The sequence below is a fragment of the Natator depressus genome, chromosome 3, assembly GCF_965152275.1.
Source record: "Natator depressus isolate rNatDep1 chromosome 3, rNatDep2.hap1, whole genome shotgun sequence".
NCBI lineage: Eukaryota > Metazoa > Chordata > Testudines > Cheloniidae > Natator > Natator depressus.
Window position 1 is genome coordinate 102,689,173 of NC_134236.1, and position 60,948 is coordinate 102,750,120.

Below are 60,948 nucleotides of genomic sequence, written 5' to 3' on the forward strand. Positions count from 1 at the left end.
GTTCTGCTCAATAAGACTTTATTGCCATGACAAGCAATGTGAATGTTGCCATAGTGCATAAAAGACATAGACCACTCCAGTCTCTGGGGGAGGGACGATCTGCTTGCAGCGGGTTTGAAGTTTGTCCATTTCTGTGGCCAGTTGTTACGTAGCATAGTGCCAGCTCACTCATTGTCTCCCAGGTTTAGGCACAACTTTCTCTCATCACTTTTCATTGAGAAACTTTTTATAATTCCTCATCATGTGAGGAAATATCTTTTTCGCTCTCTTTTGTCCAGGGGTGTGTGCAAGGGGGGGCCAAGTAGGGTCACAGGCACCCCCCAATCAGTGGGGGCACGGAACTCCGCTGGGGCTAGGCGGAGAGAACGAGCTCCTCGAGCCCTGGGACTGGGGGTGGGGGGAGATCCAGATCCTCTGGCTGCCGAGGGATAGCGAGCTCCACCGGCCCTGGTGGGGAGAACCAACTCTTCCGGCCCAGGGGGTGGGACCAGCTCCTCTGGCCACAGCAGGCCCAGAAAGTACCCCTCAAAAAGCGGCCAAATTTTTATTTTGGTGCATGCCCCTGCCCTTACCACTGCTGCCTCTCTGAACAGGAACTAGGTGCACAGACACTTGCTGCTGACAGCACTGGAGCTGGTCAAAAAGGAGGGAAATACTTTTCGCAAAAATTTGAATCTACATTTTATTTCCCCCAAAAATATTTCCACATAACCGTTGGTAGCCAAAGTCCTTCAGGTGGAGGAGGAGGAACCGTCCACCACCCCCAATTTGGAAGGTGACACTAACTTGGGTTGACACAGCCTACAATGTTGAATCAGGAAGTGTACTGATTCAGTGCAACTCTCAGGCAGTCTCAACCAGCAGAGGATATCAAACCCAAGAGACACTGGAAGCTGTTAGACTTTGTGAAGCTCCTGAGGGAAAGCAGTGGTCATTGCTGCCTGCTGTCCCAAGATGAATCTTCCGATTATTATCAGTGGGGCTTTCCATTATAAGACCCTGTTTCAGTTGTGTATAAAACTTTGCCAAATGTTAACTGTTTGGGTTGAAATTTTTCATGTTGGATGTCTGCCTCAGGCTGGGATTTTTCTTGGGAAATTTCAGTCAGAACAGTTCAGCAGTTTCTAAGTATGAAACTAGGGGAAAATACATCATGTTGTGGCCTTTACTTTGAGAAGCTCTAGTTCCTCATAGTTTGGAGCAGGGGCTTGAAATTTGTGTCAGGGATGCACCTTTTGCTGTTCCTGTAAAAATCCACCCAAATTTGGCACAGGAACAGCTTGGAGGGGAAGGGGCAGATGGGGTCACTGTTGGGAGAAAAGGGCAGAAGGATCTGTGACCACAAGAGCACACTTGCCTTCAGAGCCTTGAAGATGGAACCCAAGATTCCAGAGTCTCACCATTCCTCTGGTGTCAGCAAAAAAAAAATGAAGCAGGTGTCCTGTAGAAAAAATGTGTTATCATGTAAGTAAAGACAGTATCATAATGCATCTGCACCTGGGACCTGAACTGAGGTTGTACCAGCAACCTTAATTCTGGAATTTCCTAACTTTTGAATGCTTGACTTTCCAACTTTAACAATGTTCTTTTAACATATTTCTGTGTGTAATTTAATATTGACATCACAGTAGTTCCCAGAAGCCTCAATCAGGATCAGGACACTGTTGTACTGAGCACTGTACAAACATACAGACATGGCACCTACCCCTAAAGAGCTTACATCCTACGGTCAAAACATGGGTGCATATAATTAGGCAACTACATTTGTATTTAGGTTCCTAATTCAACTGGTTTCATTTTTAAAGCGCTGAGCACCCACCACCCTCAATCACTTGAACAGCAGCTGCGAGTTCTCAGTACGTGTGAAAATCAGGCCACTTTTATTGAGGACTCCAATTCAGTAAATAACTTAAGCATGTGCCCAGTCCCAAGTCACAGCTGATGGAACATTAAGGACCCTATCCCAGTGCCATAACTTAGAGCTGCCTAGTAGCAGCAATAAGTGGTGAGGAGGCAGGGACTAGGTCACAGAATCAGGGAGCCATAATGACTTCTTGATGACCCCCCTCCCTCCCCGTCTCTTTTGTCCACAGAAGAGAATCTGGTCTATAATATATAAATAAATAGCAAATGAATTGGTCAAAGTTAAGGTTGAGATAAATAAAGCAGGTCATGCAACACAGCTATAGTTTTAGGCTGTCTTGAGGCTAAGGAAGAAAACCAATCATACTTGGTTCATGTTCTCAAGGTTATCTTCAGCACCAGGAGGCACAGAAACCTGTTTTTTAAATGCAGGCTTATACGCTGGAGCATTCATTTGAAGAAAAATATGTCCTATGATGATAAAATTCTTCAACAAAAATATTCATCAATGATTATCATTAAGTAAATGGAAATAGTTATGAATGAATTTAAAAATACCACATTAATACATTTTAAAAATAGCTTATGCTTTAAACTTTACTAAGTAGTAAGTAAAATTTTCTTATCTCAAAAATCAGGAAGTTATTTGCTAGAGTGAGCAAATGAAAAGTTCAAGAAGGGCCTGTTTTTATATGATTATTACTCATAAAATAATGAAGAGATTGAATTCTAAATTCTCAGAAAAAGTATTCTGTACTCACTGACTGAGTGCTCAAAATATGGGGAAAATACTATTCACATACGACAAAGAGGCTTAATCCTTGCATTAAATGCAAATCTCAACACAGATTTAACTATGGAACTGCTATGTTCCCTCCGTAATGCACACACAGACACATCAGACATATTTGGATTCTGGAAGAAAAGCTGAGTTGGCACTTAAAAGATTGTAAGGGCAAAATTAGTTTTGTCAGCTTTACTAATTGTTCTCAAAGTGATGTCTTTCATTTGAGCTGATTTAACTGTAAGCTCTGACTTACTGTGATTTGGTTTTAAATACTTTTTGGTAACAGTCATTCTGAATTATAAATAGCTTCATCCTTCTTCCTCCTTATCAAACTTTGACGTATGAAAGATAATAAAAGGGATTTTCAGAATACTGATGCAAAACAGCCACCCCTTTAATCATGTTAAGTCAATAGTCCCCATGAGTTAATGTCCATATCACAGACAGGGTGGGTAGTAAGAGGGGGAGAGGAGAGGAGAGGAGAGAGAAACTTCTATTGCTTTTGATCCAAAACTGATTCATTACTCAGTACAGTTAAAATTGTCAAAGATAATTTTGTAGTCATGCATTTCTCTGCTGTTTATAGGGATATATAGCTATGTGAACAGAAGTGAGCGCAGTTAGAAGAGGCTATTCAGGGTTCGATGCATACTGCAAGTGGATTGCTGTCATCACCCAAGTTAACTAGGAAGAAGATGGGATGTCATACCAGAGTGTACTGTCTACACTTCTATGCCTGTGGGTATTACTGTGTGCTGCCTTGCTTGATGAGATAATGTTTTCATTTTTTAAGTAAAGATTAGTTAAATTTGTTTTTTGGCACAAGTATTTCAGGGATTGAATCATGGGTCCTTCCGTTCACTCCCTTCCATGGCCTTGTAGACATTAGGCAGTATTTGCAGAAAAGGGACCGCACAGAAGGCTAAAGAATTCCAAACTCTTTTTCATTTGGAATTCTTCCTTTTCCTATCTGTAAGATGCTGTTATAGCAAACATTTACATATGTGAGTGACTTTATGCATAGTATAGAAATGTAGGGCTGAAAGGGACCTCAAGAGGTCATCAAGTCCAGTCCTCCGATGCTGAAGCACGACCAAGTAAGCCTTGGCCATCATGGACAGATGTTTGTCCAACCTGTTCTTAAAAGCTACTATTGATGGGGATTCCACAACCTCCCTTGGAAGCCTACTCCAGAATTTAACTCCCCAATAGTTAGTTGTTTCCTAAAATCCAATCTAAATCTCCCTTGCTGCAGAGTAAGCCCATTACTTCTTGTCCTACCTACAGTGGACGTGGAGAAAAATTGATCACCATCTCTTTATAACATATTTGAAGACAATTATCAGGTCCTCCCTCAGCCTTCTTTTCTCAAGTCTATATATGCCCAGTTTTTTAAAACTTTTCCTCACAGGTCAGGCTTTCTAGATCTGTTATCATTTTTGGTGCTCTCCTCTGGACTCTCCAATTTATGCATCCTTCTTAAAATGCAGTGCCCAGAACTGAACACGGTACTTCAGCTGAGGCCTCATCGGTTCCAAGGAAAGCAGTTCAATTACCTCCTGTATCCTACATATTACACTCCTATTAATACACCCCAGAATAATATTTGCCTTTTTCACAACTGCATCACATTGTTGATTCATATTCAAATTTGGAATCACCATAACCCCAGATCCTTTTCAGCGGTACTACTGCCTAGCTAGTTATTTCCCATTTTTTAGTTGTGCATTTGATTTTTCCTTGTCTTTCTTGAAATTTCATCTTGTTGATTTCAGACCAATTCACTAATTTGTCAAGGTTGTTTTGAATTCTAATCCTGTCCACCAGAGTGCTTGCAACCTTTCTCACCTGGGTGTCATCTGCAAATTTTATAATCATACTCTCCACTCACTGTCTCCCTAGTTACTTCTTCCACATTCTGAAACAAAAGTTGCCCCCCAATACATTCCAAGAACTTACTGGAAATTTGATATTTTGCTGTATTACGTTTTCAACATATGTCTGGGTAGTTAAAGTCCCCCAGTCTTACCAGTTCTTGTGGTTTTGGATATTTCTGTTATTTGCTCTAGAAATGCCTCCTTCACCTCCCCTTCCTGATTTGGTGGTCTATAGTAGAGCCCTACCATGATATCACTCCTATTTTTCACCTCCTAACCCAGAGACTTTCAACTGGTCTGCCTCTCACCTCCTTCTGGACCTCAGAACAAGTGATGTATAATACAATGCCTCCTCCCTATTTTTCCCAGCCTGTCCTTCCTGAACAAGTTATACCTCTCTATACTGATATTCTGGTCATGAGATTTATCCCAACAAGTGTCTGTGATGCCAATTAAGTCACAATTTAGCTAGTTTATCTTATATATGAGGAGATCGGTTGACTTCTATGGGGATACTCCCATGAATACAGACATGCATGTATTTAAGTGTTGGAAGGATCAAGCCCACTGTAAAATGGCACCTTCTTACTCAACATATCTATCCTCTGTATGTCTTCAAATCATAGCTATTTATTTTATTGACACAATCAAGTTTTCACTATTGTTACATTTGGCATTGTAGGACTAGCACAGATAAAGGGCAGCAAGTTGTTTCTTTTGCCTTGTGCATCATTAACAAAATTCTCACCTAAATTTAGAAATGGAATCTTTATTACTAGTGATGATATAAGAGACAGAATGAACCCTGCTTGATTTTCAGATCCTTAATGCAGTTTGCATAGTGCTAGCAATTAGAAAAGTTCCCTTTTGACTAGCAAACTGAGTAAATTTTAACAAGGAAATGACTGTAAGAGAATAACTACTAAAAAAGCGACATGTCCCTTTACACAGTGACTTTCCTCCACAGTATAATTGTCCTTTAATCATTTTCCTTTCAGCCTACAGTCATGGAACTTGTCTTGAGCTGAGATGGTAAAAAGGGCATCTGTCAGCATGGCATTAAAACTACTCCTTATTGGTGCCCATAGGGTATTTAAAGAGTTATGCTTATCAGGGATGAGGTTTATTATCTTTGTCATGCTCTAGAACTCAACTAGCAACCCTGAGAGAAAGATTTTCAGGTCTGTCCTATTCGCTGGTTTCATGGCAGGAATCCTTGCAAAAACTGGTGCTGATCCTTTGGAAAGCAAATGGATTAATTAATCCTACATAAATTATCTATTCAGGTGATGATGCTGGGATAGAAAAAAATAAGTGGAAAATGATGGAACTGCACTGCTTTGAATGCTGGGCTTTTTGATGGTTGTATACAAATATAGAAAATGATGTTTTGTTTATTTTGTCATAGAACAAAGGGATGATATAGCAGCAAAAAACGTGCCTAAGTAAATCAAAAATATGGACACAAATGAATGCAAAAGAGAATAAAGAAATACAGTTCTTTCTCTCCTACAAAGAAGGCTTGACATGGATCCATAGTGAGACTTCTCTTCTGTGACATTTTTATTAAGGTTATGTATATGACTGTTCATCTTCATTCTGCTGGTGCTAATTGCTGTCTATTGGATCCTTTGCTACTGTGTACAGAGAACACATGCTTCCTCCAGACGCTGCCATTGCCACGGGTGCATTGGATTGTTCTCCTGTCCTCAGATAGGAACCTGCTGCTGCCTGACCACAACAGCTGGGAATATTCTGCTTTTAAAAGCTTATCTTGTTGATACTCAAGTTGAGCTATTACACAGTGGAACAAGCAAACAGAATGAACGGACCCTCTGTGGGCAACTTATAGTAACAAAAAAAACCCTCCATGTGCTTTTGAATGTGTCTCTTGTCTTGGATTTGACAGTGATGTTTAACATAGATGTTTCCTGTGAAGAAAATGTGGTGATACAAAGCCAGGAATAAACTAAAGGAAAACATGCATGGAAGACATGGTCAGAGTTTGGGATTCACTCCAAGCTGTTAACTACATTTAGAGCCTGATCCTGCAAAGCTTTACTCATGTGAAGAGTCCCACTGAAGTGAAAAGGACTACTTGTGTGGGTTAGGATTATCCATGTTAGTAAGAATTACTCCTGCATAGAATGTCCTCCCTGAACAGCTACATAAGCCCACTACCCTCCCCTTCAAATCCACCTCTGCCGTGATGCCTATAAAAAAATCAGCCACTTAATGATGGCTGTAGGGGTAAATGGAGTTAGCTGTCACCTATGTTACCTACATAAAAATAATTAAAATGTATATAAGTAAATTGTATATATGTCCATATATTACACATATTAATAGCTTTAAGGCCCAAAAGGACCATTGTGGTAATTTAGTCTGACCTCCTGTGAAACACAGGCCATGGAATTTCACCCAGTGATTCCTGCTTAGAATCACAGAAATGTAGGGTCAGAAGGGACCTCGAAAGGTCATCTAGACCAGCCCCCTGCACTGAGGACCTAGTAAACCTAGATCATCCCTGACAAGTGTTTGTCCAACCTGTTCTTAAAAACCTCCAATGATGCCTATTCCTATTAACTATCCTTATAGTTGGAAAGGTTTTCCTAATATCTAACCTCAATCTAACATACGACACTTCTGTTAATATACTGCAGAACAATATTGGCTTTGTTTTGCAACTGCATCATATTATTGGCTCATATTCAATTTGTGATCCACTATAATCCCCAGATCCTTTTCAGCAGCACTACCACCCAGCCAGTTATTTCCCATTCTGTAGCTGTGCATTTGATTTTTCCTTCCTAAGTGTAATACTTTTTACTTATTGACTTTCATCTTGTTGATTTCAGACCAATTCTCCAATTTGTCAAGGTAATGTTCTAATCCCATCCCAAAAGTGCTTGCAACCCCAACCAGCTTTGTGTCACCTGTGAATTTTATAAGCAAACCCTCCACTCCATTATCCAAGTCACATTAAGGAAAATATTGAATAGTCCCTGTCCCAGGACAGACCACTGCAGGACCCCACTAGATATGTCCTCCCAGTATGACAATGAACCATTGATAACTATGCTTTGAGTACAGTCTTCCAACCAGTTGTGCACCCACCTTATAGTAATTTCATCTAGATAAGTTTCCTCAGTCTGCTTATGAGAAGGTCCTGTGGAACTGGGTCAAAAGCCATACTAAAATTAAGACGCATCAAGTCTACTGCTTCGCCCATCAACTAGGCCAGTAATCCTGTCAAAGAGGAAATAATTTGGTTTGGAATAAATTGTTCTTGACAAATCCATGTTGGCTATTACTTATACCCTATTATACTCTAGCCTTCTAGTTCAAGAAGAACACAGGTAAGTTAAAAACATGAAGACCTGAGAGAAGGGTTGGAATCTTGGAGGAGCATGGGCTGTTATAGCACGGATTGGAGAGACAAGAGAGAAAATAGGGGGGAAATCAAATAAGTATCTTAGATATCTATATACTAATGAGAGAAGTGTGGGGAATAAGCAGGAAGCACTTGAAATGCTAGTTAATAAACACAACTATCACATAATTGGCATCACAGAGACTTGGTGGGATAATATGCATGACTAGAATATTGGTATAGAAGGGTAGAGCTTGCTCAGGAAGGACAGGCCAGGGGGAAAAGGAGGGGGTGTTGCCTTGTATATTAAAAACATATACACTTGAACTGAGGTTGAGATGGAAATAGGAAATAGGACTTGTTGAAAGTCTGTGGGAAGAAGTGGTGGATAAGGCTTTTTTTAAACAACTAACAAAATCATCCAAAGCACAGGATTTTGGGGTTGATGGGGGACTTCAACTACCCAGACATCTGTTGGGAAAATAATACAGCAGGGCACAGATTATTCAACAAGTTCTTGGAGTGTATTGGAGACATTTTTTTATTTGAGAAGGTGGAGAAAACTACTGGGGAGAGGCTGTTCTAGATTTGATTTTGACAAATAGGGAGGAACTGGTTGAGAATGTGAAAGTTGAAGGAAGCTTAGGTGAAAGTGATCATGAAATGATTGAGTTCATGATTATAAGGAATGGTAGAAAGGAAAATAGCACAATAAAGATAATGGATTTCAAGAAAGGAGACTTTAACAAACTCAGGGATTTGGTAGGTAAGATCCCATGGGAAACAAGTCAAAGGGGAAAAACAGTTCAAGAGAGTTGGCAGTTTTTCAAAGACACATTATTAAGGGCACAAGAGCAAACTCACAGTGTAGGAAAGATAGAAGTAGGGCAAGAGACCACCCTGGCTTAACCAGGAGATCTTCAATGACCTAAAAATCAAAAAAGAGTCCTACAAAATGTGGAAACTAGGGTCAAGTTACAAAGGATGAATATAAACAAATAACACAAGTATGTAGGGACAAAATTAGAAAGGCCAAGGCACAAAATGAGATCAAACTAGCTAGAGACATAAAGGGTAACAAGAAAACATTCTACAAATACATTAGAAGCAAGAGGAAGACCAAGGACAGGGTAGGCCTGTTACTCAATGGGGGAGGTGGGAACAATAACAGAAAACATGGAAATGGCAGAAGTGCTAAATAACGTTTTTGTTTCAGCTTTCACCAAAAAGGTTAGTAGCGATTGGAAGTCTGACATAGTGAATGCCAGTGAAAGTGAGGTAGAATCAGAGGCTAAAATAGGGAAAGAACAAGTTAAAAATTTCTTAGACAAGGTAGATGTCTTCAGATCACAAGGGCCTGGTATACCTTGGCTTTAGTTACTATCTTGCATGACCTTCTAATACAGCTATAAGGTGGGTGCATAACTGGTTGGAAAACTAGTTCCCAGAGAGTAGTTATCAGTGGTTGACAGTCAAGCTGGAAGGGCATATCAAGTGGGGCCCCACAGGTTCCACTATTAGTCAATGGGAGCACTGTACACAGAAGGCTTGCATGATGTGATCTTTAATTCCTAGGACTTATACTGTAAATATAACACCATATTGATGACAATGTGTAGTTGACGTGTAACTATTCAATACATTCTTTTTGTTTTCTTCACTTAATTTTGCACAGTTTATAATCACAATAACGATGTTTGGAGTGGGCATTGCCTAGTAATTAATGACTAACTTGGTTAAAAACCTGTTCTAGCCAGTCAATAACTTCCAGGAAATGCCCTCTGTTTAGTCATTATTATTTAAATACACATCTTTTCTTAATCTCAAACAATGTCTATATATCTTGATAAGGCTCTTACATGATATACTCCATGCAGGTAAATTGTGGCTAGAGGTACCGTACAGGGATTGGCAACCTTTGGCACGTGGCCTGGCAGGGAAAGCTGCTGGCAGGCAGGGACGGTTTGTTTACCTGCAGTGTCCGCAGGTTTGGCCGATTGCAGCTCCCACTGGCTGCGGTTCGCCATTTCAGGCCAATGGGGGCTATGGGAAGCGGCGGCCAGCATGTCCCTCGGCCCACGCCGCTTCACGCAGCCCCCCCACATGCCAAAGTTTGCCGATCCCTGCACCAGTATATACTAAGAATAAGGTGCTCATGGAGTATTTGATCATTTCACGATACTACTTCAAAATATTACATTTTAGCTTCAAGAGAAAATGATGGGCAGTTAATAGAACAGACCCAGACAGGAGCCAAAAGATGCTGCTGAGGGATCATGTGGGGTAGCTTAGAGAGGGGAGAGAACCCAGAGCATTGTGAGGTGCTGCCAAGAGCAGGAAGCTAGGAAGGAGCTAAAATAAAGATGGTGGGACTATCCCAAAGGCTGTAAGTAGAAGCCAGGAACTATGAAGGAGCAGTTGGCTACTAAAGCAGGGCAGGGGAATTCAAATCATGAGTTTTGCAGGCTAGTCTCTTGTGTTCTCTAGAGCTGGTTGAAAAATGGGAACTTTTTTTGTGAAAATTTTTCAGGTAAAATTTGTCCCTGGTTTACACAACACACACACACACACACACACACACACACACAAAACCAACCAACCACACATTCTAAAGTTTTCAGCCAGCTCCATAGTTCACGGACGTGGCCAAAATTCCAGGATATGTGACAGTTCCGTTGCTGACTGAGTGGTTTAAAACTGCAATGTCAGTGTGTGGCCAGTAGGGCAAGAAGCCAACAGGTCTCTTTGCTGAGCCACGTACAGAGAGTACAGAGCAGAGCGGAGCTGAAAAACATCTGTCACCCTGCCCAGAGCTGAACTGACTGATTGGCATGAGCAACAAAGACGGGGAAGACATATTCCTGCCCCACGTTATTTTCAGCACCAGGGGCAGGGAATGAATTAAGGGGATAGAAAATATTGGGTGGAAGAAGTGGACAGTCCCCTTCCACATACCCCAAAGGAAGGCAAGTGGAGGCTGCACCGTGATGGTGTCAGAAGGGTGGGGAACATGCCTATAATCCCTCTATTAACATACATGGAGGGAGGGGAAGTTGGCCAGTAAGCCTCCACCAGAGAGACAGATCCAAGCAGAGGGGGGCTGTCTGAAGAGGGTGGATGATGAAATCTCATGGAAATCTCCATTGGTTAAGATAAGCATCTGGGTCAGGCTTATCTCAACTGCAAATTTTTTGGGGTTTTCCATCACTTTTTTTTTTTAAGATGTCTTTACGGTCATGCCGAAAGGAGTTGCTATGAGGAGGCTAATTAGGAAACTTATTAAACTAAAATTTCAGCTGAATACACACAGCTGAGTACAGCCCTGGTGGCTGGGGGCTTGGCAGCCCCTGGGCTCTTTTGGGGAATTGTCCCTCAAATAATTTCCACACGTTGGCTACTATGAATGGGACAAGGAGTTGAGTAGCTGCTAAAGAGCTGCAGACAGAGTGCAGCTAAGTTGGGGCCTCAGAGGAGCAGTGATAAACATAAAAGGACCAAATGCAGGCAGGGTGCCTGATCTTAAAAAGGCTCACGGTCTCTGATTTAAGCCCAAATCAGCAAAGAAGCAGCCTGAAATACAGAGGGGAGTAGGAAGAAAAAAGAAAAGGAGTACTTGTGGCACCTTAGAGACTAACCAGTTTATTTGAGCATGAGCTTTCATGAGCTACAGCTCACTTCATCGGATGCATAGGGTTATGCATTGGTTTGAGTAGCTAGTCAATGGGTCTAGCTACCAGTGAGGATCACACTGAGAGCAGCTATACTCAGACGTTGTCATCTTTGGGCTTGAAATGGCCTAGCCAGTAACTGTGAGGGGAGGCCAATGTTTACTGATCACTTTAGGTCTCTTTGAAGCAAAACAAACCAAATACCCCCCTGTAAAATCAATTTTTTTTATGAGCTGTGAAATGGCCTCTGATCATTAAAAATCCCAGGGCATTTTCCACAGGAGCAGGAGCATTAACTCTGGTGTCCTGAGCAAAATGTAATTATCCCACCAAATTCCAGGTGGGATAATTACATTTTGTGTACAAAAATTCCCTCTGGCATTTCAGATGCAGCATCCTTCACTTTTTGTCCTATACCATTGAACAATGTTTCTCTCTGTTGTTTCACTTAAGTGTTACACCCCAGAGACGGCTGCATCTCAGTTGTAGGTGAAGTGATCCGTGCATTTAATTTATATTTCAATTTAACTGCAAAATTCTTGGGACCTCTTAAGACAAAGGCACAATAATCATGCAAGCTGTTACATTTATTATTACCACAAATACACCTGAAAAATTAAACTCAAGCAGTACCTCATCATTCCTGTCCTCCTTTCAACCTTCCTGTGTTTGTTCCTCACTCCACTATGTGTGTCTCTTGTTCTATCTGTGTCCACACTACTGTAATTACTACCACCTTTCTTCCTCATGGCTCCACAGACTTAAGGCATGACAGGTCAAATTACTATCTTCCTTCATGTCCTTGTTCAAGCAAATAAGGATGCAGCCCTTATGTGGCACAAGAAATTGCAGACAGTGCAATTGTACAAAACCATTGTCAGCTTTTAAATGTCTTATAAATTTCTGTTAATGTTTCTCTGCCATGCATCAGGCTTGCATCAAGTGTCTTTTTCAACAGTATTATTGTAGATGGCCATTTATCAGGTGTATATTGTACTGCAGGATGGTGTTTAGAAATTCCATTTGCCATATGTTATTCGTGATCCTTGCTCACTGCCTTCATTTGTCAAAGGATTTAGATCTCAGCTGTGTTTAGTTTTGGGGGCTTGAGAACAAGTCGACCCATAGGCAGACACCTAATGATATAATTTGTGCAGTGCTAAAGGTTTGACTGCCCTCTATCAACCTTTATGCAGACAACTCCTTTGAATACAGTAATGGATGACAATATCAAAAGCATAAATCACGGCAAACTTCAAGGTTTCCTGGAAAACATGACTCTTAAGCTTTAGGCACATGGACATTTGGCACAACGTCAGAAACTTTTTGGACTATTCATTTATCCAACACTAGCCAAAAATAACCAAAGACTCTATGTGTCTGTTGATTTGTTTTGAAATCCATTCAAAATGGCAAAGAAGTTAAAAAGTCAGAGGCTGGGGTGGCAACTCAGAAATGAGACTTCTGAAATAAGAAAGATTCTTTTCTTTATCTCAGAACATGTGGTGCTAATAACCCAGGTTGTATCCCTCAGACAAAACTCCTTCCTTGAGCTTAATGTTACTAGACAAATAGTTAAAGTAGCAAATAAAAATGATATAGTTCAGGTTCCTTATTTATGCTTTAGAAAGTAGTAAGTAGAGCCCCACAGGAGGGATCTGTGCTCTGGGGAGGCAAATACACTACGGATCTGCTCACTTCATTTTCCTGGGAATGTTCTGTTGGTGCTGCAGGGGGAGGGGAGAGGGAATGTTGTCACCACACCATGTGACGGCCAGTGGTTCTGTCTCCAATCCCCACAGACCCTGGAGGGTCCATTGAATGCCTTTCTCTCCTTCACTCTGGTTCAACCCCTCACTCTGTACCTCGTTTGCCCTCCCCCTCCTTTTTTTATTCCTCCTTTTTGAGATATTTTTATATTCTCAGAGTTTCTTCTGCCCACCTCGGTCTTTTCAACTCCTGCTTCCCAAAAGCTCTTCTAGAGCAGCCTGAGGGCAATGAAACTGGCCTCCTCTCTGTAACAATGCTACTTACCCGCTCCTCACATCTCTCAGCTTCCACAGGTAAGGAAAGGAAATCACCTGACTTCTGATCCTGCTGAGCAGCCAGAGAGACACTGTAGCTTTCTCCTGTTGTCCTGTCCTCCAGAGAGATCAGGAGGATGGGGGTAATGTTCAGTCTTTATGTTGCCTCCCCTCCCCCAGAAATCCAGGTGCTTATCATGGTGCCCGTGAACATAGCTGGTTACGTGCTTGAGCTGTGCCACTATTGCTGAGACTCTTCCTTTCCAATACTTACTATAGAAAATGTCTTGGACACGATAAATACTGAGGTATAGTTATTTAGTTAACTCAGGTATTATCTAAGGGAAGTAACACATTTTTAAAGATAACTATTCTATCTGCATAGGAGCAATAGCAAGACTAGGTGGCTATGAAGCATGCCTAGGGTAGAAGAAGGAAGGATAGAGAACGAACAGAGGCAGGAGAGATGCAGTAAAAGGGAAAAGTAGGCAGTATGCTTAACTTCTTGTTTAAAAACCAACAAAACAGTTATTGCACTAACAACAGATAAATATACATTACATACTTCCCTAATACTACCTTTACAAGCAATCGGCTGTAGTTGCCATGGAGATGTTCAAAGATCACAAAGGGGAGTGGGAATTGTCCATGGAACAGTTTCAGTATTCCACTATAATGTGGTTCTCGCTATGGGCCTGTCTTCACTGTGATGTTAACTGGAACTATAATTTGAGTTTTGCCCTAATCTGACTCCTGTCCACATACCAACATCTCTAGGTTGAGTTAAGTGGTACTTTCAGATTGAGCTAGCTGGTGTGTTAATGGGCATGCACTGAGATACGAATGCAGTGAGGGATGCAGCCACTCAATTTACTCATCAATTGCCAATCCTATTACTTTGCCAATCTAATCCCTCTGGCTGCTAATCTATCTAATCACTCTGTGTGGATTGAGTACTGTTTTGCAGTGTGGTCACTCTCACTAAAGCTATGCTAGCTCAAGTGGAATAACGAGAGCAGTGGGTCTCAACCTATTTTGGGCCGCATATGCAGCTCTCTGTGTATTTTGTGGGCCACATCCACATAATATAAATACTACCTGAGTATGTCACATGGCCCACAGCAGTGTGCTGATTCAGCCATAAGCAGCCCTTGCAGGTTGAGAACCACTGAACCAGAGTGTAGGAACTCAAGCTAATGGTTGCCGTGAAGACAAGCCCTGAGGAAGAGTTTGGGAGCCCTTTGCCGAGAAGAATGAGAACCAGATTGGGTGTCAAGAATTCCTGGCTTGCTGTGTGGCCTCAAGCAACTCATTCATTTCTCTGCCTTAGATTCCTTGTCGATAAGATGGTATGATAATTAATTATCTACCACACATGGCTACTGTGAGGATTAGTCAGTGGTTAAATACTTTAAATGTATAATATGCATGGCAAGTACTAACTATCATTGCTCCATTTTAACATTTGCAAAGGCAAATTTAAATCAGAGCCCCAGGATTCCTCATATGAGCAGTCTGATGTTATAGAGCATGTGTAATTTGGCCCTCGTCAGTTCATAGTAATCACAAGCTTCTTCCATGAGTTGTCAGGCAGACCCTTTAATTTCCCAATGTCCACTTCCCACTGTCAGTTCTGATAGCTAATCACCACACAATTTTTCACCATCATTATGCATCCAGGGCTATGTTCTGAGCTGGAGTAAATCAGTTATTTCCATTTACTTCAATGGATCTATACTGATTTATGCCAGCAGAGGAACCCACCCTGAGTATTTATACATATGCATTACTTACAGTAGTTTGTCACATCCTTGTTTCCTTTTTCATTAAGCAGAATAATATGCTGTAACATGTGTGCCTGGATTTTCCTTATCACAAGGGAGACTTCTTCCGTTCTTCTCAGATTCGTTCATCAGTTTGGCAGAACCAACCTGGCCTCATTTGTACAGAACTCCCATTGACTTATAATGGAAACAGTTGCAGTGTTAACTAATTTGAGAGGTGCTTCAGACAGGACTGCTGATGTAAAGGATTGAACGTGGTATTGAATTAAGAGTGTATGGGAGCCCAATATCTTTTTATCTGTGCTCTGCTTTGGGTGCATAACGTCCATGTACGTACAGTTTATTTGATTTTGGAAAATAAAACAGGCAGTTACACTTAATACATAGGACATGCTCAGCATTGTATATACACAGAAACTTTGAGTGTGCTGTACTGAGGACTCTTCTTGAAGATAAAAATCAATGAAGTTAGAGATGGAGAAGCTTTGTTTGGCCATCTAATCTATCCCCCTTCCAATGCATGATTGTTCCTTATAGTATGTGTGCTAATGCTGAATCCAGTGTAGTTTAAACATCTCAAACATATAGCTTTTACCGTTGCCAACTCTCTCAAATTTATCACAAGTAATGCAATTTTGGCTTTAGTGTCTCAGAATAGATCCTTATTTTTACACTAAAAGTCTGATAAAAGGATCATCTGAACCAATGACTTCATAAACAATTCCCTTTCTGTAAAAGGATGAGCATCCTGAAAAATCACTGAAAACCATGGGAGTTACAGGAGTGCCACATCTAGCAGGAGCCCAGCAGCACCATGCAAGATTGGGTTTACAGGATTTTATATTAGAAATCATCTGTCTCTTTATGTGTGTGTGTGTGTGTGTGTGTGTTTGTACACACACATACACACACAGAAATAATCTTATATATATGTGTGGGGGTGCGTGTGTATATGGAAAGATTCAGCTGGCCATTATCTACTCTTTTCCATAGTATCCTTAGAATCCATCTGAATAATTTATTTCAACAACGGCCCAAATTTTGTCCCAAGAAAGAAGCATGGTGGCCCTGGGACAGATACTCTGTCTTGTCACCCAGTTCAGTTCACAACCATTCTTGCCAGAGTAATGAGCTATTAGCAATTTTGATTTTTGTATTATTCCAAGGAAAATATTCTGCCGAATCTAGGGACATTTGCCCTGGTTTCTCTATTAAAATGGAGAAAATAGGGTTAGATATTTTTTTTCATTCCTGTGCTCTGACTGGACTTGTTTGAATTGGCTGATTCTGTGAGGGGCTGGCTGTAGGGTTGTATCACATCCATTCATTAAAGAGAAAATGTTGCCTCCTGCTGTTCCCCCATTTCTCCTCTCCTCTTGCCCTCCAGCAGAACAGGTGCACAACAGAGGGGCAGATCATGGGATACCAGGAACCTCACAGAGGATGTGTGCACAGAGTCCAGATGTGCACTGATACCGTCCAATCCAAAACCCACTGAAGGAAACGGAATGAAGACTCCTGGATTTGAATGAAATTTGGTTAAGGTCTATAGAGAGGGTATGTGTGGTGGACATGAAGGAAGAAAAGGTTCAGGTCCTCTATAATTCTTTAGATGTTGGAGGTGGAACATAATCAACATGGAAACTACTGAAATGTCTTGGGGAAGGAGAATTCCTCCCTCATGGGCCTCCATGGTGTTCCACTGCCAACCCCTTCTACGCCCAGATAGGATTTTCCCCTAGGAAAGTGTTGTCACTATTCCCACTTAATGCCATAGTTGGACTAAAAAGAAAAATGTAACCATATGAGTCAACCTTTTCCACATAGTCTGTGAAAGGGAGTGAGCCAGCGTGACAAGGAAGAAATGCTGAGAGACAAAGGGAGCAGAGGAGAACAGAGAAATGTGAAACACTACCCAAGTAATAACATTGAGTCTAACAGAGATTTTCCACTCTGTCTGGTAAGTCAAATTATCTTATAATACAGCACTAGACAGAAGGAAACTGGAAATATTTTCATCTTCTCTAGGAGGCAATATTTCCCTAGCTGGAAATTAATTGCTGGAAAAGTTTAAGGGGAGTCTATCAAGGTTTATTTAGACTTCAAAAATAACTTTCTGAAAAGTTGGCCTTTTCGTTGTTGCAGGTTTAGAGGTCAGAGTTCTCCCCATGACATTCCTCTCTTTACAAGTGATCTTTGCTGCCGCAGCCAGACAGGTATTTTTATTTTAAAGTGACTGTTTGTGTGTCCTACAGTAAACAAAGCTGGACACGTGCACTAGGATAGATAGAGCTTCCTTGGTTGGCTTTGTTTACTTCTGGTGAGTCAAACAAGATGTGGTCCTTTCTTCAATACCAAGAAGCTCCAAGAATCATTTCTCAAAGGATCGTCAAAGGGAATCCTGATCTCCCAACTTGCAGCCAAAATTTTGTTTTTAAACTAACTAATTTTTGAAACTAGAAATCCTAGGTGATGTCTCCTGAAATCATTACCACATTATTTCAAGGAAGCATGTAGTAGAGTATCTTGACTGTTCAATGGAGGCCTTATCTGTTGGCAGACAGGTTAAAATTTGCAGCCTAGAAAGTGATTTTGATTGTGAGCTGAACTTGAAAGAACATGTCTCAGCAGTAGTTAAGAATGGCTTTTCCATCTCTGAAAAAATTTAGACTCTGTAACCTTTTCCCCAGATTTGGACCTTGCCCCATTAAGCTATAAAAACATGGAAATTGAAGATGGAAAAGAACTATTAGGTCAGCTAGTCCATCTTCAGCCAATACCTTTGTGACATCTAGGCTAGGTTACTGTGATACACTTTGGGCTCCATGCTGCTCTCTGCCTCTAAAAGCAAATAGGAGCCAAAAATGGAAGATCTGTCCCTCAGCGGCATGAAAGGGGGAGAGCTAGAAAGAGCTGCTCTCCCTTCTTTGTATCACAGTGAAGATGATTGGCTGAGCTCTACCATAGATTCTGCCCCCACATCATGAGTATTCATAATCTTCAATAATATAGCACTGATCTCCTGGAGGGATGTCTGATTTCCTCTGACTCAGAAGGGCAGTTAAGATCAACAGGGTTGGAAATGTTGACTGTATCTTCGTGTAATCTAAAAAGAATTGGGGAACGGAGCTTCTTTGTTGAGGGTCCATGACATGTTATTTTTACTTATCTTACATGGGCACATGCGCATCTGTGGAACCTTTCTGGGAGAAACTCAAGATGTTTTTGTTTCCTTGTTGTTTCCTTTATCCTACATTGATTGTTTTATTTCTTGTTTGTTAGAGGATGGGCTATTTGTGGGTTTATGTTTTGTTTCAGCTGCGTCAACTTTAATTACTGGATGGTATTGCTAGGTGTTTGTAAAACCCGTGTCCTCACCTCAAGAGCACCCCCTCCTACCTAGACACACCTAAGAGGGACTTTGCCTCTCATACCCTCCCTTGTGGCCATTTTCTCAGCCACCATGACCACTCCCAGCCAGCCTCTTCCCCAGACTCACTCACTGGGTCTTCTGTAACTTTTCCCTCTGGCCAACTCACACAACGGTTCATTCCCTTTTTGGGGTAAGTAAAGATCCAATTCAAATACCCCAATTAATTTCCCATCTGCCCCTCTCATGTTCCACTAAAGTCCTCTGATTCTTGACCCCTTCTCCTGGCACTGCAGAGCTTCTCTGACCTTGCTTCTTCTCCAGAAGAAGTCCCCTACTGCCTCCCTCTCCCAAAGATTCCTACAGCTTTCCTAAGAGATCTGCCTGCTACAAAATTTCTCTTATAACTAATAGCCTTTGACATCTCCTGGGCTTCTCTTCTATTTCCTTATCCTTGTAGGCCAAGCTCAGGGCTTCTCCCTCTGTTTCCTGTGGATTTCTCAACCTGACTTCCTCAGGCTCTTCCCAGAGTGGGACTCCCCTTGTTCCTCCTCCCAGGGTCTTCCACCCTACTGACTTCCCAGCTCCATTAAAGTACTGCTCTCCCTGCTTCGCTACCACAACTAGGGGGTCAGTCTTTCTAATTAAGCCCCATTACACCCAGCTAGGGGGTCACTAATTAGCCCTTATGTTGTTAATTAGCCCTCATCAGTGAGGCTGAGGGATAGCTGCTAAGTCATCAGCAAGGGTGAGGCCAGCTTGCCTTAAAGGGTCAGCCAGCCTGTTATAGTTTTTCACTAGTTGCTGTTAGCAGGCTTCTAGTAAGCACATGGAATTCCTTCGGACATGGGGTATCTTGCAAATTAAAATGCAGTTTTAAGTTTATTATTGAAAAACATGCAGCTGTTTGTCATTCCTTATTCAAGCACAACTGCCATTGGCTTCAATGGGAGTTTTGCCTGAGTAAGGATTGCAGAGTTTGGCCAGTTTTTGCTAGTGGCTGGATCCATTGTAAAAAAAAAAAAGGGGGGGGAGGTGGGAGCTTCCATCCACACTACATGCAGAGGAAGACTGTAGATCTTGCCTCAACAAATGCAACTGAGCAAGTCACCAGGAGTTGTGGAAGATTTTATTTTATTCCCCATAGATTTGGGGGTCTCAGAGATCAAAGTGGTGTAATGAGGCTCACAGTTTGTGAGATGTCATTTTGCAACATGCTAGTTATCACATAGCAACAGACTGACTGATACAAATTCTGATTTCTGTAACTGGCAGCTACTGATTTATACTGAGTGGCTAAAGACAAGCTACGACTTCTTTAAAAACTCTACATAGTCTTTTACTGGCTTTATTTTGTTCTATTTTTTCCCTTTTTTGTCTTTCTTTTTCGTGTGTTAACATTTTTGTTTCTTTTTTTTAAAGGCTCTTCTATCAGGGAGTTATTTAAATCAGTCTCGGAGAGCTCTATATCTCAGACTACAGTATTCATTGATTATGCTTGGTGGAGTTCACCGATGTATGAACTGGCCATTTTCCATATATGGCCATTGTTTTTAGCCTCTCCACAATTGGGCGTGGGTGTGTTTGGGGAGGGGTGATAATGGGAAGGAGGGAAAGGGCTGAAATGGAGGACCAAACGTTAACTTCTATGGAAATTAGGGATCACAAACCATGAATCATGCAGTAAATACAGAGCCAACGTTTTAGATGACCAAAACCCTTAACAATTAATTAACTGTTGACTTTTACTGCCTGTGCCACAGATGTGCTCTCATTTGTACAGCACAGTCTCTTGAAAACTATTTTTTTGTTAAATTGTTTACAAAGAAACTGGTAAGTGCAAAAAAAAATCACTTCTGCAAAAGATGCGTCCATGAATGCATGGATGTGTGGGTGTGCTCACAACTGAAATATGCAAAAAAGTTGAAAACTGCGTAATATTTGATTTTGTAAGAGTTTATGGGAGTCCTTTTCAAAAGGGTTTCATGCCTCATTCTCCCATGCTCTCTGGAGTTTGATGTTTCTCATTAAAAAGCAGAATCTATTTCATTTACAAAACGAGTTGGATTTAACTCTATAATTTGTAAATATTTATACATAGTTCCAGAGAATACATGGGCTAAACTGCATTTTTTCCTGATTACTTATATGCCTTAATACATCATCTTAGATCTCACATTTTGTACTTGGAAAATTAAACTTTCAGATGAATAGGCGTTGCACAAAGAAGATGACAAATCAGCAGACTCCTGTGAGAAATAAAATCTAAAGTGGCATGTAATTCACAAGTGGGACAAGTTTTATCTAAAGATTATTTTCTATTTTCCATTTTTAATTGATTATGAAAGGAATTTTTGATATTTGTGACTTGGGCCTAAATCCTGCAAATGCTTATGCATATGCTAAACTTTATACACACAAGAAGTTCCCTCAGTGGGACTACTCCTCTACAAATCTAAGTATGTGCAGAAGTGTTTGCAGGATTGGGGCCTTGGTAATGTCTGTTTGATATCATATATAGAATATATGATAATGATTATATTTTATTGTGTATTGTAACACGGGAAGACACCATGATACAAACACCATGCTTCCTCTGACACCTGCTTTGGTACTGTGGGCACAGTAGCATCATTTATTTGAATAGTGTGTTAATGCAAATCAAAAGCAAAACAGACTGTGGTCAAATTAACCCCCAAAACAACAGATACTTACACTGAGGGCTTGTCTTTACTACGGAGGTACGTTGACCTAAGTTATCCTACTCTAGCTACGTTATTCACATAGCTGGAGTCAACGTAGCTTAGGTCAACTTACCCCAGTGTCTTCACTGCGCTGCGTCGACAGGAGACGCTCTCCGGTCGACTTCCCTTACTCTTCTTGGAGAGCTGGAGTACCAGGGTTGACAGGACAGCGCTCTGCTGTCAATTTAGCGGGTCTTCATTCGACCCGCTAAATTGATCCCTGCTGCATCGATTGCAGCAGTATCAATCTCATAGTGAAGACCAGCCCTTAGAAATGGGGCTGAGCCAAAAATTCAGATCCAAACCCACCTGAACTTTGAGAAAGTTTGGTTCTGGATTCGTATTCCAAATTTGTGGCTCAGGCCCATTTCTTCTTAAAGTCCCGGTGAACCTCTAACCTTAAGACTATATTAAAATGTTAGCTTTAAACAATTATGGCATTTGGTTCCTTCCTCCTTGAATCTCTCTCTCAGGATCTGGTGAAACAACATTAGTCCTACTGCGTCACAGCATTTATTGAAATGCAAAATAATGTCACTTTACATTTTATATCTCTGATCTGTGACTATTCTTTTCAGTCTAGATTTTCTATTTCATTGTTTTTCCTTCTTTTCTCAGATTTTTCTCTCATTAGTAATTTATTTACACATATTAATATTTGTGTATCTATCTGGCCAAGATATTCAAAAGTGACTAGTAATTTAGGGTGCTTCAGGTTTTTGGGTTCCCAATGTAAGACACCTTAAAGGGGCCTGATTTTCAGAGGGTGGGTACTCAGCGTATTTTGAAAATCATCTCACTTTAAGATGTCAGATAAGGTACCCTAAAAATGGAAGCACCCAAAGTTACTTGTAACTTTTGAAAGTCCATGTATGAATCTATATTACTCTCACACACACATTTCATGACTCATCATACTAGTTACTCCACTTCTCGGCTGCAGAAAAGTTCTCTAGTGCTGATAGGATGTTGTGGAGACCTTAGGGACATCCTCCTAGTAATGAGTTGCAGACAATCTAATCCATCCAAGTCTTTGACTATCTCTCCAATCTCACTAAATTCTTAACCTCATGCTTCCTATTTCCTCCTAGTCTAGTCCTTCTGGGAGATACTGGATACTTGGGATGAAACATTTTAATCCCTGTCAGTATGTAGGACACAAGGGCTTATTTCATTGTTTGCTTTAGCACTAGTCTCTGCTATCTCTGCTTGTTCATAGGAACATGTTTTTCTGTGGACTGTATCACTACACACATCACAGAAATCTTTTTTCCTGTCTCCACTGGCCTATAAAATTGGGAATACCATGCTCTGAACAGTTTCCACTAGGACATCAGGACAAATATATTTCCATCCTTTTATCTTTATCTCAGGGCAAATGCTTCAACATTTCAAGCATAAATAAATCCCACTATCCCTGTTTATTCAGGAAATGTATCTTTCTGAAAGCCTCTTTCCTTTTCAAATCAGCAGAAACCAGCAGCACTAACTAACCCCTTGGCTGATTCATGATTTATCTATGCCAGGGTGAAGTGGCCCATGTATTAGTTGGAGGAAATACACTTCTAGTTTGTAATTTTGATGAATGGTTACAGTTTTTTAAAATGATTTAGTTATTTGTCATTATTTTGAAGACCTTCCGCAAATATTGCTTTTAATAGTTTGGTGAGCGATGTATTTGTAAAGGGAAAACTAAACAAATGAATAAAATTAGAGCAAAAACTCCCACAAAGGAACAAAACTGGCATTGTACTCCCAGACAAATCATGCCTTTGAAATGCTTCACGGGATGAACTGCAGACAACATGTACTGGCATTGCAGTTGCGGGGTTTTTTGGTCATACTTTATATTGAGGTTTCGTGTATAAATGGTTTACAAAAGGTTAATAAAATGATTATATGTTATAGGCATGTCACACACATGAGTAGCATATGTATCAGTGGCTATAAATGCATCAGTAGAAGGATTTATAAGGCATTGTTATTAGCAATTAGTTTATCTGTTCAACTTTATACCAATCTATAGCAGTTGATTAACTATTTAGTAAAACAACTATTAATAATTGATTAACCCTTTATACATGAAACCTCAATAGAAATTTTTAGGAAAACAAAACAGTCCTCCTCTTTTTTTATTATTTTTAATAACTGAATATTTTATGTGTTATAGTACTGCTTATAGTGGAACTATCAGCCAAATTAGAAACAATCATTAGGGCGAAATGCTGGGTTTGTTGCAGTCACTGGGTGTTCTGCAACTGACCTCTCTGTGGCCAGAATTTCACCCTTAGTTATCTTCTATCAATTTTGACAGTGGCTACTACTTGAAATCCAAGTTAAAGAGTCACTTGTCTGAAAATCTTGTGCATCAAACAACCTCTGTTTTCTCCTCCAAATCTCTTCTCAAAACACATTTCCTCGAGGATGCCTTTCAAAATGGGAGTCACTCCAAATTTATCTAGGTATATTTCAGAGTTGAATTTGGCTCTTTATTAGCAGCTTCAGTTTCTGCAACCAGAACAATTAATTAAACATCTGCAGTTAAAGTTTCAAATGACCTAAACCATATGGCCTAATCCTATGCCCCTTGAATTCAGTGGGAGTCTTTCCTTTGATTTCAGTGGGCATTGGATTAGACCCCTACTGAGGAAACTCAGCCAAGGAACACTGTTAAGGATCAATTCTGTCCTGATTTACAGGGTACACGTGAACAAAATTTATCCATAAATATTTTAACTTTAATAGGCTCTTAATTAAAATAAACAGCATTTTTGTTCTTGTTTTCCTACAGAGATCACACAGTTTAAGACAGCTGCTACCTTGCCATAATTTTTTGAAGGCAGATTTTTATGTTGGACTAGTCATTCTTTGGAAAACCACATTTGGCAATGAGGAGAATACATGACAATATAGTATGGTATTTAATTTGCCATTAAAGTCCCAGTTGTAACCTTTTCTGGTTCTGAAAATTGACATACCTCTATGTTTGTTTTTTAAATCACTGTTTTAATAAAAGCTTTACCACCGGATATTTGTTAGAAGATGATCATTAGCTATGAATCACTCCCTTTTAATCAATTGAGCAGTAAAAGGAACAGAAGCTTCTACATTAGGAAGCACTCTCTTCTCTCTTTAAGAATAATGGATTGGTGAAATGACCTCTGGGGCAAAGTTGTTGGGACAAGGCAGAAGGTCAGTCAAGGAGCAATTAGATGTTGTCCTGTGGGAAATGGGTAAGTGTAACCCAAAAGAGTGAGGATGGAAAAAGCTAAAGATAATAGAGTTGTAGAAAAATATTTTCCCACTAGTAATATTAAACAATGTGATAATTTTCAGTAAGAAAATATTAAACTGTTAAGATTTAATATCTTTGTATCAGAAGGTCTAATACAATTGAAATAAATATTGAGCAAATCAAGTAAGAGGGAATTTGGCTTCTTATGGATTTGAGATACAGATTTGTTACTGACATTTATTGCAAAATATAAAACAAACTGATACACATGTATATAGGATGGTATTTCAGCAGTGGGAAAAACAGTCTAGCTTCAACACCTGTATGTCACAAAGAGAAAATAGGCTATGATGCTGATTCTGTCTGCATCTTTCAGATTGTGATACCAATGGCATTTGTTTATATAAGCCCCCCAGAGCTAGAAGGCTTAGAGGGTGGAACTTTCTGCTCCCTCTATAGGTGACAAGCCAGACTGAGAGTGCCTCATTTACATTACTTATTCATAGTTACAAATACTGCATTTTGTTGCTTTTGTTCTGGCTGTATAAATGGCAACAGATTGTAAATGTAACTGTACTCATGAAAGGGCACAGGAATTGTGCACGGTATGCCCTTGAGTAAGTGGGTCATTCTGACTTCACACGTAGTGAACCCTGGTTCAGGAATGGAATTAAAACTAAAAGGTAGACAGCTGTGACTTAAAGCCCAGGAGCAATAACCTAGGGATTCTGCCCAAAGGTCCTTCATTTATTTTTTTTCTGGGTTCCCTACATGGAGATTCTGAACCCTGTGTGATTCTGTGGGGTAGGCTCAGGCTAAATTGGCAGTAGCTGTGCAGAGCTACTTCAAAGCAGGGCCCACCCGGACCAGCAGCAGCAGAGAGCTAATTTCATAGTGAAGGCCTGACAAGATCATTGGTGCTGGCTCAGAGCTGACTTTGCATCAAGGCCTGGCCTGACCAGACCAGTGTTGGCAGAGCTGATATCACAGAATGGGTTCAGGAAACTACACAGAGGAGTATGATATTGTGGTCCAGACTTTTCATAGTTCCATAGGCCCAGAACCTCAAAGGTATATAGGCTCCTAATTTTCATTGCAGCCAATGAAAGTTAGGAACCTAAATACCTTTGTGGATCTGAGCCATAGAGTTTAAGGCCAGAAGGAACCATCGATCATCTAGTCTGATCTCCAGTGTAAAACAGGCCATGACATTTCACTCAGAATACCTTTATATTAAGCCAAAGGCAGATGTAGCCTCCCAATTCAATGGCTGTACTACATTAAACTGCCAAGGGAGCACCAACCATCTGCACCAGTACCCTCAGCCCTGGCACTGTAACCCTAATCGTGGCCTAGTGCGGCAGGGCGACCGCGGTGGGAGAATGAGGAACTAGAGAGCAAACCGGCCCCATGATCACCTCACAGCAGCAAGTCCTGCCTGTGAGGCTGGGCCCAGCTCCCTGCTCCAGGCGTTGCAACCTGGAACACAGGTTTGCAGTGCCACTCAGGTTTGGCTCAGCAGTCCTTCTGTCATGATGGAAGGGGTGGCCAGGCCAAACCTGAGTGGTGTTCAACCCCAGGCACCAGGGAGCAGTGTCTGGAGAAAAACTGCAACCCCAGGCACCATTCAAATTTGGCATGGATGCCCCTCTGTCATGACAGAGGCGTAGCTGGGCCACACCTGAGTGGTGCTCTGACCCTGTGCACCAGGTCACAACGTGTGGAATAGGGAGCTTGGCCCAGCCCAGCGGGACAGAAGCCACCTCTGCAGGGTGAGTGCAGAGTGTGCGGGCTCAGTCTCCAACATCACCACCCCTTGTCATGGCCTCCCTCCACGCTGGGCCAGAAGAAGTGTATGTTTGCCTGTTTTTGCACCCTTGGTTTCATGATTTGTGTGGATGAAGGAGAACTCATGAGCCCATGCTAAAGCCACCCCTGTATTAAGCTCTAAGACATTGGCTAGACCAAAAAAATTCAATCCTAAGAAAACTAAACTGTGTGTCACAGGCAGAAAACAGGAGAGACCAAGGTGCCACCAATGCCCAGATGACAGGGAATTGATTAGCCGTGATATACCCAGTTGATCCCAGCAAACAAACCATCCTACAGAGGAAAGCAAAAAAAGCCAAACCCCAAGGTCTGTGGGCTGGTGTGAACCATGGAGGAGAGCCAGCCTCAGACTACCGCTGGACTCATGAATGGAATTTTAGGTAGGTAAAGATTATTGTATGACTAAGAGTTTTGGATTTCAGCAAGCCAGACATCTAATTCTTGGAACTGCTTGGCTGGCCATCCTTCCCTGATGGGATTTTGCTCATTTTCTGCACGCCTGTGAGTGGGGAAGAAACACCTGCAAAGGTAACCAGGGAAGTTTTATTTTAATTTCCCAGAACCGGAAACTTTAGTCAATGAGACTTAGGGCAGATTTGTAAAGGCTTTTAGGTGCTTAAAGATACAGAGAGACGCCTAATGAGATTTTCAAAAGTGCCTAGTACCAATCCACTTCTGAAAAAACCCACTAGGCACCTATCTTTGGATGCCTAAACACCTCTGAAAACCTGACACTTAGGCACTTTTGAAAATGTTACTGAGTCACAAGCTCATCTGGCCACGAGACTGGCCAGCAGAAACAACCAAGCTCTCTGCCCTTTCTGGGGATACATGCAGGGTCCCAAATAAGCATCCTCTCCTTTCTAAGGAGTAAGAGGGCAACAGATTCTATGTCAAGATTGAATCCAACCTTGTTCATTTTCCTTCCCTCTTCCTAATGCTCCTTTTATGTTCATCAGCTGGACCTCTTCCCAGATGCCTCCCGAGACCAGAAAGGGCAGCATACACCACCATGGTTTGTTAGATAGCAAGTCATATAGCAAGAACCAAAATAAACTGTAATATATGTGGTCAATGTATAATAAGATTACTTTGAGATCAGGAGTCTCTCCCAAAATACACATGTATGTGTGTGGGAGCTGAATGTCCTAATATAAAGCATTCATTGAAAGGATTTGCACTGTTTCCAAAAATCGATAACACCATAAGGAGCAGCAGTTTAATCTGTGCAAACCAACACAGACTTTAACACTATTAGTTTATTTCACTGCTCTATTTATGTATTCATTTATTTTTGTTCCTGCTGATTTCTCATTCCTTCTCCATCCTGCGATTTAACAGATATAAATCAAATTCACTTCCATTATAATATATTCAAATAATGTAATGTACTTCTTAGAGTCTTTTCTCCCTTCTCCCTTGCGTGTGTTTGCCAGTAAACTTGCATTCATCTGCTTTACTTGGGCAGAAACAAGCCTGGTAAACAATGATCCATGAATATTTTAATTGTAATGAACTTTATTTTAACTATTACAGATAGTTAGATGCAGTTAAACTGTTCTGTTGTATTTTAGCTCCTATTTTTTCCCTAACAGTTTTATTAAATAACCTGGGGATTTTATTTATTGTTATTTTATTAAATAACAAAAGGAACTCAGGCACTGCAATGGCTAACTCCTAGGCACCCTGCCACCCTGTGGAATTCAGAACTCTGAGTTAGGTGTGCAGGCTCCCCATGCATTGTCTGGGGCCACCTAAGGAAGAGATTCACAGAAGTCAGCAAGCTGCGTAGGGAGCTTGCTGCCCAGTAGAAAATACCAAAGGCTGTACAGTCGTTCTCTTGCTCAGTGAATATTTATTTATTTATTCAAAGTGGAACAGTTTCAACAAGAGAGATGGAGACAACTCTTCCCCTACAAAGCCCAGTGGTTAGGGCACTCATCTGGGAGGTGGGTAAGTCCCTGCTCCAAAGCAGGAAAAGTGGGGATTTAAACCTGGATGTCCCACATCCCACTAGGCTATTGGGTAGACTAGGACATGTGCCAGCCTGCCAGTCCCATAAATTCCCAACCTGTTCATCCCCAGCTGTCTTTTGCTTGGGTTAGGCATGCTCATAGCATACCTACCAGATTGGGCCGTTCAGGAGAGACAGGTGCATCCTTTTAAACTGTTCCGCCGCCGAGAATGTGGCCTGCACTGGTTGACAGGCACAGCCTCCCTAACCTAGTATTGCTTTTCTCTCAGCTCTGGTTCAGTGTAGGGCCAGTGGACCCCATCACAGTGTTCTTTAAGAAGTGACTGGGGTGATCTTTTCACTACATATAGCAATACTGATCTGGATCATCCTTTGATGTCACTTGTTATTTTATCAACTGTTCTTGGTATCTCATTCCACTTAGTTTAAAGGGACACCATCAATCTGAAAACTAATCAATTTTTTAAAAAAACTTCTTTAAGGTGCAGCTCCTGCCTCTGATGCCTCTTGTCAATTTTTGCAGTTTTAAAATCACATTTTATTTTTTATTTTCTTTTCTTTAAATTTTCTCCTCTGTTGCTGTGTGAAAGACCTGGGGAAATCTGACTCAGTAGACAGGCAGAACAATGAAATTCGCTATACACAAAATGCTGTTAAATGCACAAAGCAAACAAACTAACAAAAAACAAAATATTTTCTCTTATCTAATAATAGAAATTTTAGGAGTTATTTGTTAGGCAGATAGATATGGGTTTGCAAAGAGCTCCAGAGAACTAAGGAGGTGTACTGAAACCTTCAAATAAACTTAATTTAATCCAAAAAGTCATGACAGAGTCAACTTTGAAATAACAGTGTCACCACAAAACAGTATGCATGTAATAAGATTCCAGGATTGTCACTCTGTCTGTGTGCCACTCTGAAGCTTAGAAGGTCTGTTGAGTCAGTGTGACACACTGGAAACAGCTACAAGTATGGTTGAATGCTCTTTTTGTTTAGAATATCATGAGGTTCAGTCATCAACAGCATTTGTGGTCTATTCCCATACATATTTGTATACAGACGCACAAGACTTTGTGAATTACACCCATGCAACGGAATGGGCTTTCAGCAAGTTATACACTATTTTTCTGTGATAAACTAATCTAATTTTCTTGGCCAAGAAATCCCATTAGATGAGGATTTCTCATAAGATTTGTATTGCTTCCTGTTTTTTCTAAGAGCAGTTTTTTTCCATGGCTTAATTTTGATACTTCCACTTCTAGGCCAGACCAAAACCAGGAAGTGCAGTAGTGGGCAACTTGGAAAAACAATAGCCAGAGGTTTTCATATCTCAAAAAGAGATTAATTCACTTCAAATCTTTAATGAAAGTTCTGGTTGGTTGGGATTTATTTATCCAACCCAGTTCACTCTCCCTAGGAAATTTGCATTTGTTATGCTCCCTCTACCCACCCTGCAAGAAAATGAAAATAAAAAAAGGCAAAGACAGAGTCAAAGAGAGGGCTATCACATATTTTTGGCACTAATATGCTTCCAGATTGCATCTAGTTTTGAAGTATTTTTAAGGGCTATGGGTAGGGGGGGACTCCTGATCCCACATTAGTTCAGAAAGTTAAAAACATTCAGTAAATTAAACTCCTCGCCTTGGCATGTCTATCAAAACCTTTGAGCCTTTAATGTAATTTAGAACAATTGTCCCAGTGGGGAGGTCTAACACTTTGACCGGTTGCAGTTAAATGTTTGAACTGCCTGAGAAAACTAGTGGGGTTATAAGAATTCAAGGGTAAACTGCATGACATAGTTCTGTTGATAATAAAGTTCCAGAATTTATATTTATTAATATTGCTTTATTTTGCTCAGACTCCCACAGGAAATCCTGAGGAGTGAATGTCTCTGGCATGTTTTATCTTAGATAGTTCCATCCTTTTGGTATTGCACACTGATAGCAAGGCTGAAGAGTACCTTTGCAAATCTCTGGTCTTTATGAAAGCTGAGGATGACAACAAACAGGACCTTCAACACTCTGGGAAGACAATCCATCTACTTTCTCTAGTTATCATTAAAATGTCTTTTAGATGTAGGTCATAACTGGAAACCTATAAATGATGTCTGTGTATTAGACGCTTCCCACAAAGCTAGGTCCCCTGCGATTAAAATTTATCACGTTGTTCTTATAGTTACAAATACTGCTGATATGTGTCATTACTTAAGAGTGCTTTTCATAACGTTTTGAATTTAGTCCAAACATTTTTTATTCTGAGTTTCCCATAAAGGACCCACTCCTGATATTTTTAAAGACGCCCATCACTTGCCTTTTTTAAAGGTTGTTAACTATTTTATTTTCCTGTTAAACATTCACTCACACTGAGTATTGCTTGATGGGATGCTTCTTATTTTCCACTGTGTTCTCTGGGATGTACCAGAGAACAATTATGGTGTGTAAAGTCATACAGTTTTATCAGTTTACAATACAGTTTCCAAATACTTCATCTTCTTAAAAGCTCTGTCTTGACTAATAATACTGTTGCTAAAATTATAGCATTTAAAAGGTGTACCTCTTGGAAACTTTTATTTTTTAACATTTCAAACAACTGTTTAATGTGCAAAATCACAGCAGAGTGGATGCCGTAAAATAATCCTTTTATTTCATCCATTTTTGTCTGAGCGAGTTTAGAGGTGGTGAAAGATGCAGGATCAACACCTCTGGACAGTGAAGTCCATTTTTTAACACACACAATTAGTATAACATAGAAAAAAAGCAGGGCAAATCTTACCATGACTATTCTGGACAGACCACATGTGGAAATAAGGAGATATTTCAGAATCCTGCCTTACTTAAGCTTCAAATTAGCAAAGCACTTAATAGATTCATAGATTTTTATGGCCAGAAGGACCTATAGAAGTGTCACTCACTGGCAAAAGTGCTTCCCAGTAGCCAAGCATGGTGTAGCAGCTTTTTTGGCTCTGGCACCCCTGTGAATGGCTACTCCAAGCCTGCGGTAGATTGCTCCTTTTCATGACTTAGCCCTCCAGCCCCATCGCTTATAGCCCACCCCTTCCAGGGTAAAAAGAATCCAAGTTTAATAACCCTGTCTCAGGCCTTCAACCCCACCCAGGACTTGATAGTCCTTGTCCCTCTTTTTATCTCTGTTTCCAGGGGCATCAGTAGGGGAATCCAGGCCCTCCCTCTCCTTTGGGTTCCAGACCAATGACCCTGTCATAAGCAGTGAGGGTATGCTTCTGTAGACTCTCTGCTGTTTCACTCAGCCATTTCCTATCTTCTGGCTGATGCGGAGTCCCCTTGACATCCAGGGAAACATGCAGCCCCTTGCAGGCTGGCCTCCTCCAGCTATCAGGGACATTTATTCATAAGTTCCTTTTCCTGGAAGTTCTCTTTCCTGTTCCCTTGGAACTCCTCTCCATTGGAGTTCCCAATCTATAGGAGGCTTCTCTCTCTAGGAGCAGTCTTTTATCTCAGCTGTTGGCTGTAAGCCACTTAGTCAGAACTGGGGAAGTAACTGTTCTGCCCATTACCCCTTCATGGCTGCTACCACGTTGGCATGTACAGTGTTTATACATAGGGTCCTACCAAATTCACAGCCATGAAAAATGCGTCATGGAGTGAAATCTGGTCTCTGCCCATGAAATCTGATTTTTTGTGTGCTTTTACCGTATACTATATAGATTTCACAGGGTAGACCAGCTGTTAAAAATTGGGGGTCCTAACCTAAAAGGGAGTTGCAAGGGGTCACAAGATTATTTGGGGGGGGGTCACAGAACTGCCACCCTTACTTCTGCGCTGCCTTCAGATCTGGGTGGCTGGAGAGCAGCGGCTGCTGGCCGGGCACCCAGTTCTGAAGGCGGTGCCCCGCCAGCAACAGCTCAGAAGCAAGGGTGGCAATACCATACCATGTCACCCTCACTTCTGCGCGGCTGCTGGCGGTGACTCCGCCTTCAGAGCTGGGCTCCCAGCTAGCAGCCGCTGCTCTCCATCTGCCCAACTCCGAAGGCAGCGCCACCACCACCAGCAGCAGCACAGAAGTAAGGGTAGCAGTACTGCAGCCCCCTCTCCCCCCCCACACACACAATAATCTTGCGACCTCCCCCACAACTCCTTTATGGGTCAGGACCCCTACAATTACAACACAATGAAATGTCAGATTGAAATAGCTGAAATCATGAAATTTACAATTTTTAAAAGCCTATGACCATGAAATTGACCAAAATGGACCATGAATTTGGTAGGACCCTATTTATACATCCCACCCCATGACCACTATGATAATCTAACCTGTCCTCCTGGATAACACAAGCCATAGAATTTCACCAAGTGATTCCTGCATCAAGTCCATAACTACAGGATGAAACACTGAAGCATGTGCTAAATGTTAAGAATCTGAGTAGTCCTATTGACTTCGGTGAAGCTCTGCTGAGCGTCTGTCCCAGACACAAGGGCCAGGTCTCTGCCCTAAGGGCCATGTTATGCCACACTTACATTGCATAGGACATTATTCCACAAGCAGGCCCATAGTGAGTAGCTGAACCTGGCCATAAACAGACAATGTATAGAGACAGGACAGGGGATGGGATGCAGCAGATAACATTAATCCTAGAAAGGTAATAATTAATGAGCTTGTATGCATGAATTTTATACATCTGAGAGTCTAGCATTGAAGCCCTATAATTAAGGGCTATATTCTTCCTTCCTTTCTCACAGTTATACTCAGAAAAGAGCAGATTTGTTGTGTAAAAAGATGGCAGTTAAGGGACAGAGTTGTTATGTCTTGGAGAGAAAATGAACTCTGACATCCAGGCAGGCAGAGCCAGTTTCAAAGATAAAGTGTTGAGCACAAAGGATGCTACCCTTTCTCTCTCCATATGGTGAGACAAAAGGGCTAGCGAGAGCACTTGTCAGCATGGAGAACATCACCCAACCTCCAAGTGATTGGGTATAGTTACATCAGTACAGAATGGCTATCAGGTTCCACCCCCAAGGTTACTGCATTTCACCGGTGTGCAGCACATAAAACATTTTTGGATCCTACTATAAGAAATTAGTATATAAGGGCCTGATCCCAAGCCCATTATAGACAATGAAAGTTGTTCCATGGATTTCAATAGGATATGGATCAGGCCCTAAATGCATGGGTTTTATTACAATAAATGAAAAAAGTGAAAACTGTAAATCAGAATGGAGCAAAATAATGTCCCCAATGTCACTTGCCAAAGTCTTCATTAGTCAGCTTATTAGTGAGCAAGCTGCCTGCTTTACTATTTGCCCATTTGTTCCCTACTTTGTTAGTGTCACACACTTTCTGGTTAGTTTTATTGTCTCTTCCACCCTTTCCCCTCCTCTCCCCTTTTACCCCCTTCATCACAACATACCACAGTCTTTATTTTAAAACTAAAAGGACAAATTGCTCCCATATAAGCTGTAGCTGTAAATTATTGGGTAGGGCGGGAGCTACTAAAAATTACAGGGAATTTCGCCTCATTTGTCTGACTGACATTTATCGAAAATATAGTGAAAATTATAGAAAAGATGGGGGGAAAGGATAAGTTGCACTTTCATATCTATGGAGCAGTTGGGAAAAAAAACCTCTCCTCTAATTCTTGTATTTCTCATTACTTAAAAATAACTCAACCCTGCCACAGGGTATTAAAAATATTTCCCCTCCATTTTCCCCTGTGTTATTCCCCCAGGCCACACTGCAGTCATCTACCTAGAACTGAAGTAGTGAAAAAATGAAAACTCACCCTTAACTTATGTGTAAAAGAAAGTAAAGACCTGATCCAAAGCCTTTTGACATCAAAGGATTTCAGTGGGACACCAACTGATTGCACTGGTCTATGGTTCAGGCCTTAAGAGAAAAACTAAAGCAATCCAAGTTAAATTATTTTCTCTTTTCATGCTTCCTGTCAGTGGTTCATACAAACAGAGCACATTCACTGCCCCACGTGACTAAAACCATGGAAACAGCATGTGGTATTAGCAAACCATATGATCTGAGGTGCTGGTTTTGTGTTGTTTGACACAGCAGAAAGATGCTGGTTTCCCTCACACCCCTCCCTAAATATTTTAGGCACAGTTATATCTGGAGTTGAGGGGCCTTCACAGGGAATAACCCATCAGCAGCTCCCTTCTGTTTATAGTGAAGGTACTTGAGTGACTCTGACAAACACCACGATGGCATGGCAAGCTGTCCCTCAGGTAAGTAAACCCTGTATCATTTAGGGCTATAAGATTAAAACTAACAACTTGAATTCTACCCAGAAATTCACTGAAGATTCCCACTGATTCAAACTGGAGCAGGCTTGGGGCCAATATGGGGAAAATGCAGTGGGCTTAAAATGCAAAGAAACTCACATCTATGTTTAGAGGCTTCGGGCCCCCAATGCATATGAACAAAAAATTCCACTGGCCTTGTGATGTTTTTAAAGTAAACTATGAAAGCAAGAGCAGGAACTTCAAAGAAGTTCCTGATTTTGAAATTGTCTGATGTAAAAGGTGTTAGCCTAAGGGGAGGATAGTGGAATAGCCTGTTCTCAAAGACGCTCTACAAGAGGTCAAATGCTGGTCTGGCTCATATGGCTATTTTTTCCAGTTGTATAGTATATTGTGTAAACTAAATATAATGTAAAGATGCAAAAAGCTTCCAGAACTGTCATCTTACAGACATTTGCTTGGATGCAATCCATGATTATGTGAAAACATTTACTTTGGGATCTAAAAGTCTTGGGTTACGTGGGTGTTCTGCACATTTTGCCTTGGAACTTATACCATGATGCCAGAAATTACTGGAGTGGCTAAATTTTAAATGGTTACACTGATGTAGTGGCATGTATTATATATGTGCAGCAAATGCAGTGCCAGTGGGGAGGATAGATGGCCATTTATTTACACTCCAGAAGCTGCTATCTTTTAAAGATTTTTGGGGAAATCCCTGAACGTGCTCACTGAAATCTTCTGACGTCATTCTCAATATCACAATTGCCACAAAAAATGGATTGCTGCGGAATTCTTAGATCCAGATGCTGATACCCTTACTAGGGAAGAGCAATACCTTACTCCAAGAGTAATAATAATTGAAGTCATTGTTGCAACGCACAGTATATTCAACTAAGCACTACATTTTATAGGATCGGGGCCTAATTGTTCATAATCAGATGCAAATTAAAGAAAACTTTTCTATAAAAAATAGAGATCACAATACAGTAACCGAATTCTCTTGATTCAATAATTGCCATGCAAATCACTACCTTGATACCAACTTTAAGATAATCTTGAATCTAGCTCAGCTGTACCTTGGTCAGAAGAATATACTTGTTATTAGTGTGACTGGACCATATATTTTCCACTGACATTTTTCTAGCATGGCAGGGTGTGGTGTTGAAGAGAAAAACCTCAGTGGCTTAACTAGCCATTTTTTCAGTAGTTGAATGTATCACTTATAAAAGAATTATATTATTCTTGTCCCTGTCAAGAACTGTTAATATGTAATAAAGTAAGCAACAAAAGTACTTCAATATTCTTACAAATAACTGTTAAAAAACTATATCATGTAGTTGAATGACTACAGTGTTTTTGGCCCAAAGTATTATTGGTTATTAATAATATGTCCAAGTCCGTAGTCATTACTTTGTTCTTAAGCAACAGTCCTATTAAGGTCAATGGGAGTTTTGCTTGAGTAAAGACTGGAGGTTACACTATAAGGGGCAATTGTGTAATGGGTTAGAAACACGTCCCCATTACACAATTCAAACTTGGGAATTCAATTCAAACTTGGGAATTCAATTCAAACTTGGGAATTCAATTCAAACTTGGGAATTCAAACTTCCCAAGTATGGAGGTATTTGAATTACAGATTTTGGTTTGGTCTCATCTCTAAGCCATACCTTGTGTGTTGATGCTGAGGGGGAAAACTGGAACATGGTATATCATCTTACCATGGCCAGCCTTGGCACTTTTGCCAAGACTGCAAAATGTTTTGCCTCCCACAACTCCATCTGCCACCTTCTCTGGAAATAAAAATTGACTAACTCATGGTCCACTGCCCCCCAAAATAAAATACATGACTCCTGTCCCATATGATTCCATTTCATTAGATATAATTACACATGCAAAACTACAACAATAAAAATAAATTTGCAGTCAAGCACTCAAAAGTTAGGAAATGCCACAATCAAGATTGCCTGCGTAACCTTAATTCAACCCCCTTGTGCATATACATTATGATACACTCTTTAATTACATGGTCACATTCCATCTTTTGCACAAGATGCCTACCTAATTCAGCACACATGGGCAAAGCAACATATTTTTCTCTAACCTCATTCTCAAAAGCAGCTGAACCATTTTTGCTAAAATTTTAAAGGAGAATTCAGCCTGAGGCAGACATTTACTGTTGAAAATTTCAGCCTGTATGATTAAAGTTTAGTGAAATTATAAACAATTGGAAAAGGGTCTTATAATGGGAAATGTTAGGCAACCTTAACTATATGGAGTGCTGCTAGCTCTGCCTATAGTGTGAATGAACAATATGAACAAATAATACATTTTCATAAATAAACAGGGTCATTTTATGTCCCTGAAACCAAGGACATCCTTGTAATCAGGGTCTGTCGCTGTGTCCCTGTTTGTTTTACAGTAAGCTACTCAGTCTAATACTGGTTTGAGTAAAATAGCGTGGGGAAATGAGTGAAACAGAATCTTTTTACAAACACAGGATAAGATTCCACTCCTGTATTAACTCAGAAAATAAAATGAATCTTTGAATGTTTCAGAAAGGTCAGTGGGGAAAGGGAAATTACAAGAGGAAAACTGGATCATTGGGGACACTTTAGAGATATACTCTAATTATGTATTTCAGTTCTCTATCACTATTGTGCATTAGCAGATGGATCAATGAATGCTTTTCTAGTGGCATGAGAAACTATTATCTAGGCTTTAAATGCTACCATAGCTCTGACAATTATTTTGTTTTATATTTGTTTTGTTTTTGAAAATAATGCAATTTTTTCAGACCACATTTTTCTAAGTGTATTTAATCATCATACATTCAAACTGGAAATTGGCCAAATTGCATTGCAAGCAAAGGGTTTTTCCCTGAAGAGTGCAGATCTGGATAACTGTACAGAATAAATAGGAGTGGGAGAAGTCAAGAGTTTTGGATTCTGGAAATTTTCAAAAAGGATTCTGAGTATAAACAGAACAGAAACAATAAAAACTATGGAAGGACTTGGAGAATAAAATTAATCTAAGGATGGAATTCATTCACTTCCACCAAATACCTAGAGGTACTTTGTGTTAAATTCTACCACTCACATTGATAGCAGTGGGACTACATGTGGAGAAGCTGCTATGCAGTGTGAGTAAAGGGAATGAAATCTGGCTCTTTGCTGTGTACATATGGGTCCAAGTCTTGACATCTGTATTTGGATCCAAACTTTTCCAGTTTTCAGGACAGGGAACAGGATCCAGAGTTCCACTCTAATTCTATCAATAATTAAAATCTGAAAAAAAAAATCCGATTTGCAAGGATTGATAGATTGATGGATGTGAAATCCTGCGCCCCATTGTTAGAGCCCTTCAGGAATACAAAATTTCTATCCGCATCCCGTCCACGATCCGCAAACATGGTCTGTGGATATAAAGCAGATATCCACAGATTTTCAGTTAATGTGAGTTTTGTCATTTCTTTCAGTGAGCCCAGGAGTTCACCCTGGATTTGGTAGCTACTCTTTAGACTATAAAAAGCCTGTCATCTGGACTGTTCAACACACAGCAACTCAGTTTTCTATTCTGACAAGTGCTGTATTTAAAAATGAATGTTTAGTTATATTGAAATCCCCCTAATACGATAATTGCCCATATTGTTAGCTACACAGCGTCACACATTTTAACTGCATTTCCTGGAAAGTCAGAAGACCTTTTGTTGAGACTTGTCACAAAAAGAGTCAAAGTGGATGACCTTCGCAAAATTATTTTGTCACTTCTTGGAGTAATAGTTTTATATGCATGTCTGTTCTCATCTTATACGTCAAAGCTTCTGCTGCATCACAGACCTCTTCAGATGACACCTCTAAATGTAATGGCAGTGCTTGTAATCTGTTATAGATAATTCTTATGGAGAAATAGGCCAAAGCTCATTCAAAACACAAAGTCTATGCATCAGCTACTTATCTTTGCAAAACACATGTGTAACCACTATTTACTTCATAGCCACAAAAATGTGTTTTGGAGTCCCACTGGAGCTGTGTGAAGACATAGTCATAACTGTGAAAACTGGCAGTGTAAGTGTGTATGTGCTTTCATTTGTTTAACAGACGTATGACAGCGATGGAAGAACCAACTGGCTGAGGTAAAATTACTGAGCCCCAAACCTCAGCTGGGCACAGAGCTCTGCTGGGCACAGCTGAAGGTTAGGGCAAAAATGGCTTTAAGCCGTCTTTATGCTTCCCTGATCCCTAGGGCAGCTGGGAGCTGGCATAACTCAGAGAAGGCTAAAGGCTGCTTCCAGTTACACCAATGTGAAATCCTCATGTAGCTGCCACTATGGTAGTGGGGAAGACTGAAGTGCAGGACATTCTGGCCATGACCCGCTCCCAATCCAGCAGCACCCTATATACATCTCATACCTCAGGATCCAGGAAGAGGTAGCATAGAGCTGGCTACGTCATCTGATCACACCAAAATAATTCTCAACTGTTTGTTTAGGGTAGCTTTAGGACCCTTTTATGCTGCAAACTCTTGTAATTTTAGCGTGAGTATCACACTATTTGGTATTTTTATTAAAGCTCCAACTTCTGGCAGCAAGTAGTTATACGAGAATGTCACCTTTCATTTAAAAAAAAAGTTTCTAGTCCTCATGGTTGTAAAGAAAGGCCCAAAAACATAAACCAAATATACCCTTAAGTCTCAAACTCCAGAAGGCAACTACAAAGAATTCAAACATTTATTATTTTTTAATCTCATGATTTATAAGACAATCTAAGGATTTTCTGGGATCTGACTCATGATTTTTGACTGTTTGGGATTGGTAATACTACCCAGTTATTCCCCCTCACCTTTCTGCAAAAGTTCAGGGACTCAGGGAAGTGGTTGTAGTCCACCTCATTTTCTCATTCTGTTGGGAAGTATTTTGATTGTGAATTTCTTTTTTCCCTAATGACTTAAAAATGGAGTCAGAGGATCTACTTCAAGTTTGCAGCTTGTCCTCTCACTTCATATTAGTTAGCCTTTCCCTGATGTTTATCCCACAATTCAATCAGTATATAAACTCTACTGTTCTGTTCTTCTAATGATCCTTGTAAATTTATTATATTTTCATGTTTTTTTTTCAGTTCAATGTTTAAATGTGGACCACTTAAAGAAGGCAATAAAAAGAGTTTTCATTCCTGGCATTTCTGCTCTGCTTCAGAAGTAGAGCCACAGTACAAAAATAACAATAATATTCATTTATTTTTCCAGTTGTGTTTCCATCAGAAGCTGTAAGAAACAATGAGTGAAAATTATACCTGTCCAGAGGGCCTGCCTGAAACTCATAAGCCACTACAGCAGGATGCTCCAATCACCAGCTGGCCTGGCGGCCAGGTCATAGGCTTACAGTTTCTGCTAGACTAGTCACCCCAGAGGAGGCCCCAGCTGTGGCCTCAATCACTCCTGTGCACTCCACTTGCTCCTGCAGAAGTTCTGTTACTACAGAGGAACAGGGTGGGAAGCAAGTAAGACAAGGGGACCCAGGCCCACCCATTCCACTGGAGCCAAACCCAGGCTCCCAGGGGTTTATCAAAGCATCCAGTTCAGTGATTGAGCTACCCCAAATTATATTTTCACCTTGGTTACTTCCTACTAGTCTGGAGCTCCTCCATTTACAGCATGGTCACCAGCTTAGCCAACACTCCTCAGCCTCTTTCTGGGCTTTCAGCTCCCAAAGGCAGTTGAGGGGAATCCAAATCCCTGCTACTAGATCAACCTTCTCACAGCCATTGCCATTCCTGACACAGCTCTCCATACAAGCCTTACTTCCTGGTGCAATAGACAACTCCCTCCCCCTCTTTCCTGGACTACCAGTGTCCTTTTAAACTAATCCTCCACTGGGAACCTGCCCTGCTCCTGTTGAGGGGCAGGACCTCCCTAGTCCAGCATTGCTCTACTTCCAGCCTTGGTTCAGCGCGGGGCCTGTTGACCCCTTCACAGCCACCTATGTTTTCTTGTGGTGAGTGAGACTTAAGGGTTATATTTTGACCCTCTGCACAGGGGTGAATTTCAACTCAGGTACGCAGCACACCCAATGATCTCATTCACCCAAGTGCATCTCCCTTACCTAGGGTTACTGCTGATTTATGGTGGTGTAAATGAGATCAGAATCTGTACGCATCTGTTGACTGATGAATACACACTCTATTGGATGTCTGCAGTCTTTATTAACCTGGAAACAAAATACCTTGCAGATAGACGGTGCTGTGAGCTCTGAGAACAGAATACTGAAGACAGCTGACATGGGGGTTATAAACTGAGCTCCCAAAAAATCTCAAAATGTGTGCCTGAAGTTAGTTCCTCTAAATCCATATTTCTTCTTCCTCTAGCCTTAGTCCGATCAATATGAGGTCAAATCTTTGAACCCTTCCTCTTCATTCCAGTCTGTCTTGAAGCAATCAAATCTGTCTGCATGACATCCATCTAGTTTTCGGTCTCCCAACCCTTCCCTTAGCCTCCACTTATAAATTTAACACCCCGTTTTCTATATATTACTTTGATCTTCTTCTTTTCACAAGCCCACCATCTAAGCCTGAACTCTTCTACGATTGGTACCACCTTCACACTTTCCCTTATTGGTTTGTTTCAAATATAGTCCATCCTCCGAACCCCAAACATCCATTTTAACATGCTCATTTCCACTGTATTCAAGATCTGCTCCTGTCTCTTCTCAAGTACCCAACATTCAGAGCCTTACAAAAGTGAAGGCCTAATTACTATCTTGAAAAATGTTACTTTTCAATTTGACAGGCATTCTCTATCACAGATCACTCTGCTCACAATCTCTCTAAATCCATATTTAGGGACCTAAATAGATAACTTGATTTTCAAAGGCGCTGATACACCTGCCACTCCCACTGATTTCAATTAACTATCCCTCATAGGAGACAGGGGGGCTCAGCTCTTCTGAAAAATAAGGCAACTTAATTAACTATCTAAATATGGATTTTGGGGTCTACTATTAGGCACTCAAACTTATTTTGTTATAAATTGTGATGTTATTACAAAGCATTACCACAAACTGGTATCTGAGATACTAAACACAGATCTGTGGCTCAGTGCAGAAGCATTCACCAGCAAGAACTTTGAGACCTTTTTGTGTCCTGTGAAAATATCTACATTATTTTTACTATTTGTCTCTTCAACAAAAAAAAAACCCCAAAAAACCATATATTCCTGGCATATATGCTTGGCACTCTTCCCTCTGCAATAATTTTGGTTTCCATTATTCTGATGTGTCAGATTTTCCTCTATCTTTGTAGCTTTCCTGAGCCCACAGACACAGCTTTCCCCAGTGGATGTGATTGGGTCCCCTGTTAATTATATGGGTGATAAACTTTTGCTCACTTTCCACTCTGAAACATGATCCATAATTAGTGGTTCTGGAGCCACTTAGGATGAGAGTCTTTTAAGAATAGGCAATTTGATACTGATTTATTTATTTATGGTCATTATGATCAAGGAAGCTAACTTCTAAAGAAATAACACAACATAGGTAAAGCCTAGTAGCCTGATCCAGGGCCCACTGAAGTCATCAAAAGATCCCCATTGATTCAAATGGGCTTTTGATCTGGCCCTCTGAGAATAACAATGATTGAGTGGCCTTAACATAAAATAATAACTACTCCCCTTTTAGAAATATTTTCATCTCATTGTGTTATAAGCTGTACAGTATGGTCAGCAGCAGGCATACAGATCATTTCAGTGTGCCCCAATATTCAATGATTTTTAATTGAAGCCTTCCAGTATCCTTTTCAGAATAACCTAGTTGTAAATGACAGGTTTCAGAGTAACAGCCATGTTAGTCTGTATTCGCAAAAAGAAAAGGAGTACTTGTGGCACCTTAGATCTTCTATACTTTCCACAGTATGCATCCGATGAAGTGAGCTGTAGCTCACGAAAGCTTATGGTCAAATAAATTGGTTAGTCTCTAAGGTGTCCCAAGTACTCCTTTTATAGTTGTAAATGGGAGAGCACTACTTAATTTGCAACACGTTAACATCACAGTCAGAGCTATCTCTGTTATTTTTGCTGAAGTTCACTGAGAAGTGTTCTTAAGTTTGAAGCTGTGAACTGCTCTAGCTAGTAAATGAACGTCTCTGCATGATCTTTGTTGGCACACTTAAGGCAAAGGGAAAAGATCCTCAGAGTTTGTTCTAGTGAGACATCTAGCTGCCCTTGCTTGCTAGGATCTTTCAGAAATGAAAATAAAAAATGGTTTTATTCAAGCTGAAAGTTTCAAATGCTGTTAGAGGTTGATATTTATAATTAACAATGAATAAAAAAGATCAAATATCTCGATATAGCTCTGATTTAACAAAGCACTTAAGCACATGCCTGACTTTAAGCATGCGAGTCCCAATGAAGTTAATGGGATTACTCATATTCTTTCCAATAAAGCTAAACAGGGGTCTATGTGAAAGACAGATGGCCAAGTCTACTGTGTTGCATCTCCAGTGAAGCTTATGCCAGGGCTTAATTTGGTCCAGAAAGGATAAAATTGTAGGTATTTATAATTTACAAGACTATAAATTTATCAAGGGCTGTGCTGACATAATATCGGATCATGCAGTCCTAACTCTGATTACATTTGCATTGTCCACAATGTGAGTTTACTCTGAAAAGGGAGTGCAAAACAGGACCCAAAGTGGTTTATTTTTTAATGATGCCATCTAACCCCCAAAATACTTCAGCTATGTTCACAGTTTTCTTACTGGCAAATTTTGTTTCTATGATGCTTTATTCTGACAAAACATTATTATACTTTGGAGATTAAACACTGTCCATTACACTACCTATATTAGTATTTATACTGGGCCCATCATTGAGTTATCTGGGTAATAAGGGCTAGACTGTGATATAGCCTATAAAGTCATTTAAAGAGAGTAAGTAATTTTTAGCTCATAAATGAACAGCAAATGCTTTTAATAAATACTGACTACTGTGTCTGATTTGTGGGTTCCTTTATTTGGCATGCATAAACTGCCTACAGAAAGGAACAAAGAACTCTGAAAAACTGGCCCTACATCTTCATTATAAAGATAAAGTAAAAGAAGCACATGACTTATATTCTGAAATTGATTACACATGCTTTGTTTTGGCAGTTCTGAAATAAACCAGCAAATATTATTTTAAAAAAGACAAGTTCCTTGAGGAACTATATCTAATTAGTTAATAAGCACACACAGTGGCCTGGATTAGAAAGCAAAGTGACAATACTGTTGAAAATGATAATGTGATCCACAGAAGTCAGCGCTTTTGTAACTTGCTGCTGAATCATAACAATTTTATATGAGACAACCAACAATAGGGATCAAGAGAAATAGCGTGTGTATGCATGAATGCAGGCCTTGTGGAGACTTTTAAAGTGTTATTCCTTAAATGGGTCCCATCCTAAGAGGTTTTAAAGTAACTTTTCTATAAAAAGATGAAGATTCCAGAAAATAAGATGTTCAATTTATAGGCGAAGTGGAAAATAGAAAGATTACTGTAAATTGTTTTGTTTGTGAGAAGGATGATGCAGTTAAACATAAATTATTCAAATGTATTTCTCATTTTGCTGCTAGATGAATATTGAGTGACTGGCTATTGAAAAGGAACCCTAGCATTCAACTGTTTTTATAGGACTTTTGTGCTGAACCTTCTTTGAACTGGTGACACAATGTCATCTAAAGCCCTTTCCACTTGGATAAGACCAAACCAGCATCTTCATAAGTTGTCTCCTGTGTCTGGCTTTTTTATATTTTTTTTGGAGAGGGTCACAGATTTACAGTCTTTGTGGTATCTAACAATGGGTTTTTAAAAAATTGTTGGTCTAAATGGGACTTTTCACAAAATTCATGCTAGCTAAGGATGATCTAATTCAAACCTGATTGGACCAAGGTGAGTGGCTCCATGGTACACCTCTTACCTGATTTTTCCTCAGATCTTGGAGGAAGGCACTTGCAAGGCAGGGTAAGCAAAATTTGAAAATGATAAAAGTCAAGGGTAAGACTGAGAAAGCTAATCTTTTGAGTCACCAAGACACCTAAGGAAAGACTGACTTTCCAGAATCTCCAAGACTTGGCCACTTTAGGGAGAGGAAGTCAGGATATCAAACAGACTATGCCAGGCTCCCTGAATTTGAAGAAGGCTAGCAAGAAGTGCTGTGCCAGCAGAACATCACTGCCTGAATCCTTGACTGCAGTTCTAGCTTTTACTCCATGCTTTCTTAATTTAATATTAGTAATTGCTAAGTTTTGACAACATTTTTTTATTTTAGTTTAATAAGTTTCAATAAAATGTATAAGACTGAGAGTGAGTCCCATTTCTTTCAATAAGCAACATGGGTCAAGAACCTTTGAGTAGATGGGTAGTTACCAAGAAGTCAACCTAAAACCATGATCAGCTTTCTCTAATTAGCCTTTGGGTCTCACTTACTGGATGGGGGAACTGGGAGAATTTAAATGCTACACTGTAAACTCATTTAAATCATCAAGCTCTTCCCATCTGCTTGGAAGTTGTTTCCGTAGGCATTCTATACTCTCATTCAAGGCAATATGATAAATTTGTTTATTCTGTTTGTCAGTTTTGCATTTCTGAATTTCTTCATCAAATCTGTTATCTTTCCTTAGATAATGAAGCCTTGCCCAAGTTCTGTGCAGATGCTCTGGGATGACTTTACTGTTGTACTAAAAGGAGTACAAAGAAAAAGGCTAATATTAGATTTTGAAAATAAAGGTCTTAGACATAATAGAAGTAGGTTGTCCATCACTTACCATTATCTATTTTGATCCACTCCAATAGTGGATCAAAGTATCTCCGAAATTGTTCAACTATATGTCCTCTCTTTTTTTAATAGAGAGGGTCCTCCAAAATGAGTTGGAAGGCACGCACTGTCACTGCTATTAAAAGCAGGATTTCAGTAACCAACATCAGTTATTTATGGTAACTACAGATTGTTTTCCATGCAAAATGTACATACAGACAGATACATTTAAGTATTTGGGAAATATTCAAAACAAGAGTTATTTTGAGAGTTAGGAAATAGCTTGTCTTACTGCTGCCAAGTGCTTTTGGAATAACTCTTCTGTGTGATGAAGTGGAATTAAAATGGAGACAAAAAACATCCCCTCTCTTCCCTCCATTCAAGGCTACAAGGAGATATGAATTTAAATTGTTCTTCACCTTGTTACACTTGCACATCCAGACACCCTCTCCCTTCATTTTCTGCTATGACATAGGGCCAAAGAGCTTCAGCCCTCTTTTTTTCTCTCTCTCAAAAATGGACAAAAATGCTTACATACTTCCTCCCTTCTCTCCCCCGACCCATTTAGAGTTACCTGTGCTTTCCTCAAGACATAAATTATGTGAATGACACCGGGACCTGGCAGGGTGCGGCAGAGCAGGGTGGGCTGGGGCTGCTGCCGGCTCCAGGCCTCCCGCTAACTTCCCAGGCCGCCCTGGACCCCGCATCCCCCTGAAGCACAGGGCACCCCCAAAGTGCAGTAAGCCCAAACATTGGTGGAGCTGGCCCACGTTCCTAAATATTGATGGAGCACGGGCACCATGGGCCAATATAACTCACCGCCTATGGTTATGACCCACCATTTGAGAACCGCTGCACTAGCTCAACAGCACCCTGCATAAGAGGCAAGTCATGAGCAGGGAGGTGAAGAGGAGTGCTAGGAGTAAGAAGTTCTCCACAGAACCACTGAAGCCAGCATAATTTAGAGTAGCCCTTCAATTTTCTGTGAAATTAGTTTTGGCACCAAAAGCAAGGCCAAGTCTCAAATGTGATTAACATCTTTGTTTATCTTGTTCAAATTAGTAAACAAAAACTATGATAGGAAAGTGCAGGGTGAGAGTGTATTTCAATGGTGTTTACCCTGAAAGTGAGTTAGAATTTCTAATAGAATAAAAGTTCTACCTTTAAACACCTCAAAAATAAGAAAGTCTGGAAATGAGGATATACCCACTTCACTCATGCCAACTATTCCCTCTTTTCTTACTTTCACCCTGCAGTCTAAACAGAAACAAATCTTGATAACTTTTAACCCCTGCCTCAACTAACCTTCCCAAAAATACTAAAAATTTACTTCAGAGGCAAACAAAGTAAAATAAATGTGGAGTTTCTAAGCCAAGCAAGTTTGGAGACAAGCTGAGCCAAAAAAGTGTTAGAATAATTTTTAAAAAGTAAATTAGAGCTACATTTTCAGAAAACCTTATTTTTAAAACTCGCATGCTGGTTTTTACCACATCTACAAGGAAAATTTCACCCTGGGATGAGAAGTGGTATGCAAAATTTCAGGAAGATTGTTTTTTGCGGGGGAGATTAGAGGAAGACTGAAAACCAGGCATGTAATGCAGCACTATCTTTAGCCTTAACTATAGAGGAACTACCACCGCTGTGAAACTTAAAAAAAAACAAACCTATATCTGGTACTGATGTTAACAGCATACATTAAAGTTAGCTCATTGACATTAATGAGGATCAGCTTCTACTTGGTGGCTGTCTCTGAGCCAAAAGTGAGATACAAAATATAGATCCTAATTCTGCAATCATTTATTCCTGGGTCTGGTTGTCGTGAGTACTCCCATTGAATCCCCAAAGCTGACACTGTTTGACTTCAATATAGAAAGCACTATGCCTGCTATTAAGTGTTTTCAGACTCAGGCCCTGCGTGTGTAACCTGACCTGTGGCTGATGGATTCCTGTCAGAGAGTTACCAAAGCAGTAAATGGAGGCTCTCTCTCAGGCCTGATACAGTGCTTATAAAGTGAACTACTCCTGTCCTTAGCAGCTGCAGCCTGTTTTCACAAATATCTGACATGTTTCTTTGGCCAACAGCCAGTTTGAGCTGTACCCAACACTTCTCCCAGCCTTCCTGTGGCTCCAGAATCCTTTGTAACTGCTACTTGAGATCCATGCCAAATCAAGCCTGTTGCTCCTTTCCTCCCCTTTATGTGCAGACATCCCACCCTAATTAATTAACCCAACAGTGACTTCATCTTTATGTTACTGTGGCTTCCCACACTTTGCCCCCTCATTCAGCTTGAGGACATCAGCACATTCCTGACTTCATCACTTGTCAACTCCCTTCTGCTAAAGGCCAGTGTCCCCTTTCACTGCCCTGCTCTGATTTGATCTGAATCAAAACTAGCCTCTTATAGAAAGACCTGAAGGCTTTATGCACATGATTGCTTAAAACTGTGCACAGTTGTTACTTGTGGTGTTCTAACCAATTTCTCTAACCAAAATCGAAGAGGATATTTTATAACCTTGTTACAATACTGTCTATTTAGCAGGTACCTAGTGAGAAGGAGCCGTGCGTAAGCTACAGCAACAATATGGCCTTCTTAGGGTTTGATTTTATTTCAGCCCATATGAAATAGTCCAATAGAATTGAGTAAAAATTAAACCAGTAGGATTATACCTAAATTTAAGAAGTTATTTTAAGCAAAACTTACTCTAAAACCTATGGAATTTAATAAGGTGATCTTCCAAAAGATTTTTTTAAGTTGTTTTATAGAAATCTATAACAATGATAAAATTCTCTATCATAATAATCAACCATAAAATCTATAGAAAGGTGTTTATTAAATGTCCTGGCACATTTCCATAAGGGTTATGAAGCCAATTCACATCAATTCTACAGAACTGGAAAGACAAAAATAAAACAAATTGAATACAGTATTCTCCTAAGATATTGTACAGTATTCAGAAGTTGTCTAGTTTTGCATTCAGCAGAGCTTTCACACTCTAACGTAGATGTCACCTTGGCTCATTGTATATTTGATGTGTGGTACACAGAGCTGTATGGCAAGTAGTGATAGTTGCCCCTACCAAAGGTATGGAGTAGAACAAGATGAAAAATTGTATTTCACAAAAAAGTTTTCCATTGAAGTTTTGAAAGTTTCAAATAGCTCCAGTTTGGCGGGTTATATAAATTTCCAGGTGTTTTGGATGCTTATCTAATTCTGGGTCTCTTTGATTAGAAAGAAGTCTGGATGTCAGACAAGAATGGACATTTTCATAATATTTCCAGTACCTCCTAGTTCAGGCAGTCAGTAAAAGCTCAAGAATTTGATATATCCACTTTCAGATGCAATATGCAAGTCTAGAAGAATGTTAATAAAAGTGAAAAACTGACAAAACAAACTGAACTTTTTCAAAACTATAGTTTAGGTTCAGGTAGTGACTGAGTTCTAGTTGACAGTTTGAGTCATTTCTAGCTACCTAGGTACTTATATGGCCACCGTTTTTGTAGTGTCTGATTAATAGATTTTAAGATCAGAAGGGCTCTTTAGATCAGCTAGTCTGACTTCCTGTTTAACCCAGGCCAGAGAATATCATCCTGTTACCCCTACATTGAGCCCAACAACTTATGTATGGCTAAAACATAGCTTCTAGAAAGGCATCCAGTTTTGATGTGAAGACATGGAGAGATGGAGAATGTACCACTTCCCTTGGTAGTTTGTTCTAATGCTTAATCACCCTGTCAAGTTTGCCTTATATCTAATGTGAATATATCTGGCTTCACCTGGTGTTTGTCATGCCTTTCTCCGCTAGCAAGCCCTTTAATATCTGGTGATCTGATTTTATCCAACAGTATTTCTGTCCATATTTGTAGAGACATCTTAATAAAAACAATGTCAAATAAATAGATATCCAGGCAGAAATTAATGGCAGATCCTTGAGCAAACTACAGTACTAACTGTTTAGTCCCTTCACTATATTTACTACTTCAAAATAGCCAGCCCAGATTGTCAGCTGGCATTCCTCTGCTGACTTCAATGGAACTTTGCCAATTCACACCAGCTGAAGATTTTACCGGTTCCAATGCAATCTAAAGAAAACAATATATGTAGACAACTCTTTTCACTACATGCTAAAGAATAGATATCACCTTGGAGCCTCTGGAAATCACTGACAATGGCACTCTCAAAATGGGTCTCATTTTCCAGGGTTCAAATTATACCTCAATATCAAGCAGTCTCTAGCCCAAATCAGTTCTTATATTATTCTTAGGGAAGGATTTTCCCTCTGCTGTGGCCCCTACTAGGGAGAATTCTCCTGGCACAGGCTCCACACAGGACTATGATAACTAAGTGTCCCTATGCTTTCTCCAGGGCCGTCCCAAGTGGGGTGTGGGGTCCGGGACATAGGCGCCAAGTTTCTAATCTGCCGGGGGGTGCTCCCCTCCAGCTCTGCCCAGGCCCCGCCCCCTTCCTCCAAGGCCCCACCCTGCCCTGCTTCTTCCACCCCTGCTCCGCCCCTGCCCCGCCTCTTCCTGACCCCACCCCCACCCTGCCTCTTCCCCACCCAGTTCCGCCACCTCCCTCGAGCGTGCTGTCCCCTCGCTCCTGTCCCCTCCTCCTGCACTGCCTCGTGGAACCAGAAAATATCTGATCCACAGCAGGTAGTAGGTGCTGAGAGGGATGGGAAGGTGCTGATCGGCAGGACCCACCAGTGGGCAGGAGGCACTGGGGGGAAGGGGAGGTTCTGGTAAAGGGGCTCCTCCTCGCCCGCCCCCACCCACCTGCCGCTCGCCTCCTCACCCTGCTCGCCTGCCCGCCTCACCTCTCCACCTGCCACCTCATGATTTTGTAGAAGAGTGGGGGGCCCCAAAGTGCAGGGCCCAGGGCAGTCACCCCGATTCACCGTACCCAAGGTTTTCTCCTCCTCACCCTCTTCAGCTACAGAAGAGTGCCAGGGGCAGGATAGGAAGCAGGAAGGAGCAGGTCAGGGAATCTCCATAGCACAAATTCTGCGGGACAGAGCAGTCTAGATGCATAATTTAGAAGGCCGCTGCACACCAGTGGTCATGCTGGTCCATGGAGCAGCCTAGAACCCCAGAGATATAGGTGGCTTAAAGCCATCTTTGCCCCTCCTCCCTCTGGGCTATGAGTTCTAAACTGAACCTTCTGGAGGTGCAGCACAGAATCTCAGCCTTGGTTCAAAGATCCCTGACATTCATTCCCCTTTCTTTTTTTTCCTAAAGAGAAATTGCCACACTGAATCTAACAAGTCGTAGATAGTTTCAAAACTAAGAATGTCCTTGAACTTTCAGCCATTTCAAGAACAAAAATTTCCAAAATTTCTTCCATATCTGGAATTAGAAGTTTTAAATACCACAAAGGAAGCTATTCTTGCTGTACGACTAGCCATGACTGCACCTGAAAGCACTAGAATGTGTCAGCCTGTTCCCATGAAACTCCCAGCCTAGTTTTAGGAGGGGTAGAAAAGCTTCTGAAATTTTGAATGTTCATCCAGATTGAGCCAGAAATCCAAACCTTTTGAAGCTTGCTGTCATCGTGGCAACTCCTTAGGCCAGCATGGAACACTTCAGGTGTTCCATGCTGAACACTTCTGCTCTAGAATCTCCTTTGTAAACTCATCTGGTTCTGCAGCAGTCTTCTTCTGGGTGACTTAGCTCTCCAGCCAGGTCACACTTAAAGTTCAGTCCCCTTCCATGGACGCAAAAGTCCAACTAAATGTCAAACAAAAAAAAAGTGTTCTTCTGCAAGTCTTGGGCTACTCTTCAGCCTACCCTCTGGGCCTAAGTTCCCTCTGAAGTGCACGCCTGTGCGTCTGCGCAGGAAACCATCAATCCCAAGGCTATGATGAGGCAAGGAGACACGCCTCTCCCTCCCAGCTCCGGGGCTGCGGCGGGAAGAGAGGACACCTCTGTCCCGGCCCCAGGCCCAGCCCCAGCCCCAGCGTTGCTGTGATGGGGAGAGGCGCCTCTCCCCTGTCCCCAGACCCGGAGTTCCTGTGGTGGGAAGAGGTACTGCTGGGGGGAGAGAGGTCTCGGGGGAGTCCTCTCTCCCCACTGCAGCCCCGTGGCAACCTGCACCCCAAACCCTTCATCCCTGGCCCCACCCCAGAGCCCGCACTCCCACCTGGAGCCCTCACTCCCCCCATGCTCCAACCCTCTGCCCCAACCCTGAACCCCCTCCAGCACCCTGACTCCCTCATCCCTGGTCCCACTCCAGAGCCCAGACCTCCAGCCAGAGCTCTCAGCCCCCACATCCCAGCTCTCTGCCCCAACCCTGAGCCCCCTCCCACCCTCCAAACCCCTCAGCCCCAATCCCGCCACACATCACCTCCATATTGGTGCACATAGCAAAATTCACTCTGCACATGGATGGGAATAATCAGAGGGAACATTGCTCTGGGCTCCCTTACAATTCTTTTCTGCTCTGTACTAGGCTTTCCCCCCGGAGGGTCTCTTATCGTCTATCATGCACTGGCTGAAGTTCCTGACTCTTAGCCCCTATTTGTAGGCCCTGAAGAGTTCTTCACTCATTTTAACTGAGCATTGCTTTCCAGAGCTGTCTCCCTGGAGGCACTTTTCCCTAGCAGGTTCCTCCTGTCTCAACTCCCAGGAGACTCTCCTGGAGACCTCCCTACTTCCTACAGACCCTACCTCAAGGCTTCCCCCATAAGCCAAAGATGCTCCCTGGCATTCCTATCACTGCTTTCTCCTGAGTGTGTTCTCGCAAGCCTTTTTATTATGAGGCCCAGGTGTTCACCACGCTAACACCTCATCCCATTAGCCTTGGCACCCAGAAAGTTTGCAGAAAGCCTATGTTGCTGCTTGAGGACCGTGTCTGTGCCTCTCCCAAACCCGGCCTGGCCTGATGTTAATATCCCCCACCCCGCATTAGCCCTGGCCCCTCTGGCTGGGAGACAGTTAATTATGGCACAGGTGTAGCTTGCCCCCTTTCTCCTTGCATTGGCAAGTCACCCTGTAACGCTTGCCTATCATATGTTGAAAACGCAGCAGACATATTTACTATACCTGACATTATTATTGCAAATTGTATCATTGTTAAGAGTGCTCAGCTTTGCCATGTAACAATAGGTTCTGCTTTTAACAAACTAACAAATATAATAATTGTATTTTTATTGTGGTAGTGTCTACAGCCCCCAGTTAGGATCAGGATCTCCTTGTGCTAGGTACTGTCTATTCAAATAATGAAAAGTCAGTCACTGACCCAAACAGCTTATAGTCTAGGAAGTGTTTACTATCTAAGTGCAATCCTTCACATTCGTGCTTCATCCTGCTCCCATTGAAATCAATGGCAAAACTTCTACTGACTAAATGAGAGTTTCTTCAGGTCCATAAATTGTAGTCTAGTTTGTTTTGCTCTTCCTCCTGGAAAAGATTCCTTGGATTCAACAGTAAGGAAAGTTTTTCACATATCTGAAACTACCACATGTGCTTCCTTGGTTTTCATTAATACAGAGTTTTCGGCATTGCCTCTTCAGTGAAAAGACTGTAGCTATAATAACATAAAACAGTCCTATAGAAACTTGTTTATAAAATTCAAGTAACATTACATTTCTCTCAATAGATGGCTTAGAATAAGCACTAAAATAGCTTTTATACAGTCCATAAGGCCAAAAAACAAATGCAACTCTGCACATTTTTGTACAGAGAGTTCCACAAGTGACGTGCAAGGCATAAGTGTGGCCAGAAACCATAAGCAAAAGCATTGTGTTAAAACTTTGCATGTCTTGATGCCAAAAAACTACTTAAGATTAATCTCAAATCTCAACAGAATTATGAATTAAATGACAACTATCAAAACAAAAGCACAGAACACAATACATCACACAACTTTACTTTTAATAATTCGCACGGATGCACATATATATATAATTGAATATGTATTTGAATATCTGTTGTGATTTAAGATATGAATCCTACGTGTGTGTGTGTCAGCATGAAAAAATATTATCTGGATACGAAGTTCTCTTCTTATCCTTAGAATAGGTACAACATGAGCAGCACTGCTTTATCAGTGTAACTGACCTATTCTGGATGGGCCCCCTCTAGTGGTGAGATGGGAGTTCAGTCTCTATCCCCATTCAATCTCTAGTTTCCCTGCTGAGACTGCGAATAAGGATGCTAATACGTGCCATATTTAGTGATGGTATTGTGATGGGGCCATAATTTGTACAGATTCTCATGTGTAGTATAGGGCCACTTCTATATCAGTCCTTTTATCCAATAGCATTATATATATTGCAGTTTTTGCAGCTTCTAAAAGTGACCTAAAACAGCTTTCCATGCATGTACAAATCCTATCTGACCCTGAAGGGTCATGAAATATCATAACTTAAACCTGAGGCAGGTGAGATTAAGTAGTAGTATTATTCACATTTGAAAAAAGAGCAATTAAAGGCCTAGAAAATTTAGGGCAGTTTTGCAGCGGTGGGAGCTCTGCACTTCTGCAAATCTGGCCCAAAGTATTTTATGTAACAGTTCCCTTTCCTTCCTGGGTTACTCAGAAGCAGGCAACACCCACCTGTGTGCTCAGGCACCTGATACTGTTGACAGTAAAGGAGTTCCTGAGTATCCCGGTGGCGAAGCTGGATAGGTGGGAATCCTCTAGCCACCTCTCTGCTGCAATCCTTTTACATATAAGTAAATACATTTTCGCAGTGCCTCCACTTGGCGGGGCCCTGTGCACCCACACACGGGTGTTCCTTGGGAGCCTCCAGGAATAAACCTCAGTTAATCTATGCAATGGGTCTAACCCCAAAGTAACAATTATAAACTCTATACAAACAATATACTCTGAGATTAGAGTTAACACACCTTTACTTAACAATTTAGAAAAATATGATATAACATTGATATTAATTAAAATGTCACAACCACTTTCAGTCAGCAGGGGCACTTCAAAAAATCAATTCATAAATGCAGTTTACAGTAGTAAATAAAACAGCCGATTTACATTCATACTGCCATCAGTTACCCCATGCCTGAATGTGCACCCCTCTTCATTTCAGCGTTCTAGACCATGATGGGGTGTACAAACCCCACCCCGGGCCTGAAGGGATTAAAGGACAATCCTGGGCCCAGGCAGCCCCACCCCTCCAGACCTGGAGGGGAAACTTAAAGGGAGCAACCCATCTTAGACTAGGGAGGAAGACACACCTATCCTGAGGGCTCCTGGACAAGGGTGCTAAAGAAGCTTCCTTGTGAGCAACAGGACTGCGGGCTGAGCACAGATGAGGCTGAAGGCTTAGTTGTCTTTTCTTTTGTTACTTTATATTGGCTTTGGAGCTCTGGGAAGAGACAGGCGGTAGGAAGTGACTCAGGGAAGGTAACTCTGAGGGCACTCCAGGGTGCCAGATGCCCTTGACCCTCATAAGGCCCTAGGTTGGAGCCCAGTGGAGTGGGAGGGCCCGTGCTCCCCTAGCAACTGCACCAGCTGCAGAAGGGACATAAGCCACATCCAATCTCACTCCCCCTCTGATAAGTAGAGGGCAAAGACATTGCGAACCTGGGGTGAAGCTAAACCCATCCTCAGGTGAGGGACTGGACTGAAAGGACATCTCGCTGAGTGATGATATTGAGTGTACTACCCACTAGACCAGCTGGCCCTCTGAGGGCTCTGTTACACAGATGCTCATGTGGGTATGCTTGAAGATCTTGAAGCTGGGGACAGCACTCTGCTAGTCCAGTAAAGAAGTCCAGCCAAGGCAACAAGGGGCAGAATAAGTGTAACTTGGGATCATTCCAAGCTACACAACCCCTCTGAAGATAGGAGTTGTTACAACCACAGGTCAGAAACCCTGGATCCTGGTTAGCCAATGAGAGCATGTCTTCTCTTTTCAGACTCAAGAAAACCCCTCAAAGTCTCTTTACTATCCCCATTCTTCCTAATAGCACTTTCCAAACAAAGAAGGTTATGATTACTCACACAACTTTCACTGCATGCCAACCTGTGATAAGATGACTACCCCCACACTCACCCTGCAGGGTTTAATGCAGGCCAGATGGGCCAATTAACCCATTAGGCAGCTATAAAGGAGACTCAACTGGTGGGGCCTTTAAAGGCCAGGAGCTGAAAGGAGAAGAGGCAGCTGGGAAAAGGCAGACACTCCCAGGAAAAAGAGAGGAGGCTTTTGGGAACTGGTAGGCCCAGGAAGAAAAGGGGAATGAGTAGTAGGAAAAGTAGTGAGACCAGAGAGAGAAGGCCCAGACTGCTGAGCTGAGGGTCCCTGGGCTGGAACCCGGAGAAGAGGACAGGCCCTGGTTCCCCTACCAGCCACTGGGCGAGTGGCACCCAGGCAGTGAGCGAGACGACTGCCTAGGACTATTGAGGAACTAAACTCCCCTGGAAGGGGGGAACACAGACAGTGACATAGCCAGAGGGCCGAGCAATGAAGAGGACTCTGTGGCTCCTGGGGCTGTGGGAGGAGCTGCAGACTGACAGAGTAACAGTATGCAAACCATGGATGAGGAGGCATCAGCCTTGAGCTAATCCCCAGAGTACTGGGGGAGGTGCCACGCTGGAGGTGAGTCGTGCACCCTGTGACACAACCTCAGTCAGTTGTGGGCACAGCAATGGTCTCTGCCCTGGCTCCAGTGAAGCCCAGCAATAGCCTCCTTGGCTCCATGCTTGGTCAAAACCAAAGCAGTTTCTTAGCAGCCACTTGGACAGAGCTCCACAAAGCAATCTCCCATCCCCCACCAGGACCTCAGTTCCCCTCACTCCTAGAAGTCGAAATCTCTTTTCCCCAAGGCATCAAGGGAGCTGTAGTCTCCAAGGCTGGATTGCAGCACTCAGTATCTTCCTGTCTGGAACAGTTAAGTTCAGTCCAGTTAAGTTCAGAGGCTCCTCTAATAGGGGGTGCCTACACTTATGCTGGGCAACCAGAAATGAGGAATGCACAATTTGTGACCACCTGTGACAAATTTGATGGAAGTGAATTGTGCAGCATCACATGACAACCCTGCGGCAGAGGGAGAAACAGAAGCCAGTTCTCCAGGACAACATTCAACTGCATTAACCATGGGGCCTTTCTCCTCCTACAGTCCCTGTCCTCATTCACTACACACCTTCCAACTTCTGCAACAAATGAAGCAATGGTCCTGCAGACAAGCAGCCTCTAACTACACAGCCCTGATTCATCCCTAGAGTAGGTCCATCCTGTGCACTGAATGAGGCAAAAAAGTATGTGATCATATAATTGACTGAATCCGAATGTGTATACATAAGGGGACCAAATTAAGATTGCTCAGCCAACTATAATTCTGGCATTTTCTAGCTCTTGCATGCTTGGCTTTGCAACCTTAACATTGTTTTAAAGTTGGTTGTTGCTTTTTTAATAAAATTTCCTAATTTAAATATAACCCTGGAAAATCTCCCAGAAATTCCATCCTGTGAAACCATATTGACCCCCATCTTGGGTCATTACCAGGGTTTGGACCTTTAGACCCACAGCACAGACCTCTATCACTTGAGATAACAGAGTAACTGATAACCATAGTAGACTGTTATCCCAGGCAAGCCAGTGGGTTTCAGAGCTATTTGTTGACAGCAGAGGAATGTAGAGACTCAGGCCTCCTGGATTCAATTCCAGGTTCTGGAGGGGAGTGTTCTCCGGTAGCTGTAGAACTTACTGCCCCTGTGCCCCCTGCCTATGTGTCTCCCTCTCTGCTTTGCTCCTGCCCCCAGCTCTTGACCTCTGTTCCTATCCAGCCTCCTGGTACTTCCCCCTCCCCCTTATCCAAGCCCCTCTCTCCGAAACCATGCCTACCTCCTGCTCTGAACCCATATTTGTTAGAAATAAGGATTAAGGGCACGCTCCAAAGCTCCATGTAGTCAGCAGGAAAAACAAAAATCTCATTAGTTTCAATGGGCTTTTTGACCAAGTCTGGAATGCATGAAAGAAAAGCAACATTTGTGTTAATTTTTTCCTTCCTTTGAACAATGCTGGTGAAGTTGGCACTGGCTCGGTAGACTGGTGAAACATGGAGGGGCGGAGAGGATGAACAAAATTGGTATGTATAAGAAGGAATGATCGCGCACATGTGCTGTAAATTCTTCATCTTAGATTAATGTTTTCCTGTGAATATAATTGGCTGCCTTCTGGTTTAGGCCAGATGACCAGTTATATTTCAGCTCAGCTATAAAGTTGAATCTAGATGAAATATTTGGACAATGGAAGCCAATGTCTGTGAGCTATTCCAGAAAATTATTAAATAAACAAAAAACACTGGAACCTCTAACAGCAGAACATAATAATAATTATTACTTTTCATTCACATATAATATTTAAATTCTACTGCGTCAGCTTGACTGACAAAAATAAATAAACCACTGAAAAAAAGCAGGTTACCATAGCATCACCTTCACGTGTATGGCAACATAATATTTCTCAATGAAAAGTCTATCATCATTAATAAGGGCACCAACAGATTGTCATGGCAAAATAACTCTATAAATTTGTTTGCTGCTTAAATGTTCCCATCCTGCATTTTCAGTCAAATATCAGTAAGAGAAGGAAGGAGCTGAATTCTAGTCCTACTGAAGTCAATGGGCCTTTTATTATTGACTTATTGGACCAGGGTTTGGCCCTGTGGACCAGATTCTGAGCTCATTTACACTGATGTAAATCAGGAGTAATTGAATTGAAAGCCCACATTTACAGTTATGCAAGTGGCATCAGCATCTGGCCTATGGGTTTAGCCCTATAAATCAGATTATCTTCCCCTTTTCTGGTCACTTTCCACCTGTACATGGTACAAAGCAGTCAGAGGCTGGCCCTAACTAGATAGCTGAGAATTCCTCACATATATAGGGAGAATCTCTCAGTGGGCATAAAGCCAACATAGCTGGCTCCTACGCCAACTACTCTCCCCTGCCCTGGTGTAAGGTGCATAGCAACGTGTGCTTGTGCTCCACCAGTTCTGCACTGCCATATGGTGTGGTCCCCAGTGGAACAGAGTCAGCTGGTGGTAATTGGATTTTAATATACACTGGGGTAGGAGCAATTTAGGAATCAGAGAATTGCAACTGGCTCCCTGACTGCCCGTCTGCCCTCTGTCTTGCACTCGGCAGATGTCAAAACAGGAGAGAATCTGGGCCTGTGTATTTAGGCAATGCGTGAGTGAGATTGAGAACCAGAAGGGGTAATAAAGTGATACTCATTGCAGCTTTTCAGTAGACTCACTGCCTTCTATGTTCTCTTCCTTGGTGTACATCTTGATTTTAGGTACTCAGTAAGGGCTTGATCCTAGTAAATGGAAAGGCTGACATTGCCTGAAATAGATGTGGGATCAGGGCTAAATCTGATTTTGAAATCTTGTCTTTAATCTTTCCTATTCTTCTGTGGCTTGCCTCAAATTTGTCAACGTTTCTTTCAGGAATTAAACTGATCAACGAACTGAGGCTTATGAAATGCATTGCCATGCCTTTATTCACATCCCCTTCAAACTAGCATTGCTTTACTCAGTGCTAATTGGTTTCCAGCATACAACATCAAGATTTTGTTTCAAACAGAATTGTAATGAACCTGGGGCTCATTGCTGGCTTCCTCCTCTTCATCCCAGAAGGGCTGGAGAGCAAGGACGTAGCCAGTGAAGTGTACTGTTACTCACTTCAACTTCCAATCAATAGAGGGCTGAATAATTCAGAGTACAGAAAGATGAGGTACTATCCTATGGTCACAGATGGGACCAGGTACAGTAGACAGCTTGGAGTTGTGTGAGAGCAGGAACAGCTGGCAGCAAGAACCCCGGAACCACTGTAGAAGTGGGGTGGCCAAGGCCAAAATGCCCCTTCCCTCCCTGGTAGAATCTATTATTCTGCAGGGTGGAGGGAATCTGCAGGGGATATGAATTCTGTACTTGCGCAGTGGCGCAGAATTCCCCCAGGAGTACATAGTGCATCTTGGCTTTTAGCAGCATGATCATGATTTTTCCACAGCACATAAGTTTCTTTTGTTAAAAAGTGGGGGGCATGGCCACCTTTCCTCCTACCCCCCAGTTCTGGTGCCAGTGGCTGGCAAGTTGATCACTGGTTGTGGAGAGAAGGCCAGGAAGCTTGAGAATGAATAAATAAATACATTAAATAATATTTTATCCTTTAATAGGAGGGACGGACTCTTGGAACTGAAAAGTTCAACATGGATTGTGACTGGGCAATTGGAGACAGAATATCTGAAGAGAAGGTGGGTTACTGACAGCCAGACATCCTCCCTGAAGTAGAACTACAGGGAAAAGTCAGTGAGAATAAATTAATCAGAAGCAAGGTGAAGTGTGTGGACTTGATTCTTCCAGATACTGAGCAGCAGTCAATTACATGCTTAGATGCTTTGCTGGATCAGGGTCAAAGTATTGAGCACCGTGCAGAAGTTCAGGGCCAGAGTGTTTAGCACCTTGCCCTAACAGAAGAACATTGTGAGGAAAGTAATGGTGACATGAAGAAAACATCTCTAATAATATCATTGGAAGTACTACAAATATTTGGCACCCTTCATAAATGGATCTCAAAGCAATTACCAACTTTAATTAGTTTACACTCTATACATTATATAGCTCAATATGGCAAAATGTGATAGCAACCTATATCTTGGGGTTTGACAATAGCTGGATCTTCTTTATGGGCCAAATATTACAGTTCTAACACCGTCAAGTCAGTAGGAGCAGTGGGTGCTTAACACCTCTAAAAATCAGGCCACTTCTTTTTTAGAAGCCTAACTATGCATGTAGGTGCCTAACTTTAGGAATTCTAGGGTGGGATTCTCAAAAGTACCTAAGGAAATTGAGTTGCAATAGGAATTTGAAAATCCCATCCTTACGTTTGAAATCCTAGCCAGTTATAACGGTTTTTATCCAGAAAGATGATAATATACCATAATTCAGTTCCTCAAATAAGGTTTTAAATTATTCATTATTTATTCAGTCTGTATTTCTGTTTGAGAGGTAGGTTGACTGAAATCATCTGTACACAAAACGTATGTGCATAAAACACAGCCTCAATTTCTACTCTGAGTTTTTGTTTTTTTTTAAAGTTCAGTATGTGTGGATTCATGCCTAACTCCTATTCCATTTCAGATTGCTTTCAAACATGGCCAAAGAAAGGAGAGGAGAAAATGAATTGATATTGCAAGGTGAAATAAAATGTATAATGAAAGAAATCAAACAATGTTTGTGCATCAAGTCTGGCAGAACTTCTTCCTAGGAATGTATCTTATCAGTGATCAGACTGAGCAATGATCTGTTTCATTTTACTTTACCCTATTTGTCAGTGGCAGAAGAAAACAAACAACCAGCAATCTTGATAATTGTAAGAAGCTGGTGTAATCATTCAGTGCAAATGAATTCTAATAAGCCTGTTCTAACATCACTGTAGCCTGAAATCTCCTCCT

At 41.4% G+C, this 60,948-nt stretch overlaps 1 long non-coding RNA gene across 1 annotated transcript; it reads left to right on the forward strand.

Moving 5' to 3' along the window:
• Window positions 1–34,568: 34,568 nt before the first annotated feature.
• Window positions 34,569–60,654, forward strand: LOC141984010 (uncharacterized). Its single transcript, XR_012638611.1, has 3 exons — window positions 34,569–34,739; window positions 59,671–59,748; window positions 60,635–60,654. It is a non-coding gene; the product is annotated as an uncharacterized LOC141984010 (long non-coding RNA).
• Window positions 60,655–60,948: the final 294 nt, after the last annotated feature.